A 72,089-nucleotide genomic window follows, 5' to 3' on the forward strand; every position below is an offset into this window, starting at 1 on the left:
GCAGCGAAAACTCAATGATTTAATCGAATGAAACCAAATCGCGGGACCGAGGATCCTGTAAATGGTCGTACAGAATAAAACAAGGCTCAAAAACATAAAATAAATGGCAGCGTCCTCTGTGCGGGAACATCGGGACCCACCACAAGCGCCGTCCCGCATAGAGGGCGCAAGAGGTTATTTTGCTTTAAGAGGTTTGTTTTAAGTTCCTATGACCACTTAGCGGCTGGGGTTGAGCCCCCCTGTCGGTATTATTCCATATCAATTACCGCGCTTTCGTTGCTGGTACTATTTTCGAATTTTGAGTGGTCCTCTCATTATACCTAATCTTACTATGTTCCTGCTATATCCCCTAGACAAGATCTGTTGCCAGGTCGGTTAGTCGAAAGAGTTGAACGACTCGCCTCGCCCACGAGGTCCTGTTTTGCGTAGCGTGCGAGCGCAAAGCCAACGAGTTGGACTCGTCCGACTCGGGTGGTTCGTTGGAACCCGGCGCCCGGGCCATTGTCCGGAGCCGGGTCCGCGCCTCTGCTCGCTCAAGAAACGGCCTGGGCCTCCACCTCCCTTCGTGGGGCGCGGGGGGGTTAGGGCGCGGGGGGTTAGGGCGCGGGGGGTTAGGGCGCGGGGGTTAGGGCGCGGGGGTTAGGGCGCGGGGGTTAGGGCGCGGGGGTTAGGGCGCGGGGGTTAGGGCGCGGGGGTTAGGGCGCGGGGGTTAGGGCGCGGGGGTTAGGGCGCGGGGGTTAGGACGCGGGGATTAGGGCGCGGGGGTTAGGGCGCGGGGGTTAGGGCGCGCGTTTTGAATTCTGGTTGTGGATCCTATGTGGGATAATATGGGGATTTTTGGTGGGGAATCCTGCAGGATCGTGGGTAATATTATGTGGTGAATCCAGGGGAATATCCTGGGAATCATGGGTTGCGATCGTGGGAAATTCTGTTGGAAATGTTTGGTGGCAGATACTGCTAGATCTAGGTAGGGAATCCTTTGTGGGGATCCTAGGAAATCTGTGGGGAATACTAGGATGGTCATGGGGAGTCCTGGTAAATACGAGGAATCCTGGAGGGGGTTATAGGGGATCCTAGAGGTGATTGTCTTCGGGGATCCTTCCGTAATCCTAGAGGGCAGTGTCCAGGGAATCCTGGGGTCCTAGGGGATCCTGTGGTTCCTGGGATATGGTGATGCTGCAGGGATCCTGAGGGGATGGTCCCGGGGGGGCGATCTTGTGTAGGGGTGATCATGAGGGTTGGCCCAAAGAAGGGGATAGCCCTGGGAAGGGGTGCGACTGGGGTAGTGGCCCTGGGGTAAAGGGTGTGGCCCTAGGGTGGCTGGCTAGCAGAAATATTGGTGAGAAGATATAACCTTGAGATTTTTTAAGACCAGTATCTACGAAACTATTGGGCCGAATTTGTCGTGGCTTCCTTGACCTATACGTGACCTCATTTTGACATGAGTATGGTCAATCAGGTATTTGCCGTTTGGCATAAATACGTATGACCTTGAGAATTTTAAAGACCTCTATCTGGCAAACTATTGGGGCGATCTTGTCTTGACTTTGTCATGACCTTGACCTAACAGTGACATCAATGTTACAAGAGAATAATCACTCTGATAACTGACGAAGATGTGAGGGCGAAATAATGTACAACAGTGGTCCCCAACGCGGTGCCCGCGTTGATACGGAAAGAGGTTATACTAAATAATAAAGGCCGTTCAACCATGAACATTATAAAATCAAAGCACAGTTCTCTACGTACTAATGCCCATCTTGACGATTGCGAGCAGCAACATCATCCTACTCTCCCAAATTTGAAAAACTGGCCGATAAAATGCAGCGCCAAACATCACACTAACTTCCCACTTGAGTAATAATAATTGTACTTATAAAGTTACGTATTTTTGATAGCGTGGTTTCTTGTATCAATAAACGTCGTGTTGTTTTGTGTATTATTTGGTGTCCGTATCTTATTTGTCCAGAGAAAGGAAAATTTGGCTTTGTTAATTGGTTGGTGCCCGCCACGATCTCATAAACTCTCAAATGTGCCCTTGGGCAAAAAAAAGGTTGGGGACCACTGACGTAAGGCAATACTTGCCAAACATTATCATCAGTGCGTTTGGTGTAATCACGCACGTCTGCTGATATCGAAGTTTCAAGGTTCCTACGTGCGGATATCCGTATATCCCATGTATACATAAGATCGAGATTAGATACATTTCTTTTGTACATTCATGTATGTCTGATGGTACTCATGTTGATATGGGTTGCCATTATCCACACATTGAAGGCAGATTCATATTTATTTATGACGGACTTTGCCACAGTACGTATGTGTTTGCCGTGTGGTATTCTACGTCCATACAGCATCCAGTTGATGTGATGTGTCCAGATGGGGGGGAGGGAGGAGGTCATAAATGCAGAGGGAGTTAAAGAGAGAAAAGTAATGCCGCACCAGCTTGGACCAAAAGTTATATTCTGAGCAAAAAATTTCGAAAAGGAATTCCCACAGTGGCAAAGCGTGACTTTTTCAAAAGTGTTGGCCAAATCCCACTCCGGGATGGGGGTCAGGGGAGTTGAAACTTTGGCAGTTGAGTTTTTGGATCGTAATTTATCTTCCATGATGAACAATTAAGTGTTAGCAGTCGAGGTTTGGCTAACATCTTAGCTTGGTAGGTCTACTTACCCCCTCAAACCAGAACTATATTGTAAGATTTGAGGTTTCCACAGCAGATATTGTTTCTGTCATAATTGCGTTTGCGCAAATAGACTGGGAGCTTACGCCTGAATGAGGTACCCATCAACGCTTGTAGGGGAAGGTATTCCCATATGTCATTTCAGATAGATCCATTCAAACAGCACATCCAAGTTACTGCTATTCTTATGGGCACACACTCCAGAAGCATCTATACGTTAATGTGATTAAGTCAAGGTTGTGTACAATGTCTTCCGTGGTTTAATGCGTCACTGGGACATACGATTGTGTGGGTCGTATTAACGCGGTCAGTATCGCACTCCATTGCAGCAAGCTGCCACTACAAACAGTCCTACATATCGGGTGGCCATTATGACCCATTCCACTTGCATGAATAAACGGAAAATCAGTTAACACTGACACGATATCTAGTTGCTACAGGTTGCAGCGTGAACTTGTAACTAAATCAGTACACGAACTGTAAAGAAGTTTTTGACATAATCTCGCACAGTGCTAGGACAATGGATGTAAAATAAAATGTCGTACCTTTAGTTGCAACGAAGGTAACTGTTGCGAGCAGCGCCAACTGGGACAATCATAATTAATAAGAAAGCTGGTCATGTCGTTGACCGATTAACTAACTAGATGGCTTACCGAACCAGAAGGTTCATCACCGAACTAACCAAAGCCCTCCACCGGACCCTGTCCTGGGCCAACAAAATCCAGTCTCCTTCAACTCCTATCTCCCATAGATCCCGCCTGAGATTATCCTCCCATCTACGTCTAGGTCTCCCCAGAGGTCTCTCCCCCTCAGGCTTCCCGGTGCAAACCTCTTGTCCCATCCATGCACGCTACATGCCCAGACCATCTCATTCTTCTCGACTTAATCACCCTGACAATATTGGGGGAGGAGTACATATTTTTAAGCTCGTCATTGTGCAGTTTTCTCCATGCCCCATCATCTTCTCTCCTAGGCCCAAATATCCTCCTAAACACCCGATTCTCAAACACCTGCAATCTGTGTTCCTCCCTCTGAGTGAGAGACCATGTTTCGCACCCATACCACACAACAGGCAAGATTATTGTTTTGTATATTTTAATCTTCAGGTTCTTAGAAATCAGACGGGAAGACAAAATATTTTGAACTGAGATGTAGCGAGCATTTCCGGAATTTAGTCTCCTCCTAACTTCGTCGTGAGCATCATTTTGAATCGTTTTTGTTGTTCCCAAGTATTTGAACTTTGTCACACTTTCAAAGGATTTATGAGCCACCTTAATGTCTGTCGGGTACATCATCGTGTTCACAAAAGCCCGCCACCGGGGTCTATCCTGAGTCAGTTGCATCCAGTTCACTCCATTGAGACCCATCTTCGTAAGATTCGTCTTAATGTTATCTTCCCACCTACGCCGAGGTGTTCCCTTCAGGCCTTGTAAACTTTCAACTCGCCCTCACAACATCGGGTGAGGAGTTCGTCAAGCATTTTTCTCTCTTATCTGTCCCACTCCCGTTTTGGGTCCAGACATCTTCCTCGACACTCTGTTCTCAGAGGCCCTCAGTCTATGTTCCTCCCTCAAAGAGAGAGACCACGTTTTGCACCCATAAATACTTTGCACTCAATAATAGCAAGCATTCCCCAGATTTAATCTGCTGATGTAGGGAGATTCTTCAATATTTATTCTTCTAAATCCGGAATACAATTTCTTTCAGTTCCCTAAAACGCTTTAATAATGTCGATGTATCAAGAGATGAAAAGCGTTAGAATTATTGTTCAGAATACAAACCCCACTTTTTAGCATCCACGTATTTTTATTAAGATTCTGGGCCACGAAACACGTTTAATTCATTTAAAATTGTAAAAAGTTAATTGCCTACTGGAATATTCTTTTATTATAAATGTTGCCGTTAACAAACAGAAGTCAATCTAATGTTACTTGAAATTGTGTTAAAAAAGTTTAATTCTCTTACACGAGTTCACAAATGCAGACGAAAACATTAAATGTGATGAACAACAATATTTATAATTAGGAATCCCTTACCTCAAACTTTGTTCAATTGTAGGAGACCACGACGTCCACGGGCAAAGATCAGTTTAATCAAAATTAAAATGGAGAGAGTGGAGGGCGGTTTCACAGATTTCTTAATAATTCTTATATAAGATAAGAACTTGTGATATTCTATATTAGTAAGAATTACCACAAACAACTTATTCCCTCCACCTAACATTTACCTGGGCAATACTCATTACAGCTGAATCTAAACGGTGACAAGCCGCTGCATCCAGTCTGTACAAAAAGTCATTATTTCACGGTCACCAACTCTGAAATGACAAATGTTCGTGTAAAAGACAGATCAATGAAAATGTCACCTTATATTTTAAACTGCGACAGTAGCTCAGTCTCTTGTGTGGAAGGAAACAATCTTGGATGAAGATAAGTGCAAAATTCCTCTGACAGCATAGCCGAGTTTCCAGGAAATTCCAAAGTGAAATGGCCGTGACATTCCACATGAAACCAGATTCATTCAGAATGGAGTTGCCTCTTTCCACATCCTACGTCATTAGGAACCCTGCATATTCCAAACTGCATCACAACACTGATATTTAAACACCGCAACCTATCTGCTGTCACACCACAGCGACCAGAATGGCATATCCAGATCACATCAGGCGTTATGAGTAAAGGTGACGATTCTGAAGAAAAAGTAACACACACATCGCGAAGACAAGTTTACTGCAATTACTGTCATCATCATTATTGCCATCTTCTTCCAAACATCTAATCTGCCATATGCAACTTCCATGCTCATTCTTTTCCTTTCTGACTGCCTCACTAGAATCGTAACAAACTGGTAATATTACCAACTACAAAACATCAGTGCCTTCCTGGACAAACACGTAGTAGCTAGTTTTAACACTTTTCTTAGTATTCAAATTGAGCCGAGTTGTTTTGTAACGATTACGAGGACGAACAAGACCTCAAAACAATGTAGAAATACACGAATTCTGTCGGCCAATGTACAAACGTTCTAGGCTACGCTTCAGGAAGTTGTCAAATGTCACTTTCATAAATTACAAAGGGACCCTTTTCCCCCGCCCAGTAATGTATCCAACGCAACGAATTATGGTCATATCACGTAGGAATATGGTGGGGACAAACGAAGTCAAATCAGACGACAAAACGATGAAGTAAAGCAAACGCGAAAAGCCGTTCAATATGACCTTCGTGACTGTGTGTTCGTAAATAATTTGTTTCGGCTACGGTAAACAAATGATCATTTCCTTGTTAACCAAAGCAACGCGCCATTCATTACGCTAAACTACGTTCAATTTTTCTGCTACCCTTTTTAAAACAATCCGCACACCTACGCCCACATCTTGGGGCAGATTTTTATTCAAAGTCTTGGTTACTCGTATGGTCACATTTCCAGCAATTACAGAAGCAGCAGTTTGCCAGAAGACAACTGCCTGCCTTCTCTCCCTCGCTCCACACCCAATTCACATAACATGATGGAAGGATGACTGTAAGTGCCAAAGAAACTGGCAGGGTGCTGGGGCCATCAACCCGGTCGCAAATACTTAGACATTCTGTACTGTGGACGTGGGGATTCCCCACTAAGTAAAGGAGAGCCACCAAAAATTTCTTACTTTGAGGAAACATCTCTCCATGACACCAGCAGCAGCACTCTCAATGTAATAACTTTAACAAGTAGAAACACAACAAAATAAAGAAAGCAATTCTACAAAACAATATTTTGTATCTGACATTACGTCAATAAACAGTTTTACGAGATGAGTTTTAGTGCACGCTGATTACTGAATTGACAGCATGTCTACACGAGAATTTCTGATTGTGGTCACAATGTTTATTAATATCCCGGGACCCCTTCAACATCGTGATCGTATGTTGATTGACTACCCAATAAAAAGATCAATAAAACGTGCAACAAACAAAGCTACGTTCTACCTCCAAGAATCATACGCAAAGGAATCTTCACTCACAGACAGCTCAAACACTCTAATATTTTAACAAAAATCCTGCAAAAGAGCTGTACCACTTAAAGTCCTCTCCCTTCCATTTCAGCGCGGATTCTTACAGTAGTAGTTCTAGAAATGAAAGGAGGGGAGACACGGGTTTCGTATTGTATGCATTTCCTTCCTGATTTCTGCCCTCTAAAAAAAATAACTGAGGGTTTTAGTGGGTGCGATATGGGAGCCCAAGATGAGAGGAAGGAGGGGTTATGTAAAAATATATTTATGAGGGAGCAGCCAAAGTGGTCAACGAACACCAAACAGACATCATATATCATTTCATTTCCAGGTCAACAATCTTTAACCAAACTAAGTGGTCAATAACTACGGCCTGTCTCTCTCTCACACACACAAAAACACAATCTCTACATTCTTCCTATAAACAATCTGACTGACAACACTAACAAATTAGTCTTTCGTAAGCCAAGAACTCTTCACAACCATTTTACAGACATAAAATAACAATCCTGACAACACCAGCACTGGTACATTGTGACCCACATAAGTGGCACTGCCTTTCTATACTTGGTTCCAACCAACCAAACCACTCCTCGATCCTAATGCAAATCCCCTTACCCCACCCGCAACCACGGAATATACCAGAAGTAATACTGAGCCTCATCACATGTCCATGAGACTGACACCTGACAACTCTCAACTTATGGTTAAGTCTCAAATAAATGGAACCTCTGACAGTCATCTCCATTTTTGCAAGCAAATCCAAATTCATAACGAACACCACACCACAAACTTACGACTTTTGTAACCGATCCCCTTGCTCAACACAGCAAACTCTCAAAATTAACCAAAAGCACAGAAAATATCCCGGCAGCTCCGCTCACTGTGCACAAAACTAAATTACTTACACTGGCAAATGCTCACTTATTAATTAGTAAACAGACCACATTAAAGGCTCCTCAGCACTGCACACATCTCACATGTAACAAAACCTTATCACAAATAGTCACCACCCTCGTCTAAAAAGGATAAATAAACCTCACATTCTGATATCCTATGAACAATATCATGAATGCCTCTAGCGTACCACAGATACTGCAATAATGCCAATCCCTCACCACATTTACGTCTTTCAACATATCAACTCTCACACTTACAGTCACAACATCTAAAGTACCTAATAAAATTGGACAGACTCATCTCTCTCACACAACAACCACATCAAATACATTCTAATGCTCATGTACTCACACAACGAATGCCTGGTTCAGACCGATATCAGTCTCTTGCGGATACGAGTTTCCTTCTTTGTCCCAGCAGGTTTAATCTTCTGACATCAAGTCGGTCTGCCAACTGTTGCCGCACGTACTTCAACGCTTCTCTGGCTGGCAGTACGCGGGTCACGTGGTGCTCAGTAGAATCTGAAGGATCATTCTGTTTCTCGTAATCTGCTACTCCTAGAAAGAGAAAATACATTCACATTCAAAAAATCAAGACATCACACTCTTCTAAGAACACACAGTTTTACTTCACCAAGCAGTTAACACTCCCACCTTAGCCAATGAACAAGCACCTTCCATTTTCAGAAGACAAATTCTGTCAAGTTCATTACAAACCCATTCACAAGTTAACTTTAAATACGGGTCACGACCAGCGACCTGACAAATTCTGAACTCCCTCGCTCACAGATTCATACTGGAGCCTTTCTTTCCTCCCCCCCAACAAATTTAAAACATTCGCCAAGTGGGCCATTATTCCACACGTCATAATACTGCAACTGCAAACTCTACAACTCACACACGTCACGTCAGACCCACGCAACTTCCGTTGCCACTGATTCAGTGGATATTTAACGAACAGTTCGCTTGCCGTCGGTTTGGAGCCGAGGATGTTGATCGCTGTCTCCCGGAAAAGAACAAGTGCCAGGTGTCCCGGCTTACAGGGCTCCCTCTCCTCGTGCCCCATTATGACAGCGAGGGAGTCTGTAAACACCAGTCGGTCCATGCCCTTCAGGTTCGCCTGTTTTGATGTCATGGAGAAAGGACGTAAATGAAAGATTAAGAAATGGCAAGCCACTACAACACAGCCAACATCTGTAGCACTTCTACTACTAAGGTGAATTCAACCGACAAGGGGCAAGAGGTAGCCGTATCAATTAGATTTATTTTCCATATCACCATCAGTAATGCCACTTTATAATGCCTTCTGGAAGCAAAGGTGGAAGCTTCACCATCAGTAATATAAATTGTTTCAATGTTGAACAATCTAAATTTATAAAACTGAACTCACCAGCTTCCTGTGATATCGCCACCATTGTGTAGTGACACACAAGGAACACCGTCGTAACTCTTTCATGGCTGCAGCAACAAACAATCCTACCAACATACACAACAGGCCTTACTGGCTGTTCCAGATATGAAGCAGACGCTTTCAACAAGTTCACGTACTAAATGTGGTTTTAAGAGAGATTTCAGGTTCTCACAGTGGTCTTTGGGTTCTAACACCACTTGGACTTACAGAAAACCAACACCGATTATGGTTTTCAAACATTTAATGGTTCGCTATATCAGCTGAAGTTATCCTTGTGACTAAGCGCAATGCCATGAGGCAGTGGGAGCATGGAGGTAAACTCCATGCATTCTCAATTATAGAACTATGTGGAGGTCAGCCTCAAAATGTGGTTCCTTAAACTGCAAAGAAAAATCACGTTCTTCATTGTTTCTTTGTAGTCTCAATAGAAGAAATAGACAAGTTCTTTATTTCATTAAAACCATTTGCTACTTTTCAGGACAAAAGGTCTTCAACACTTTCTTCTTCTTCTTTCAATAATGGCATTATAATTCAGAGAAGAAGTTTATTAAACAATTTACTCAAATGGATGAACTTGCCTGTGACTGCCATCTGGTGAGTGGCTCTGGCTTGCTTGTCCTGCAATCTGTACGGAATCCCATGGACTGCGGAGATCTCCACATGTGGATCATCAATCACAATGAGTACAGATAATTACACTCACATCCTAATGTTCAATGGTCACAGCAGTGGCCAATGCAGTAGCTGCTTCCTAAATCAGCAACTGATGTATGAGGGACAGAGCAAATGGGAAATCTGGGTTTATGATATGACAAAGAAATACATTACTTGTAGAAGCCTCCTGGTACTGGCAGGATACTAAACCCAAACTAATTGTGATACAGCCTCTAACAGGCTCACTGTACCAGTAAATAATGAGCTACTGAATTTCCACATGCAAGTCACAAAAACTGAGGCTGCCACTACGTGTCTGTGGGTCATCCCAACCGCATCGCCTGATGAATTGTGTCCATCATGCACAATGGTCATGCCAGCTACCGGAGCAAAGTCTTGCTACGTCCGTAGTAATGATGGACTCGAAACTGCATAACGGCTGAAGTATCCCATATGCTTGCATTCACGCCTACCTGAAACAAAACCATGTACAGAAATAAACATCCGCATTGAGAGACCAGTATTAATTCTTACTACGAAGGCACTCTACACCACATTAATAACCTACTGGCAACTAATCCGGCCTTTCGTGCAACCAAAATATTTCCCACTTTACGTACTTCACACAGGAGAAAGATGACAAACATCAGTTCAAATAAACTTGCAAGCATTGGAAATATAAGAGAGTAAAGCTGCACTCGACTGGGCATGCATCCTACCATCACGCCGTCCGAAGTAAACAATAACAGCAGAGGAGCAGCGCCATTTTCTCGCACGCAGGGACGGCAACGTCTGAAAAACAGCGAACACATCCCGCCACCGGCGGAGCATGAGGGATATTCAATGATCAATATATGCGCAACCCTGACGAACTGTCCTGTCATCTACCGACAATACACCTGAGGTACATGCCCCTCCGCGAACACTACACGGCACTGCCGAACCAAATGCTGCCTGAAATACCACTCCACAGTTTGTAAACTTATAAGCACCTGAAACGTAATTAAAGCCCTTCTGCCTTCTTGTCCACATGAAGTATTGTGGTTGTTATCAGGAATACAAAATATATTTGTGATTACATAAACTTTACATCAGGTACCCATCATATATGAGTTTGTTGTAAATGTAAACTGTGCTGTAGTTCACTGAAACATAATATAAAATATTCTCTTTAGCACCACTTTAAAGAAACAATATTATGCCTCCTTTTTTTGGGAACCAGGAATCTGACCATCTCCTCACTGCGGTAAATTTTGCCTGACTGTTCCTCCCTCCAAGCAGCTGAGTAACCACGATCCTAACTTTGCGGTCTTATCGCGTTCCCTCAGTACTAATCTACACTTACCCACATGCTCCTGCCATCCTAAAGTGAACTGCGTTAATTTGTATTTTGGCTGCAATGTACCAGAGTAATAAGCATTTGTATAATCCATTTTCATCAAAATATTCTTTGCATTACGGCAAACCTGACACTATTTTAAATGAAGTTATTATAGAATCCCTTGACATTTTAGATTTCTTTACAGACAGTTACAGTGGTTATATGTGATTCCTCACGTAGCAAACGGAAAACGATTCACCACTGGGGGAGCCATCACACTTCTTACTAATGTACTGGTGAAATTGTTAAATGCAACTAAGAATATAAGGACATTATGCAGAGAGCTTATAACATTTCAATCTCTATCCATCTCCTACCCTTATTCAAAAGACTGAAACCTCTATCATTTCACACACACGAAAGTTTAACGTTACGTTAGAACAGTCTGGGAACTGAAACCAATAAGTGAAGAGAACGCTGTGGCAACGCAAAGACAGTCACCATTTCAACATATTTCACTAGGAGACAGGAACAAAATTTGAATGTCTAAGATACCAAAGACCACGAACAAAAGTGCTTTCAAGTATTTAGGCTGGAAGAGGGTTAAGAATTTTGATTAAACTTTATTTATCAATTTGTGGTTTATATAAAGTCAGTGTCAGAAGCTCATACAATGTAGCATAGATGACAATATTTGCTTTTAGGTTCATGAACATGCTCTTTCTTGCATGGAAATTTTAGAATGCCGTCTTCTGACAAATTATCAACAAACTGTGAAAGTGTGGAAGAATGGAGTCATGTTTTCATATTTGTTATCTTTAATTTCTAATACATTAATCTTTTACCAGAATAATGGTTAATTGCAAATGTTGGTAAACAAACTGCTAAGGAAAATATTGTTGAATGAAGATTTCAGTCTACAATTATTACACGTATAGCACAAAATTTCTCAGGTTATGTGCATCTCATGTTACTTGTAGGATAATAAAAGGAAGGAAGGTGGCATTTCAATAATATTGATGCACAAGGCATGCATGTACTGTGTTTGAAAGAATATTTATTGTAACTGGCCACTTCATTGACGTGGGGGGGGGGTGTGGCATGGAAACATTACGATGGATTTTAGGGAAATATGTTTTGAACCTCTGAGATGATTGGAAATGGCTGACCACGGATTCCCATGTGCAGGTGTTGTTATTACTCTTGATTAATCTTCCAACTGTAGGCTGCTACTTATAGTGGCAACGATATCAAATATTTTCCAAGTGGGCACAATGTATATTTTGTACTCCTTGGCCTTTGATTTAAGAATGATCACAATTTCCTGCATTGGAGAACATGACCACATTATGCTACTGAAAATTTTATCAATGGATAGTACCACACCAATGACCATGAAGTTGTAAACCCAACATCCCCGAATTAGAAAATGAAGAAACACAGTAAATATTATTGAAGAGGCAGCACTACATACATAGGAAGATAATATTAAAATCGTCTTCTAACTAGTTCGAACTCAGCAAGTACATGAATTATTGCTCCTGTCAGTATGAGATCTGAGTTCTGAAAAATTACCTCACAATTACACTTCACATTCTGACAGGAGACTCTACACAAAGAGGCGAAATAACACGTGACGTTTACAGAAATTTGTTAAAAAGAGTTACAAAAGACAGGATACTACTCTACCTGTACAAAGGAAAGCACATCACAGAAAGGCGTGGGATACGAACCCACGGTCCCTGCGACCAAGAGGCTACAAGGACCGCGCGGCCACTTTGACGCAATGTACGATGTGACATTTCAGGTACTAAGGTTTTTTTCGTAATTTTGGTGGCATTTTTCCTCTGGACACGGCGATATTTTGCGAATGATTTATGTACTTTTCACAAAATACACACCGCAATGTAGAACTTACGTTGCCACTTATCAACTTCTCGTTACCTTGAACTTGAGGTCGCCGACAGGACGTTTGGCGTACGGAATTCCAAAGAAACGCCACTTAATATTTCTTGTTTCGGATAGATGCTAAAACATTTCCCTTCAGCAAACCTTGTTGCACTCTGACCATTTGTTTACTTGAGGTCTGCCATCTTCAGAGGCGAGGCTGCTAACGCGCATATCCGAGGGCCCACCATGTCTCCACGTCTGTGCGCTGGACTCCAGAGATCCATATCCATATTAAGTTACTGCATTATTTATTAGTAGCATAAATGGAAAGAAATCAATACTTTCGAATGGCATCGAGGACTAATCCAAAGTCATCCAGTACTGATTCTGTCTTGAACAGTCGGCTGGTCCCATTTGAATAGTCGCCATTAAACTACGGTTGGAATTATTTGATTTCAGTCGGTCAGTATCAACGTAACTTTGTGTTCTAGAAATAGAGTTCTATGGGACCATCAACAAGATTAATTACCACCGTTCAATCACGTATTAACGCGTGCTACCTATAATGAATCTCAATGTAAGGAAGTCTTCTCGGTGACGTGAGAGAATAGAAACAAGTGAAACAACAATCCAACATAACACGCAAGAATATGTGCGGTTCGCCACATTGAGACATACGACTTCAGTGAGAAGATATTTCCATGCCATGTGTGCTCAGTAAAGACGTTTGTACGAGTTAGTAACACGTAAATCATATACAGACATCGCGTATCTGCAGAAACTGGACCTATGTAATTTGAGAAAATTTATTCTATATAACGATGACTGAGGTCACTGTAGTAATTACATGTAGTGTAATATAAAATTAAATAAATATTTTAATAAATTATTCTTCGTGTGACAACATATATACTTCCACAATGAAATATTCAATAACATCATATTTAAGTGATAAGTGATTGGTGTACTTGCAATTACTGAAAGTATGTGTCCAATAAAATATCTTTGAAAAAAAATTAAATCAGGTATGAAAGTGAAGCCCAGAATATAATATACTTTTTAAAGTGACGGAATCGAATTTTTAAGTGTTTAATAATATACAATTAACCATAACGAGCTCAACGTGCCCTCACATGCGCAAGTCATACGACTGCACTGCGCAACAATGTCTGCGCAGGTGCCCCACTAACCTAATCTAACCTAACCTAACCTAACCCAAGCCAACCAAAACGGGGTAATCTGCATCAGTGTAAAATGGTTTCCTGCGCACGAATTTTGGAAAAAGCGAATGGATGCTCAGAAATTGTTGAAATTTTGTATGGACGTCATGCCACAGGTAAGTTAATGATATTCATACTCTATTATGTCTTATCGCTTTTTAGAAATTCGTACGAAGGCATCAAAGTCGTGAGGTGGAGGATGCGCAAAGTCGGCCACGACCACTTATCAATAACGATATTAAGCGCTCACAAAATCCCCATATAACACAATTAGTGCTTATATGCGTGTAATATGTCATAACGCGTCTAAAATTACATAATGTTTCCACAAGAAATATTTCTTCCAAAATTGATGCAGTGTAGATGTTGACGCAAATACATAGCAGATTCATGCGTAACGATGACCCAATCTAACTCACTATAAATAAGTATCATGTAACTAAAGAATCAAAATAAACATACGTGAATGATATTACGTCATTTATTAATATAAATCGCCTCACAAAAAAACTGAATATAAATTTCTGGTACATCAATTGCAATGTTTGGTGGGCGCGGAATTCGTGGCGCACGTCAAACTTGTGGTAACATATTGGTTTCCTATGTCAAACTTCTACAAAATATATCGAAAATATTGCCTCACATATACTCGAGGACACGACGTTCAAACACAAGGACGCAGTCTATCGGAAAAATACGGAACCAAAGATAAGACGTGCCATCTGTGACGAACTCAATGGAAAGAAATCAATACTTTCGAATTGCATCGAGGACCAATCAGAAGCCAGTCAGTACTGATTCTGTCTTGGAACAGTCGGCTGGTCCCATTGGAATAGTCGCCATTAAACTACGGTTGGGATTATTCGATTTCTGTCGGTCAGTATCAACGTAACTTTGTGTTCTAGGAATAGAGTTCTTCGGGACTATTAACAAGATTAATTACCACCGTTCAATCAAGTATTAACGGGTGCTACCTACACTGAATCTCAGTGTAAGGATGTCTTCTCGGTGACGTGTGAGAATAGAAACAATTGAAACAACAATCCAACATAACACGCAAGAATATGTGCGGTTCGCCACATTGAGACATACGACTTCAGTGAATGGACATTTCCATGCCATGTGTGCTCAGTAAAGACGTTTGTACGAGTTAGTAACACGGAAATCATATACAGACATCGCGTATCTGCAGAAGCTGGACCTATGTATTTTGAGAACATTTATTCTTTATAACGATGACTGGGGTCACTGTAGTAATTACATGTAGTGTAATATAAAATTAAAAAAATATTTTAATAAATTATTCTTCGTGTGACAACATGTATACTTCCACAATGAAATATTCAATAACATCATATTTAAGTGATAAGTGATTGGTGTACTTGCAAAAACTGAAATTATGTGTCCAATAAAATATCCTTTTAAAAAAATTAAATCAGCTATGAAAGTGAAGCCCAGAATATAATATACTTTTTAAAGTGACCGAATCGAATCTTTGAGTGTTTAATAATATACAATAAACCATAACGAGCTCAAGGTGCCCTCACCTGCGCAAGTCATACGACTGCACTGCGCAACGTCTGCGCAGGTGCCCAACTAAACTAACCTAACCTAACCTAACCTAACCTAACCCAAACCAACCAAAACGGTGTAATCTGCATCAGTGCAAAATGGTTTCCTGCGCACGAATTTTGGAAAAATCGAATGGATGCTCAGAAATTATTGAAATTTTGTACGGACGTCATGCCACAGGTAAGTTAATGATATTCATACTCTATTATGTCTTATAGCTTTTTAGTAATTCGCACGAAGGCATCAAAGTCGTGAAGTGGAGGATGAGCAAAGTCGGCCACGACCACTTATCAATAACGATATTATGCGCTCACACAATCCCCATATAACAAAATTAGTGCTTATATGCGTGTAATACATCTTAACACGTCTAAAATTACATAATGTTTCCACAAGAAATATTTCTTCCAAAATTGATGCAGTGTAGATGTTGACGCAAATACGTAGCAGATTCATGCTTAACGATGACCCAATCTAACTCACTATAAATAAGTATCATGTAACGAAAGAATCGGAATAAACATACGTGAATGATAGTACGTCATTTATTAATATAAATCGCCTCAAAAAGAAACAGAATATAAATTTCTGGTACATCAATTGCAATGTTAGATGGGCGCGGAATTCGTGGCGCACGTCAAACTTGTGGTAACATATTGGTTTCCTATGTCAAACTTCTACAAAATATATCGAAAATATTGCCTCACATATACTCGAGGACACGACGTTCAAACAAAAGGACGCAGTCTATCTGAAAAATACGGAACCAAAGATAAGACTTGCCATCTGTGACGAACTCAATGGAAAGAAATCAATACTTTCGAATTGCATCGAGGACCAATCAGAAGACAGTCAGTACTGATTCTGTCTTGGAACAGTCGGCTGGTCCCATTGGAATAGTCGCCATTAAACTACGGTTGGGATTATTTGATACCGGTCGGTCAGTATGAACGTAACTTTGTGTTCTAGGAATAGAGTTCTTCGGGACCATTAACAAGATTAATTACCACCGTTCATTCAAGTATTAACGGGTGCTGCCTACACTGAATCTCTGTGTAAGGATGTCTTCTCGGTGACGTGTGAGAACAGAAACAATTGAAACAACAATCCAACATAACACGCAATAATATGTGCGGTTCGCCACATTGAGACATACGACTTCAGTGAATGGACATTTCTATGCCATGTGTGCTCAGTAAAGACGTTTGAACGAGTTAGTAACACGTAAATCATATACAGACATCGCGTATCTTCTGAAGCTGGACCTATGTATTTTGAGAACATATATTCTTTTTAACGATGACTGGGGACACTGTAGTAATTACATGTAGTGTAATATAAAATTAAAAAATATTTTAATAAATCATTCTTCGTGTGACAACATATATACTTCCACAATGAAATTTTCAATAACATCATATTTAAGTGATAAGTGATTGGTGTACTTGCAATTACTGAAAGTATGTGTCTAATAAAATATCTTTGTAATAAAATTAAATCAGGTATGAAAATGAAGCCCAGAATATATTATAATTTTTAAAGTGACGGAATCGAATTTTTGAATGTGTTTAATAATATAAAATAAACCATAACGAGCTCAAGGTGCCCTCACATGCGCAAGTCATAAGACTGCACTGCGCAACAACGTCTGCGCAGGTGCCCCACTAACCTAACCTAACCTAAACCAACCAAAACGGGGTAATCTACATCAGTGCAAAATAGTTTCCTGCGCACGAATTTTGGAAAAAGCGAATGGATGCTCAAAAATTATTGAAATTTTGTATGGACGTCATGCCACAGGTAAGTTAATGATATTCATACTCTATTATGTCTTATCGCTTTTTAGAAATTCGCACGAAGGCATCAAATTCATGAGGTGGAGGATGCGCAGAGTCGGCCACGACCAATTATGAATAACGATATTAAGCGCTCACACAATCCCCATATAACACAATTAGTGCTTATATGCGTGTAATACATCATAACACGTCTGAAATTACATAATGTTTCCACAAGAAATATTTCTTCCAAAATTGATGCAGTGTAGATGTTGACGCAAATACGTAGCAGATTCATGCGTAACGATGACCCAATCTAACTCACTATAAATAAGTATCATGTAACAAAACAATCGGAATAAACATACGTGAATGATAGTACGTCATTTATTAATATAAATGGCCTCACAAAAAAACTGAATATAAATCTCTGGTGCATCAATTGCAATGTTTGGTGGGCGCGGAATTCGTGGCGCACGTCAAACTTGTGGTAATATATTGGTGTCCTATGTCAAACTTCTACAAAATATATCGAAAATATTGCCTCACATTTACTCGAGGACACGACGTACAAACACAAGGACGCACTCTATCGGAAAAATACGGAACCAAAGATAAGACGTGCCATCTGTGACGACCTAAATGGAAAGAAATCAATAATTTCGAATTCCATCGAGGACCAATCAGAAGACAGTGAGTACTGATTCTGTCTTGGAACAGTAAGCTGGTCCATTGGAATAGTCGCCATTAAACTACGGTTCGGATTATTTGATACCGGTCGGTCAGAATCAACGTAACTTTGTGTTCTAGGAATAGAGTTCTTCGGGACCATTAACAATATTAATTTCCATCTTTCAATCACGTATTAACGGGTGCTACCTACACTGAATCTCAGTGTAATGATCTCTTCTTGGTGACGTGTGAGATTAGAAACAATAGAAATAACAATCCAACATAACACGCAAGAATACGTGCGGTTCGCCACATTGAGACATACGACTTCAGTGAATGGACATTTCCATGCCATGTGTGCTCAGTAAAGACGTTTGTACGAGTTAGTAATACGTAAATCACATACAGACATCGCGTATCTGCAGAAGCTGCACCTATGTAATTTGAGAACATTTATTCTTTATAACGATGACTGGGGTCACTGTAGTAATTACATGTAGTGTAATATAAAATTAAAAACATATTTTAATAAATTATTCTTCGTGTGACAACATATATACTTCCACAATGAAATATTCAATAACATCATATTTAAGTGATAAGTGATTGGTGTACTTGCAATTATTGAAATTATTTGTCCAATAAAATATCTTTCTAAAAAAATTAAATTAGGTATGAAAGTGAAGCCCTGAATATAATATACTTTTTAAAGTGACGGAATCGAATTTTTGAGTGTTTAATAATATACAATAAACCATAACGAGCTCAAGGTGCTCTCACATGCGCAAGTCATACGACTGCACTGCGCAACAACATCTGCGCAGGTGCCCCACTAACCTAACCAAACCTAACCTAACCTAAACCAAACCAAAAAAAAGGGGTAATCTGCATCAGTGCAAAATGGTTTCCTGCGCACGAATTTTGGAAAAAGCGAATGGATGCTCAGACGTTATTGAAATTTTGTATGGACGTCATGCCACAGGTAAGTTAATGATATTCATACTCTATTATGTCTTATCGCTTTTTAGAAATTCGCACAAAGGCATCAAAGTCGTGAGGTAAAGGATGCGCAAAGTCGGCCACGACCACTTATCAATAACGATATTAAGCGCTCACACAATCCCCATATAACACAATTAGTGCTTATATGCGTGTAATACATCATAACACGTCCAAAATTACATAATGTTTCCACAAGAAATATTTCTTCCAAAATTGATGCAGTGTAGATGTTGACGCAAATAAGTAGCAGATTCATGCGTAACGATGACCCAATCTAACTCACTATAAATAAGTATCATGTAACGAAAGAATCGGAATAAACATACGTGAAAGATATTACGTCATTTATTAATATAAATCGCCTCACAAAGAAACAGAATATAAATTTCTGGTACATCAATTACAATGTTTGGTGGTCGCGTAATTCGTGGAGCACGTCAAACTTGTGGTAACATATTGGTGTCCTATGTCAAACTTCTACAAAATATATCGAAAATATTGCATCACATTTATTCCAGGACACGACGTACAAACACAAGGACGCAGTCTATCGGAAAAATACGGAACCAAAGATAAGACGTGTCATCTGTGACGACCTAAATGGAAAGAAATCAATACTTTCGAATTGCATCGAGGACCAATCAGAAGACAGTTAGTTCTGATTCTGTCTTCGAACAGTCGGCTGGTCCCATTCGAATAGTCGCCATTAAACTACGGTTGGGATTATTTGATACCGGTCGGTCAGTATCAACGTAAATATGTGTTCTAGGAATAGAGTTCTTCGGGACCATTAACAAGATTAATTACTATCGTTCAATCAAGTATTAACGGGTGCTACCTACACTGAATCTCAGTGTAAGAATGTCTTCTCGGTGACGTGTGAGATTAGAAAAAATTGAAACAACAATCCAACATAACACGCAAGAATATGTGCGGTTCGCCACATTGAGACATACGACTTCAGTGAATGGACATTTCCATGCCATGTGTGCTCAGTAAAGACGTTTGTACGAGTTAGTAACACGTAAATCATATACAGACATCGCGTATCTTCTGAAGCTGGACCTATGAATTTTGAGAACATATATTCTTTTTAACGATGACTGGGGACACTGTAGTAATTACATATAGTGTAATATAAAATTAAAAAATATTTTAATAAATCATTCTTCGTGTGACAACATATATACTTCCACAATGAAATTTTCAATAACATCATATTTAAGTGATAAGTGATTGGTGTACTTGCAATTACTGAAATTATGTGTCCAATAAAATATCTTTGTAAAAAAATTAAATCAGGTATGAAAGTGAAGCCCAGAATATATTATACTTTTTAAAGTGACGGAATCGAATTTTTGAATGTGTTTAATAATATACAATAAACCATAACGAGCTCAAGGTGCCCTCACATGCGCAAGTCATAAGACTGCACTGCGGAACAACGTCTGCGCAGGTGCCCCACTAACCTAACCTAACCTAAACCAACCAAAACGGGGTAATCTACATCAGTGCAAAATGGCTTCCTGCGCACGAATTTTGGAAAAAGCGAATGGATGCTCAAAAATTATTGAAATTTTGTATGGACGTCATGCCACAGGTAAGTTAATGATATTCATACTCTCTTATGTCTTATCGCTTTTTAGAAATTCGCACGAAGGCATCAAATTCGTGAGGTGGAGGATGCGCAATGTCGGCCACGTCCACTTATCAATAACGATATTAAGCGCTCAAAAAATAAATATATAACACAATTAGTGCTTATATGCGTGTAATACATCATAAATCGTCTAAAAATACATTGTTTCCACAAGAAATATTTCTTCCAAAATTGAAGCAGTGTAGATTTTGACGCAAATACGTAGCAGATTCATGCGTAATGATGACGCAATCCAACTCACTATAAATAAGTATCATGTAACGAAAGAATCGGAATAAACATAGTGAATGATAGTACGTCATTTATTAATATAAATTGCCTCACAAAGAAACTGAATATAAATCTGTGGTACATCAATTGCAATGTTTGGTGGGCGCGGAATTCGTGGCGCACGTCAAACTTGTGGTAACATATTGGTGTCCTATGTCAAACTTCTACAAAATATATCGAAAATATTGCCTCACATTTACTCGAGAACACGACGTACAAACACAAAGACGCAGTCTATCGCAGAAAATACGGAACCAAAGATAAGACGTGCCATCTGTGACGACCTAAATGGAAAGAAATAAATACTTTCGTATGGCATCGAGGACCAACCAGAAGCCAGTCAGTACTGGTTCTGTCTTGGAACAGTTGGCTGGTTCCATTTGGCTAGTCGCCATTAAACTACGGTTGGAATTATTCGATTTCCGTCGGTCAGTATTAACATAAATTTGTGTTCTAGAAATAGAGTTCTTCGGGACCATTAACAAGATTAATTACCACCGTTCAATCACGTATTAACGGGTGCTACCTATAATGAATCTCAATGTAAATATTTCTTATCGGTGACGTGTTAGAATAGAAACAAGTGAAACATCAATCCAACATAACATGCAAGAATATGTGCGGTTCGCCACATTGAGACATACGACTTCAGTGAAAAGAATTTCCATGCCATTTGTGCTCAGTAAAGACGTTTGTACGAGTTAGTAACACGTAAATCATATACAGACATCGCGTAACTGCAGAAGATGGACCTATGTAATTTGAAAATATTTATTCTTTATAACAATGACTGGGGTCTCTGTAGTAATTACATGTAGTGTAATATAAAATTAAATTAATATTTTAATAAATTATTCTTCGTGTGACAACATATATACTTCCACAATGAAATATTCAATAACATCATATTTAAGTGATAAGTGATTGGTGTACTTGCAATTAATGAAAGTATGTGTCCAATAAAATATCTTTGTATAAAAATTAAATCAGGTATCAAAGAGAAGCCCAGAATATAATACACTTTTTAAAGTGACGGAATCGAATTTTTGAGTGTTTAATAATATACAATAAACCATAACGATCTTAAGGTGCCCTCACATGCGCAAGTCATACGACTGCACTGCGCAACAACGTCTGCGCAGGTGCCCCACTAACCAAACCTAACCTAACCTAACCTAACCTAACCCAAACCAACCAAAACGGGGTAATCTGCATCAGTGCAAAATGGTTTCCTGCGCACGAATTTTGGAAAAAGCGAATGGTTGCTCAGAAATTATTGAAATTTTGTATGGACGTCATGCCACAGGTAAGTTAATGATATTCATACTCTCTTATGTTTTATCGCCTTTTAGAAATTTGCACGAAGGCATCAAAGTCGTGAGGTGGAGGATGCGCAAAGTCGGCCACGACCACTTATCAATAAAGATATTAAGCGCTCACACAATCCCCATATAACACAATTAGTGCTTATATGCGTGTAATACGTCATAACACGTCTAAAATTACATAATGTTTCCACAAGAAATATTTCTTCCAAATTGATGCAGTGTAGAAGTTGACGCAAATACGTAGCAGATTCATGCGTAACGATCACCCAATCTAACTCACTATAAATAATTATCATGTAACGAAAGAATCGGAATAAACATACGTGAATGATAGTACGTCATTTATTAATAGAAATGGCCTCACAAAGAAACTGAATATTAATCTCTGGTACATAAAATCTCTGGTACATAAATTGTAATGCTTAGTGGACGCGGAATTCATGACGCACGTCAAACTTGTGGTAACATATTGGTGTCCTAAGTCAAATGTCTACAAATTATATTGAAAATATTGCGTCACATTTACTCGAGGACACGACGTACAAACAAAATGACGCTGTATATCGGAAAAATACGGTACCAAAGATAAGACGAGCCATCTGTGACGAACTCAATGGAAAGAAATCAATAATTTCGAATGGCATCGAGGACCAATCAGAAGACAGTCAGTACTGATTCTGTCTTTGAACAGTCGGCTGGTCCCATTGGAATAGTCGCCATTAAACTACGGTTCGGATTATTTGATACCGGTCGGTCAGTATCAACGTAACTTTGTGTTTTAGGAATAGAGTTCTTCGGGATCATTAACAAGATTAATTACCACCGTTCAATCAAGTATTAACGAGTGCTACCTACACTGAATCTCAGTGTAAGGATGTCTTCTCGGTGACGTGTGAGAATAGAAACAATTGAAACAACAATCCAACATAACACGCAAGAATATATGCGGTTCGCCACATTGAGACATACGACTTAAGTGAAAGGACATTTCCATGCCATGTGTGCTCAGTAAAGACGTTTGTACGAGTTAGTAACACGTAAATTATATACTGACATCGCGTAACTGCAGAAGCTGGACCTATGTAATTTGAGAACATTTATTCTTTATAACGATGACTGGGGTCACTGTAGTAATTACATGTAGTGTAATATAAAATTAAATAAATATTTTAATAAATTATACTTCGTGTATCATCATATATACTTCCACAATGAAATATTCAATAACATCATATTTAAGTGATAAGTGATTGGTGTACTTGCAATTAATGAAAGTATGTGTCCAATAAAATAAACTTGTATAAAAATTAAATCAGGTATGAAAGTGAAGCCCAGGATATAATATACTTTTTAAAGTGACGGAATCGAATTTTTGAGTGTTTAATAATATACAATTAACCATAACGAGCTTAAGGTGCCCTCACATGCGCAAGTCATACGACTACACTGCGCAACAACGTCTGCGCAGGTGCCCCACTAACCTAACCTAACCTAACCCAAACCAACCAAAACGGGGTAATCTGCATCAGTGCAAAATGGTTTCCTGCGCACGAATTTTGGAAAAAGCGAATGGTTGCTCAGAAAATATTGAAATTTTGTATGGACTTCATGCCACAGGTAAGTTAATGATATTCATACTCTCTTATGTCTTATCGCCTTTTAGAAATTCGCACGAAGGCATCAAAGTCGTGAGGTGGAGGATGCGCAAAGTCGGACACGACCACTTACCAATAAAGATAATAAGCGCTCACACAATCCCCATATAACACAATTAGTGCTTATATGCGTGTAATACGTCATTACACGTCTAAAATTACATAATGTTTCCACAAGAAATATTTCTTCCAAAATTGATGCAGTGTAGATGTTGACGCAGATACGTAGCAAATTCATGCATAACGATGACCCAATCTAACTCACTATAACTAAGTATCATGTAACGAAAGAATCGGAATAAACATACGTGAATGATAGTACGTCATTTATTAATATAAATTGCCTCACAAAGAAACTGAATATAAATCTCTGGTACATCAATTGCAATGTTTGGTGGGCGCGGAACTCGTGGCGCACGTCAAACTTGTGGTAACATATTGGTGTCCTATGTCAAATTTCTACAAATTATATTGAAAATATTGCGTCACATTTACTCGAGGACACGACGTACAAACAAAATGACGCTGTATATCGGAAAAATACGGTACCAAAGATAAGACGAGCCATCTGTGACGAACTCAATGGAAAGAAATCAATAATTTCGAATGGCATCGAGGACCAATCAGAAGACAGTCAGTACTGATTCTGTCTTTGAACAGTCGGCTGGTCCCATTGGAATAGTCGCCATTAAACTACGGTTCGGATTATTTGATACCGGTCGGTCAGTATCAACGTAACTTTGTGTTTTAGGAATAGAGTTCTTCGGGATCATTAACAAGATTAATTACCACCGTTCAATGAAGTATTAACGAGTGCTACCTACACTGAATCTCAGTGTAAGGATGTCTTCTCGGTGACGTGTGAGAATAGAAACAATTGAAACAACAATCCAACATAACATGCAAGAATATGTGCGGTTCGCCACATTGAGAAATACGACTTCAGTGAATGGACATTTTCATTCCATGTGTGCTCAGTAAAGACGTTTGTACGAGTTAGTAACACGTAAATTATATACAGACATCAAATATCTGCAAAAGCTGGACCTATGTAATTTTAGAACATTTATTCTTTATAACGATGACTGGGGGCACTGTAGTAATTGCATGTAGTGTAATATAAAATTAAATAAATATTTTAATAAATTATTCTTCGTGTGACAACATATATACTTCCACAATGAAATATTCAATAACATCATATTTAAGTAATAAGTTATTGGTGTACTTGCAAATACTGAAAATATGTATCCAATAAAATATCCTTTTAAAAAAATTAAATCAGGTATGAAAGTGAAGCCCAGAATATAATATACTTCTTAAAGTGACGGAATCGAATTTTTGAGTGTTTAATAATATACAATTAACCATAACGAGCTCAAGGTGCCCTCACATGCGCAAGTCATACGACTGCACTGCGCAACAACGTCTGCGCAGGTGCCCCACTAACCTAACCTAACCTAACCTAACCTAACCTAACCCAAACCAACCAAAACGGCGTAATCTGCATCAGTGAAAAATGGTTTCCTGCTTACGAATTTTGGAAAAAGCGAATGGATGCTCAGAAATTATTGAAATTTTGTATGGACGTCATGCCACAGGTAAGTTAATGATATTCATACTCTATTATGTCTTATCGCTTTTTAGAAATTCGTACGAAGGCATCAAAGTCGTGAGGTGGAGGATGCGCAAAGTCGGCCACGACCACTTATCAATAACGATATTAAGCGCTCACAAAATCCCCATATAACACAATTAGTGCTTATATGCGTGTAATATGTCATAACACGTCTAAAATTACATAATGTTTCCACAAGAAATATTTCTTCCAAAATTGATGCAGTGTAGATGTTGACGCAAATACATAGCAGATTCATGCGTAACGATGACCCAATCTAACTCACTATAAATAAGTATCATGTAACTAAAGAATCGGAATAAACATACGTGAATGATAGTACGTCATTTATTAATATAAATTGCCTCACAAAGAAACTGAATATAAATCTCTGGTACATCAATTGCAATGTTTGGTGGGCGCGGAATTCGTGGCGCACGTCAAACTTGTGGTAACATATTGGTGTCCTATGTCAAATGTCTACAAAATATATCGAAAATATTGCCTCACATTTACTCGAAAACTCGACGTACAAACAAAAAGACGAATTCTCTCGGAAAAATACGGAACCAAAGCTAAGACGTTCCACCTGTGACGACCTAAATGGAAAGAAATCAATACTTTCGAATGGCATCGAGGACCAATCAAAAGGCAGACAGTACTGATTCTGTCTTGGAACAGTCGGCTGGTTCCATTTGACTAGTCGCCGTTAAACTGCGGTTGGAATTATTTGATACCGGTCGGTCAGTATCAACGTAACTTTGTGTTCTAGGAATAGAGTTCTTCGGGACCATTAACAAGATTAATTACCACCGTTCAATCAAGTATTAACGGGTGCTACCTACACTGAATCTCAGTGTAAGGATGTCTTCTCGGTGACGTGTGAGAATAGAAACAAGTGAAACAACAATCCAACATAACACGCAAGAATGCGTGCGGTTCGCCACATTGAGAAATACGACTTCAGTGAATGGACATTTTCATGCCATGTGTGCTCAGTAAAGACGTTTGTACGAGTTAGTAACACGTAAATCATATACAGACATCGCGTATCTGCAGAAGCTGGACCTATGTAATTTGAGAACATTTATTCTTTATAACGATGACTGGGGTCACTGTAGTAATTACATGTAGTGTAATATAAAATTAAAAACGTATTTTAATAAATTATTCTTCGTGTGACAACATATATACTTCTACAATGAAATATTCAATTACATCATATTTAAGTGATAAGTGATTGGTGTACTTGCAAATACTGAAAGTATGTGTCCAATAAAATATCTTTGTAAAACAATTAAATCAGGTATCAAAGAGAAGCCCAGAATATAATACAGTTTTTAAAGTGACGAAATCGAATTTTTGGGTGTTTAATAATATACAATAAACCATAACGATCTTAAGGTGCCCTCACATGCGCAAGTCATACGACTGCACTGCGCAACAACGTCTGCGCAGGTGCCCCACTAACCTAACCTAACCTAACCTAACCTAACCCAAACCAACCAAAACGGTGTAATCTGCATCAGTGCAAAATGGTTTCCTGCGCACGAATTTTGAAAAAGCGAATGGTTGCTCAGAAATTATTGAAATTTTGTATGGACGTCATGCCACAGGTAAGTTAATGATATTCATACTCTCTTATGTCTTATCGCCTTTTAGAAATTCGCACGAAGGCATCAAAGTCGTGAGGTGGAAGATGCGCAAAGTCGGCCACGACCACTTATCAATAAAGATAATAAGCGCTCACACAATCCCCATATAACACAATTAGTGCTTATATGCGTGTAATACATCATAACACGTCTAAAATTACATAATATTTCCACAAGAAATATTTCTTCCAAAATTGATGCAGTGTAGATTTTGACGCAAATACGTAGCAGATTCATACGTAACGATGACCCAATCTAACTCACTATAAGTAGTATCATGTAACGAAAGAATCGGAATAAACATACGTGAATGATATTACGTCATTTATTAGTATAAGTCGCCTCACAAAGAAACAGAATATAAATTTATGGTACATCAATTGCAATGTTTGGTGGGCGCGGAAATCGTGGCGCAAGTCAAACTTGTGGTAACATATTGGTGTCCTATGTCAAACTTCTACAAAATATATCGAATATATTGCATCACATTTACTCGAGGACACGACGTACAAACACAAGGACGCAGTCTATCGCAAAAATACAGAACCAAAGATTAGACGTGCCATCTGTGACGACCTAAATGGAAAGAAATCAATACTTTCGAATTGCATCGAGGACCAATCAGAAGACAGTCAGTACTGATTCTGTCTTGGAACAGTCGGCTGGTCCATTTTAATTGTTGCCATTAAACTACGGTTCGGATTATTTGATACCGGTCGGTCAGTATCAACGTAACTTTGTGTTCTAGGAATAGAGTTCTTCGGGACCATTAACAAGATTAATTACCATCGTTCAATCAACTATTAACGGGTGCTACCTACACTGAATCTCAGTGTAAGGATGTCTTCTCGGTGACGTGTGTGATTAGAAACAATTGAAACAACAATCCAACATAACAGGCAAGAATATGTGCGGTTTGCCACATTGAGACATAAGACTTCATTGAATGGACATTTCCATGCCATGTGTGCTCAGTAAAGACGTTTCTACGAGTTAGTAACACGTAAATCATATACAGACTATTCCAGTCCAGAACCCCTGTAACGTTTGACTTTAAGTTTCAACTGGCCGGAAGATCAGGGGTGAAGGCCCCCCCGCTAGCAAGCCATATGTGGAGGTTCCCTCGCCAGCAAGGGATCTGGTCTCCAGGTCAAAACACATGGCAGTACTCAAGTGGACAGAGTCGACAGCGGGCTTTCAGACAGTAACCCAAACTTTAGTACCAGTCAGGGAAACAGTGTACAAGATTTTCTGTAAATTAAAAAGTAAAATTATTCGGTTTCTTAAATTTGTTGTTCCTGTATTTATTGATATACATCAAAATTACCACGTCAACCCTGAGGTGATCCTTGTTCCCCACTGACTCTAGTTCGGGATATAACTTTCTCTTTCTGCAAGAACAAAGAAGATAAAAGTAGTGAGGAAGGATAGTTATAGAAAAGTGGCGCCCAACGTGGGGCTACGAGGATCGGCCACAACGCACTGTATCGGCGTCGAGATTGGACAGAAGAACACAGGCTCAACACTGCAAGTATCACGGGAGCATCAAACGAGCCCCCGCCTTTCCAGAAATCTGCCGACTTCGAAGTGAACAACGAGATTCAGGGATTCCAGCACCCGCGAGGAGACGTCGCCCGTGGAATCAGCCGCGGACCCTGGCAAGTCAATTTAAGGAGGTTTGGAGCGGGGAGGAAAGCCCACATATACGCTACGCGACAACCCTTCGGTCACTTCAAGCACAAACAAACCCTCTCCAGTGAGTGCTTAGTGAAGTCAACCCCAACAGCAGCAACATCATCTTCGGAACACCAGGTTGGCACAGAGTTTAGTTAATTAAAATGTACAACCAGAAGCAGCTGAGAAACCGCTCAGTGGATGTAGGTGGTGAACCAAGTATCTCCCTCAACACAGAGCTTGAGATTGATATAACATCACCTAGCATACATGGTCAACCATCTCCGGTTTATGACACCGAACCACAGACCGAAAAGGAAATCCTGGTAGGTGACAGACACGGGGAAGTTATCGCGATCAGACGGGGAGAGAGTACAGCAGATGAGGGACAAGCCATAAATGCAGGGGTAGCTTTACGGTCAGAAACCAACTTAATAACTAATGATTCCTTACAGATAATTATGGATTTAATATTAGAAAGCAACGAGTCACTGAAACAAAGCTTGAAAGATGAGAATACTAAACTATCGGAAAGACTAACGAATAAATTTGACGCAGAGAACAAAAAACTGGCTAAAACTATCGAGAAAGTTAGAGAGGAAACTGCTAAACAAGCCGAATATTTCGAGGCGTCCCTACGAGAACTGTCGACCAAGTTAGATAATAAGTTAGATGCGTCCATAACGGCTTTAAACAACAAGACAGAGGTGTTGGATATTAAGACCAGGGACCTATCAAATGAGGTATTAAACATAGATACGAAGGTAAACAAAGAAATTGAAGCGGTGAGAGAGGAAATCGCCCGTGTTAGGCAGGAAATGTCGAGCGAAATTGTAGAATTGAGAAGGGAAGCTACGAACTCCGCGTCACCAGGACAAATTGCGTGTCAGTCGCATTCCAACCATGAGCAGGCCCGTGGTGGCAGTCCCACCCCACATCTGCAACAGCCTGCCAGTGACCCGCTAGCTGTAAGGCATGCTTTGGTTGAAACTGAACATCTGTTGCATGCGAGTGCTGATGGGCGGTGCATGCAGAATGAAAGTATTCATGTAAGTGAGTCACCTAACTCAAACTTAAATTTCAGGGCAGATATCCAGAAATTAATCTCTGTAGAAATCCCGTTACCCACTTTTGTAGATGCTACGGCGCAAAATGCTTTGTTCCACGTGAAACAACTTGACGAATATTTCGAATTGAAAGCAATTCCTCCACAATTTCGTCTGACTATTGCTGTGAAGTCACTCACAAATGAATCAGCCAAGTCATGGATTCTCGCGACCGCGGGAACGTTCCAAAATTATGAGAAATTTAAGAGTTCATTCATCAGACAATTTTGGAGTAACGAAAGCCAGTCGGAAACTCGCTGCAGAATATACCAAGAGAAATTCAGTCGTCAGAGCGACAAGAGTATGTCCGATCATTTTCTAAAATATGCTGTCTTAGCCAGGCACCTACAACCCCCAATGGAAGACCAGGAGCTCATTTCTGCATTAAAAGCTCATTACCCAATATCCGTGCAGAGAATCTGGTTAGCTAAGCAGCCTAAGGATGTTGAAGAGGTCGTCAGCTTCCTGAGGCAAATGGACGAGATAGAAGCAAAAGAGCAGGGTTACAGGACTGAAAGAGAACCCCCTGGCAACTCGAACCCGCAGAATTATCGGAACAACAGGGCACAATATCGAGGCAATGACAGAAACCAGGAGAGGCAATATCAAGTCAGAGGAATGGAATTTGGTAGGGGAAACAACTATCAAAACCGCCCGACGCGTCGACAGCCGTATTTTGGAAATAGGCGAGACAACATTGCCACAGGTGGGCAGCACAGGGAGGAGGAGAGTCGGAATCACAGGCAGGGGAACCAGTTAAACCCTTACGCCCCCACTTTCAATCAGGAGAGGAAAGAGGAAGACAGCGATCTGCGGATTCCACGACCAAGCTCCAATCAGCATCAGGGGAATTAGATCAGGACGTGTCCGGAGGGCGTGGGTTCGTCCTAGATGAGTGCAATAGAGTAGAAAACGCCCCAAGGAATGAGTGAAAAGCCAAAAGGGTAGGAGTTTGCAATGACGAACTGGGTGTAGGAGACGAAGAAATTTTATTACAAGCGATAGATGGAGACAGATTAAACAATTGCCTCTACGTGAAAATTGTCACGGGAAGTGAAGAGGTGGACGCTTTATTAGATTCTGGATCGCAGATAAGTTTGGTCACTGAAGAAATCTACGAGAAATTAATATTGAAGCAACATCCAATTTTGACGCTGCCCGTCAAAGCCGCTATCCTGATTACAGCCCTCGGTAACAAATCTAAGAGATTGAAGAAACAGGCAATGGTGGAATTTGAAATTGAAGGCGACAAATTCAACCAGGTTTTCCTCGTTGCTCCGCAATTAATGGTTCCTATGATACTAGGTGCGGATTTCTTGAATGAAAACAAAGTGGTACTAAATTTTGCAGAGAGAAGCCTCCAGGCAGAGAGAGACGGAGTTGTTGTTAGGTACAAATCTAACAAGGGCGCAGGACAAGATATCGCGCAATGTAACGGACGGGACCCAAAGGACGATGGTCACTACAACGAAGCATACGTTAACCACACGCTGGTACTAGACTCTGGTAGCCAAAGCCAACTACAGGTGGATCAACCCGCAGCCATTCGTGATTGTAACCATTCGCAGAAAGGGACTGAGATTGGTGAAGAGATAGAAGGAGAACCCCCAGGTGTACATGTAATTTGTAGTTGTTGCAACAGGGATTGCAGTTATGATTGCTCCGAAAGGGAGATTGAGATTAATGAATGCGGGCAATTGGACCCAGCAAAGTTAGAATACGGGAGACGTATCGATATTGATAAGGGGGAGAGACAATGCAATACGAATAATTCAAACACAAGAGCTGCACCGGATGAACGTCGTAACATTTCCAGCGAGGACCTGTCCGGAATCATAGAGGCCCATACTTCATCTCAAAAGCACTATCGCCCGCCATGTTCGAGCTGGAAGATAAGCACGGGAAACCACGAGGCATGTTTAACAAGCGGGAGTTGAAGCCTTTTCGCATGGAAAACGATGTCTTGGCTGAACCCAAATGCAGGATTGACAAAACCGATGTCGTCACCGAATTGTACTAGGTATCCGCAAGGGAATTAGCCGCGATAAAGTAATGAAGATAATCTAAATTTAAACCATTCACGAAAATGTTGTTATCCACAAACTGCCCTGAGGTTTAGAAAAAAAGAAAAAAAGAAAAAAAAGGTTACATAACCCAAAATATGAGGGTTTGAGCTAAATAATAGTACATGCATTTCTTTAAAAATCTCTATAATGGAAAGCTATGATAAGAACGCAAGGAATGTTTGAAACAGAATGCAGATTAGAGAAAGCAATTAGGGGTATATAAAGCAGTCAGACTATAAAAAGTTTATCCAGTTGGCATATGTTTGCCTTGTATTTGATTTGTATTTAATATGTTACTATGTTATAAGATGTCACATTTGAGTATACGTACCAATTGTTCTAGGGAATAATTATCACTACATATAATCTTGAGCGGGATAGAGGTACTTGGTTTATAGTGTAAGTTTAGTCAGATATATATAAAAGTAGTGAGGTAGGAGACAAATTGAGATGATCTGTGAGTTATAATCTTTTAGAAATACAAGAACAACGCATGTGGAGATAGGGACTCACATAGGTGTGGAGTAAATTGCATGCGAATGATAAACGTAGTATTTACTTATAAAGTAACATAATGACCTTGCTTCACGTTGGGATGTTTAGAGCTTAGATAAGAAGTTCAGACGAATTTGAAATCAAAATTGTCCTCACTTCATTATCGGGGAGTTTATACCAGTCCAGAACCCCTGTAACTTTTGCCTTTAAGTTTCAACTGGCCGGAAGATCAGGGGTGAAGGCCCCCCCGCTAGCAAGCCATATGTGGAGGTTCCCTCGCCAGCAAGGGATCTGGTCTCCAGGTCAAAACACATGGCAGTACTCAAGTGGACAGAGTCGACAGCGGGCTTTCAGACAGTAACCCAAACTTTAGTACCAGTCAGGGAAACAGTGTACAAGATTTTCTGTAAATTAAAAAGTAAAATTATTCGGTTTCTTAAATTTGTTGTTCCTGTATTTATTGATATACATCAAAATTACCACGTCAACCCTGAGGTGATCCTTGTTCCCCACTGACTCTAGTTCGGGATATAACTATCTCTTTCTGCAAGAACAAAGAAGATAAAAGTAGTGAGGAAGGATAGTTATAAGACATCATGTATCTTCTGAAGCTGGACCTATGTATTTTGAGAACATTTATTCTTTATAACAATGACTAGGGTCACTGTAGTAATTACATGTAGTGTAATATAAAATTAAATAAATAATTTAATAAATTATTCTTCGTGTAACAACATATATACTTCCACAATGAAATATTCAATAGCATCATATTTAAGTGATAAGTGATTGGTGTATTTGCAAATACTGAAAGTATGTGTCCAATAAAATATCCTTGTAAAAAAATTAAATCAGGTATGAAAGTAAAGCCCAGAATATAATATACTTCTTAAAGTGACGGAATCGAATTTTTGAGTGTTTAATAATATACAATTAACCATAACGAGCTCAAGGTGCCCTCACATGCGCAAGTCATACGACTGCACTGCGCAACAACGTCTGCGCAGGTGCCCCACTAACCTAACCTAACCTAACCCAACCCAAACCAACCAAAACGGGGTAATCTGCATCAGTGCAAAATGGTTTCCTGCGCACGAATTTTGGAAAAACCGAATGGATGCTCAGAAATTATTGAAATTTTGTATGGACGTCATGCCACAGGTAAGTTAATGATATTCATACTCTATTATGTCTTATAGCTTTTTAGAAATTCGCACGAAGGCATCAAATTCGTGAGGTGGAGGATGAGCAAAGTCGGCCACGACCACTTATCAAAAAGGATATTAAGCGCTCACACAATCCCCATATAACACATTTAGTGCTTATATGCGTGTAAGACGTCATAACACGTCTAAAATTACATAATGTTTCCACAAGAAATATTTCTTCCAAAATTGATGCAGTGTAGATGTTGACGCAGATACGTAGCAAATTCATGCTTAACGATGACCCAATCTAACACACTATAACTAAGTATCATGTAACGAAAGAATCGGAATAAACATACGTGAATGATAGTACGTCATTTATTAATATAAATTGCCTCACAAAGAAACTGAATATAAATCTCTGGTACATCAATTGCAATGTTTGGTGGGCGCGGAACTCGTGGCGCACGTCAAACTTGTGGTAACATATTGGTGTCCTATGTCAAATTTCTACAAAATATATCGAAAATATTGCCTCACATTAACTCGAGGACACGACGTACAAACACAATGACGAAGTCTATCGGAAAAATACGGAACCAAAGATAAGACGAGACATCTGTGATGACCTCAATGGAAAGAAATCAATATTTTCGAATGGCATCGAGGACCAATCAGAAGACAGTCAGTACTGATTCTGTCTTGGAACAGTCGGCTGGTCCCATTGGAATAGTCGCCATTAATCTACGGTTGGGATTATTCGATTTCTGTCGGTCAGTATCAACCTAACTTTGTGTTCTAGGAATAGAGTTCTTCGGGACCATTAACAAGATTAATTACCACCGTTCAATCAAGTATTAACGGGTGCTACCTACACTGAATCTCAGTGTAAGGATGTGCTGCAAACAGACCTTCTTCAAGTTTTGCTATTATTCTCGAGACATTGTTCAATGGCGCAACAAATATTCGAGCTGAGGAACGACTGGATTTTAGAGGAACACACACCTGAACGCGGTCCTAAATTCGTCAGAATCTGTCGAGAATCGATGAACCAATTTACTGTAACCTGAGTGTCAACCTATCCTAATCTTCGGAACTTATTAAAAACACAGACAGACAGACAGAGAGAGAGATGCTTCAACTGAGTTAACAGTCCTATAATATTTCTTGATGATTTAGACAGGCGTAATACTTCGTTTCTCACTCTGTAAGACAATCCGAACTTGAAAACACTTAGGGAAAGAGATTCAAGAAGATTATTTACAAGCGAGTGGGGGGAAGTAATACTGATAAAGAAAAAGTTATGTAACCGGTACATTAAGCCTTCAACAGAAAATGCTAAATACCAATTAGTTCAATTCTGAAAGTTTACTTCAACGTACGTACCAAGTGCTTTAATTATGATGCCTTTTATATTTATGGATTTTCTATGATTCTCACTATAAACAGCGATCATTTCCTTAAACAGCGTTAACCAGTTGATCTTCGTAATGGTGAAGAGTTGTGTTTTCTTCGCGGTACGGACTGAATTCTTAAATATAATTCAGACGAACTATGATTCTCGGAATAAACAGCGATCATTTCCTTAAACAGCGTTAACCAGTTGTTCTTCGTAATGGTGAAGAGTTGTGTTTTCTTCGCGGTACGGACTGAATTCTTAAATATAATTCAGACGAACTATGATTCTCGGAATAAACAGCGATCATTTCCTTAAACAGCGTTAACCAGTTGATCTTCGTAATGGTGAAGAGTTGTGTTTTCTTCGCGGTACGGACTGAATTCTTAAATATAATTCAGACGAACTATGATTCTCGGAATAAACAGCGATCATTTCCTTAAACAGCGTTAATCAGTTGATCTTCGTAATGGTGAAGAGTTGTGTTTTCTTCGCGGTACGGACTGAATTCTTAAATATAATTCAGACGAACTATGATTCTCGGAATATACAGCGATCATTTCCTTAAACAGCGTTAATCAGTTGATCTTCGTAATGGTGAAGAGTTGTGTTTTCTTCGCGGTACGGACTGAATTCTTAAATATAATTCAGACGAACTATGATTCTCGGAATAAACAGCGATCATTTCCTTAAACAGCGTTAACCAGTTGATCTTCGTAATGGTGAAGAGTTGTGTTTTCTTCGCGGTACGGACTGAATTCTTAAATATAATTCAGACGAACTATGATTCTCGGAATAAACAGCGATAATTTCCTTAAACAGCGTTAATCAGTTGATCTTCGTAATGGTGAAGAGTTGTGTTTTCTTCGCGGTACGGACTGAATTCTTAAATATAATTCAGACGAACTATGATTCTCGGAATAAACAGCGATCATTTCCTTAAACAGCGTTAATCAGTTGATCTTCGTAATGGTGAAGAGTTGTGTTTTCTTCGCGGTACGGACTGAATTCTTAAATATAATTCAGACGAACTACGATTCTCGGAATAAACAGCTCACAAAACTAGTCGCGTCCCTGGCAGACGGCTAATCCAAATCAATACAGACTCCGTACGCAATACTCGGTCCACCTAACACCAACAGCATTTCCTTACGAAATTTATCCAACAGAAATGAAGTAAGGACGACCAGTCAGTTTTTAAAATTTCTGTGTCTGTACACGAAGAGAAAGGCTTTGACCAGTTAAACGACTGTCAGCTACACGATGACTGCCGTACATGTTTACAACAAGACAGACGCAAGAAACTGGTCTCATACCGCAAGTGTGCGTGTCCATTTGTCTGCATTTTCTCCTTTTCCAATTCTCAAATGATCTGTAACTTTTCCTTTCTGTTTCCAACTCATAAAAGAACTCGATTCCTTACCGTACGTAGGGGGTTTCAAACATTCTTTGATTTTGGCGATATCGGTACCTTCGCGAAACCCCATCCACGTAGACCAGGCTTTACTCAGACACTACATTACCGTCGAGACATACTAATTTTTAATTTCCCACAGAACACTATCTACGAAAGTCATTATAATTTTTAATCAACCTCGAAATAATACATCACCGTACTCACCCGAGTCCATCGCTCACTGGTGCCTCATCGTTTCAGACGTCTCGAGCCAGACGACGTCACAGAGCAGCGTCCAGGAGCGAGACGTGGAAAAATCTTCAGAGGGTTCACGACGGCGATGAAGAATGATGATATCATAATCACCGTGAATGTGAAGAGGGCTCCGCCAATCACCTCAAAGCAGACATAATGACAAGAATTTATAATTACGTCGCTTCTGTACGTACGCTCTGAAACTCGATCAGTGGGCATTATCTGACAATTTCTCATTGTACTCACCGGAGTCCTTAGTTCGCTGCTGCTGTAATATAATTTTCGGGTTGTCGTGTTAGCGACCTCACGATGTAAGCGGCCGTCATCCTCACCGCTCCGTAAACCTCAAGTCTTGAACGAGTGTCACGTGGTTGTTACCACTGACCTAGAAGGAGACGGAATGCGTGGGCAGAATCACAGAACAATCAAAACGTAAAATAAAATAATATCTCAGGATACTTAGTTCAGTGTTGCAACGTCATTTCAGCCATCTTGTCTTGTGCGACCTAGGCCAAGTCACGTTTTATCCTCAACGTACTTTAAGAACTCTCTACTTCAGAGGACGGAATATTTCATGCAACTCACCTTGAATGACTTAAGTAGGCTCTCGTTGTACAGGACGTAGCACCCGAGGACACACAACAGGACACATGTACTCTCGCATGTGCGTTGTCACAGTCCTAGAGAAAAATATATAGACGATCTTATATCACGCCAGACACAAATGCCTATAAGTCAGGGTCGTTATCTAGAGCCTCGTACTACCACCACGAAAGCTTCAACAACTCTTTGGCTGTCGAATAAATCGAGAATTAAACCAAACACAAGCTGAGACGTAATATCAAAATGGCCGACTGAAGCCCCAACTTACGTAAAGACTGCGTACATCCGCGCTGTACCGAAGCAGGAGACAGACAACCGGGAAAAACTCAACTTGTTCGGAGAAAACAAGTTTCGCGGAGCATGCTGGGAAAGGCAAAGATGAAAAACTCATCCACCGCGTGTCGGCAGAGATGAATAAGGGGCAGATAAAATTATACGTCCAGTAATAAAACACTCGAAGCGAAAATACTACGAGCAGCGAAAACTCAATGATTTAATCGAATGAAACCAAATCGCGGGACGGAGGGTGAGCCTCAGCCCCTAGACAAGATCTGTTGCCAGGTCGGTTAGTCGAAAGAGTTGGACGACTTGCCTCGCCCACGAGGTCCTGTTTCCTGTAGCGTGCGAGCGCAAAGCCAACGAGTTGGACTCGTCCGACTCGGGCGGTTCGTTGGAACCCGGCGCCCGGGCCATTGTCCGGAGCCGGGTCCGCGCCTCTGCTCGCTCAAGAAACGGCCTGGGCCTCCACCTCCCTTCGTGGGGCGCGGGGTGGTTAGGGCGCGGGGTGGTTAGGGCGCGTTTTGAATTCTGGTTGTGGATCCTATGTGGGATAATATGGGGATTTTTGGTGGGGAATCCTGCAGGATCGTGGTTATATTATGTGGTGAATCCAGGGGAATATCCTGGGAATCATGGGTTGCGATCGTGAGAAATTCTGTTGGAAATGTTTGGTGGCAGATTCTGCTAGATCTGGGTAGGGAATCCTTTTTTGGGGATCCTAGGAAATCTGTGGGGAATACTAGGATGGTCATGGGGAGTCCTGGTAAATCCGAGCAATCCTGGAGGGGGTTATAGGGGATCCTAGAGGTGATTGTCTTCGGGGATCCTGCCGTGATCCTAGAGGGCAGTGTCCAGGGAATCCTGGGGTCCTAGGGGATCCTGTGGTTCCTGGGATATGGTGATGTTGCAGGGATCCTGAGGGGATGGTCCCGGGGGGGCGATCTTGGGTAGGGGTGATCATGAGGGTTGGCCCAAAGAAGGGAATAGCCCTGGGAAGGGGTGCGACTGGGGTAGTGGCCCTGGGGTAAAGGGTGTGGCCCTAGGGTGGCTGGCTAGCAGAAATATTGGTGAGAAGATATAACCTTGAGATTTTTTAAGACCAGTATCTACGAAACTATTGGGCCGAATTTGTCGTGGCTTCCTTGACCTATACGTGACCTCATTTTGACATGAGTATGGTCAATCAGGTATTTGCCGTTTGGCATAAATACGTATGACCTTGAGAATTTTAAAGACCTCTATCTGGCAAACTATTGGGGCGATCTTGTCTTGACTTTGTCATGACCTTGACCTAACAGTGACATCAATGTTACAAGAGAATAATCACTCTGATAACTGATGAAGATGTGAGGGCGAAATAATGTACAACAGTGGTCCCCAACGCGGTGCCCGCGTTGATAAGGAAAGAGGTTATACTGAATAATAAATGCCGTTCAACCATGAACATTATAAAATCAAAGCACAGTTCTCTACGTACTAATGCCCATCTTGACGATTGCGAGCAGCAACATCATCCTACTCTCCCAAATTTGTAAAACTGGCCGCTGAAATGCAGTGCCAAACATCACACTAACTTCCCACTTGAGTAATAATAATTGTACTTATAAAATTACGTATTTTTGATTGCGTGGTTTCTTGTATCAATAAACGTCGTGTTGTTTTGTGTATTATTTGGTGTCCGTATCTTATTTGTCCAGAGAAAGGAAAAAAAAGGTTGGGGACCACTAACGTAAGGCAATACATGCCAAACATTATCATCAGTGCGTTTGGTGTAATCACGCACGTCTGCTGATATCGAAGTTTTAACGTTCCTACGTGCGGATATCCGTATATCCCATGTATACATAAGATCGAGATTAAATACATTTCTTTTGTACATTCATGTATGTCTGATGGTACTCATGTTGATATGGGTTGCCATTATCCACACATTGAAGGCAGATTCATATTTATTTATGACGGACTTTGCCACAGTACGTATGTGTTTGCCGTGTGGTATTCTACGTCCATACAGCATCCAGTTGATGTGATGTGTCCAGATGGGGGGGGGAGGAGGTCATAAATGCAGAGGGAGTTAAAGAGAGAAAAGTAATGCCGCACCAGCTTGGCCCAAAAGTTATATTCTGAGCAAAAAATTTCGAAAAGGAATTCCCACATCTAGCATCTTAGGTTGGTAGTTCATGTAATCCTCTACTTACCCCCTCAAACCAGAACTATATTGTAAGATTTGAGGTTTCCACAGCAGATATTGTTTCTGTCATAATTACGTTTGCGCAAATAGACTGGGAGCTTACGCCTGAATGAGGTACCCATCAACGCTTGTAGGGGGAGGTATTCCCATATGTCATTTCAGATAAATCCATTCAAACAGCACACCCAAGTTACTGCTATTCTTATGGGCACACACTCCAGAAGCATCTATACGTTAATGTGATTAAGTCAAGGTTGTGTACAATGTCTTCCGTGGTTTAATGCGTCACTGGGACATACGATTGTGTGGGTCGTATTAACCCGGTCAGTATCACACTCCATTGCAGCAAGCTGCCACTACAAACAGTCCTACATATCGGGTGGCCATTATGTCCCATTCCACTTGCATGAATAAACGGAAAATCAGTTAACACTGACACGATATCTAGTTGCTACAGGTTGCAGCGTGAACTTGTAACTTAATCAGTACACGAACTGTAAAGAAGTTCTTGACATAATCTCGCACAGTGCTAGGACAATGGATGTAAAATAAAATGTCGTACCTTTAGTTGCAACGAAGGTAACTGTTGCGAGCAGCGCCAACTGGGACAATCATAATTAATAAGAAAGCTGGTCATGTCGTTGACCGATTAACTAACTAGATGGCTTACCGAACCAGAAGGTTCATCACCGAACTAACCAAAGCCCTCCACCGGACCCTGTCCTGGGCCAACAAAATCCAGTCTCCTTCACCTCCTATCTCCCATAGATCCCGCCTGAGATTATCCTCCCATCTACGTCTAGGTCTCCCCAGAGGTCTCTCCCCCTCAGGCTTCCCGGTGCAAACCTCTTGTCCCATCCATGCACGCTACATGCCCAGACCATCTCATTCTTCTCGACTTAATCACCCTGACAATATTGGGGGAGCAGTACATATTTTTAAGCTCGTCATTGTGCAGTTTTCTCCATGCCCCATCATCTTCTCTCCTAGGCCCAAATATCCTCCTAAACACCCGATTCTCAAACACCTGCAATCTGTGTTCCTCCCTCTGAGTGAGAGACCATGTTTCGCACCCATACCACACAACAGGCAAGATTATTGTTTTGCATATTTTGATCTTCAGGTTCTTAGAAATCAGACGGGAAGACAAAATATTTTGAACTGAGATGTAGCGAGCATTTCCGGAATTTAGTCTCCTCCTAACTTCGTCGTGAGCATCATTTTGAATCGTTTTTGTTGTTCCCAAGTATTTGAACTTTGTCACACTTTCAAAGGATTTATGAGCCACCTTAATGTCTGTCGGGTACATCATCGTGTTCACAAAAGCCCACCACCGGGGTCTATCCTGAGTCAGTTGCATCCAGTTCACTCCATTGAGACCCATCTTCGTAAGATTCGTCTTAATGTTATCTTCCCACCTACGCCGAGGTGTTCCCTTCAGGCCTTGTAAACTTTCAACTCTCCCTAAAAACATCGGCTGAGGAGCTCGTCATGCATTTTTCTCTGTTATCCGTCCCACTCCCGTTTTGGGTCCAGACATCTTCCTCGACACTCTGTTCTCAGAGCCCCTCAGTCTATGTTCCTCCCTGAAAGAGAGAGACCACGTTTTGCACCCATAAATTCTTTGCACTCAATAATAGCAAACATTCCCCGGATTTAATCTGCTGATGTAGGGAGATAATGAGAGGGAGATTTGTCGATAATTAGGCTTGTGAAACCGGAATAAAATTTCTTCTCAGTTCCCTAAAACGCTTTAATAATGTCGATGTATCAAGAGATGAAAAGCGTTAGAATTATTGTTCAGAATATAAACCCCACTTCTTAGCATCGACATATTTTTATTTAGATTCTGGGATACGAAACACGTTTAATTCCTTTAAAATTGTAAAAAGTTAATTGCCTACTGGAATATTCTTTTATTATCAATGTTGCCGTGAACACACACAAGTCAATCTAATGTTAATTGAAATTGTGTTAAAAAGAAGACAAGTCTAATTCTCGTACACGAGTTCAAAAATGCAGATGAAAACAATAAATGTGATGAACAATAATAATAAATAGGAATCCCTTACCTCAAACTTTGTTCAATTGTATGATACCACGACGTCCACCAGCAATGATCGATCTAATCAAAACTAAAATGGAAAGAGTGGAGGGCAGTTTGACAGATTTCTTAATAATTCTTATATAAGATAAGAAATTGTGATATTCTATATTAGTAAGAATTGCCACAAACAACATATTCCTTCCACCTAACATTTACCTTGTTACAGCTGAACCTAAACGATAACAAGCCGCTGCATCCAGTCTGTACAGAAAGTCATTATTTCACGGTCACCAACTCTGAAATGACAAATGTTCGTGTAAAGGACAGATCAATGGAAATGTCACCTTATATTTTAAACTGCGGCGTAGCTCAGACTTTTGTGTGGAAGGAAACAATCTTGGATGAAGATAAGTGCAAAATTCCTCTGACAGCACAGCCGAGTTTCCAGGAAATTCCAAAGTGCAATGGCCGTGACATTCCACATGAAACCAGATTCATTCAGAATGGAGTTGCCTCTTTCCACATCCTACGTCATTAGGAACCCTGCTTATTCCAAACTGCATTACAACACTGATATTTAAACACCGCAACCTATCTGCTGTCATACCACAGCGACCAGAATGGCATATCCAGATCACATCAGGCGTTCCGAGTAAAGGTGACGATTCTGAAAAAAAAAGTAAGACAAGTTTACTGCAATTACTGTCATCATCATTATTGCCATCTTCTTCCAAACATCTAATCTGCCATATGCAACTTCCGTGCTCATTCTTTTCCTTTCTGACTGCCTCACTAGAATCGTAACAAACTGGTAATATTACCAACTACAAAACATCAGTGCCTTCCTGGACAAACACGTAGTAGCTAGTTTTAACACTTTTCTTAGTATTCAAATTGAGCCGAGTTGTTTTCTAACGATTACGAGGACGAACAAGACCTCAAAACAATGTAGAAATACACGAATTCTGTCGGCCAATGTACAAACGTTCTAGGCTACGCTTCAGGAAGTTGTCAAATGTCACTTTCATAAATTACAAAGGGACCCTTTTCCCCCGCCCAGTAATGTATCCAACGCAACGAATTATGGTCGTATCACGTAGGAAGATGGTGGGGACAAACGAAGTCAAATCAGACGACAAAACGATGAAGTAAAGCAAACGCGAAAAGCCGTTCAATATGACCTTCATGACTGTGTGTTCGTAAATAATTTGTTTCGGCTACGGTAAAAAAATGATCATTTCCTTGTTAACCAAAGCAACGCGCCATTCATTATGCTAAACTACGTTCAATATTTCTGCTACCCTTTTTAAAACAATCCGCAAACCTACGCCCACATCTTGGGGCAGATTTTTATTCAAAGTCTTGGTTACTCGTATGGTCACATTTCCAGCAATTACAGAAGCAGCAGTTTGCCAGAAGACAACTGCCTGCCTTCTCTCTGTCGCTCCACACCCAATTCACATAACATGATGGAAGGATGACTGTAAGTGCTAAAGAAACTGGCAGGGTGCTGGGGCCACCAACCCGGTCGCAAATACTTAGACATTCTGTAATGTGGACGTGGGGATTCCCCACTAAGTAAAGGAGAGCCACCAAAAATTTCTTACTTTGAGGAAACATCTCTCCATGACACACCAGCAGCAGCAATCTCAATGTAACAAGTAGAAACACAACAAAATAAAGAAAGCAATTCTACAAAACAATATTTTGTATCTGACATTACGTCAATAAACAGTTTTACGAGATGAGTTTTAGTGCACGCTGATTACTGAATTGACAGCATGTCTACACGAGAATTTCTGATTGTGGTCACAATGTTTATTAATATCCCGGGACCCCTTCAACATCGTGATCGTATGTTGATTGACTACCCAATAACAAGATCAATAAAACGTGCAACAAACAAAGCTACGTTCTGCCTCCAAGAATCATACGCAAAGGAATCTTCACTCACAGACAGCTCAAACACTCTAATATTTTAACAAAAATCCTGCAAAAGAGCTATACCACTTAAAGTCCTCTCCCTTCCATTTCAGCGCGGATTCTTACAGTAGTAGTTCTAGAAATGAAAGGAGGGGAGACACGGGTTTCGTATTGTATGCATTTCCTTCCTGATTTCTGCCCTCTAAAAAAATAACTGAGGGTTTTAGTGGGTGCGATATGGGAGCCCAAGATGAGAGGAAGGAGGGGTTATGTAAAAATATATTTATGAGGGAGCAGCTAAGGTGGTCAACGAACACCAAACAGACATCATATATCATTTCATTTCCAGGTCAACAATCTTTAACCAAGCTAAATGGTCAATAACTTCGGCCTGTCTCTCTCTCACACACACAAAAACACAATCTCTACATTCTTCCTATAAACATTCTGACTGACAACACTAACAAATTAGTCTTTCGTAAGCCAAGAACTCTTCACAACCATTTTACAGACATAAAATAACAATCCTGACAACACCAGCACTGGTACATTGTGACCCACATAAGTGGCACTGCCTTTCTATACTTGGTTCCAACCAACCAAACCACTCCTCAATCCTAATGCAAATCCCCTTACCCCACCCGCAACCACGGAATATACCAGAAGTAATACTGAGCCTCATCACATGTCCATGAGACTGACACCTGACAACTCTCAACTTATGGTTAAGTCTCAAATAAATGGAACCTCTGACAGTCATCTCCATTTTTGCAAGCAAATCCAAATTCATAACGAACACCACACCACAAACTTACAAGTTTTGTAACCGAACCCCTTGCTCAACACAGCAAACTCTCAAAATTAACCAAAAGCACAGAAAATATCCCGGCAGCTCCGCTCACTGTGCACAAAACTAAATTACTTACACTGGCAAATGCTCACTTATTAATTAGTAAACAGACCACATTAAAGGCTCCTCAGCACTGCACACATCTCACATGTAACAAAACCTTATCAAAATAGTCACCACCCTCGTCTAAAAAGGATAAATAAACCTCACATTCTGATATCCTATGAACAATATCATGAATGCCTCTAGCGTACCACAGATACTGCAATAATGCCAATCCCTCACCACATTTACGTCTTTCAACATATCAACTCTCACACTTACAGTCACAACATCTAAAGTACCTAATAAAATTGGACAGACTCATCTCTCTCACACAACAACCACATCAAATACATTCTAATGCTCATGTACTCACACAACGAATGCCTGGTTCAGACCGATATCAGTCTCTTGCGGATACGAGGTTCCTTCTTTGTCCCAGCAGGTTTAATCTTCTGACATCAAGTCGGTCTGCCAACTGTTGCCGCACGTACTTCAACGCTTCTCTGTCTGGCAGTACGCGGATCACGTGGTGCTCAGTAGAATCTGAAGGATCATTCTGTTTCTCGTAATCTGCTACTCCCAGAAAGAGAAAATACATTCACATTCAAGAAATCAAGACATCACACTCTTCTAAGAACACACAGTTTTACTTCACCAAGCAGTTAACACTCCCACCTTAGCCAATGAACAAGGACCTTCCATTTTCAGAAGACAAATTCTGTCAAGTTCATTACAAACCCATTCACAAGTTAACTTTAAATACGGGTCACAACCAGCGACCTGACAAATTCTTAACTCCCTCGCTCACAGATTCATACTGGAGCCTTTCTTTCCTCCTCCCCAGCAAATTTAAAACATTCGCCAAGTGGGCCATTATTCCACACGTCATAATACTGCAACTACAAACTCTACAACTCACACACGTCACGTCAGACCCACGCAACTTCCCTTGCCACTGATTCAGTGGATATTTAACGAACAGTTCGCTTGCCGTCTGTTTGGAGCCGAGGTGTCCCGGCTTACACGGCTCCCTCTCCTCGTGCCCCATTATGACAGCAAGGGAGTCTATAAACACCAGTCGGTCCATGCCCTTCAGGTTCGCCTGTTTTGATGTCATAAAGAAAGGACGTAAATGAAAGATTAAGAAATGGCAAGCCACTACAACACAGCCAACATCTGTAGCACTTCTACTACTAAGGTGAATTCAACCGACAAGGGGCAAGAGGTAGCCGTATCAATTAGATTTATTTTCCATATCACCATCAGTAATGCCACTTTATAATGCCTTCTGGAAGCAAAGGTGGAAACTTCACCAACAGTAATATAAATTGTTTCAATGTTGAACAATCTAAATTTATAAAACTGAACTCACCAGCTTCCTGTGATATCGCCACCATTGTGCAGTGACACACAAGGAACACCGTCGTAACTCTTTCATGGCTGCAGCAACAAACACTCCTACCAACTTACACAACAGGCCTTACTGGCTGTTCCAGATATGAAGCAGACGCTTTCAACAAGTTCACGTATTAAATGTGGTTTTAAGAGAGATTTCAGTTTCTCACAGTGGTCTTTGGGTTCTAACACCACTTGGACTTACAGAAAACCAACACCGATTATGGTTTTTAAACATTTAATGGTTCGCTATATCAGCTGAAGTTATCCTTGTGACTAAGCGCAATGACATGAGGCAGTGGGAGCATGGAGGTAAACTCCATGCATTCTCAATTATAGAACTATGTGGAGGTCAGCCTCAAAATGTGGTTCCTTAAACTGGCAAAGAAAAATCACGTTCTTCATTGTTTCTTTGTAGTCTCAATAGAAGAAATAGACAAGTTCTTTATTTCATTAAAACCATTTACTACTTTTCAGGACAAAAGGTCTTCTTCCTTCAATAATGGCATTGTAATTCAGAAAAGAAGTTTATTAAACAATTTACTCAAATGGATGAACTTACCTGTGACTGCCATCTGGTGAGTGGCTCTGGCTTGCTTGTACTGCAATCTGAACGGAATCCCATGGACTGCGGAGATCTCCACATGTGGATCATCAAAACTGCAACAGCGAATCACAATGAGTACAGATAATTACACTCACATCCTAATGTTCAATGGTCACAGCAGTGGCCAATGCAGTAGCTGCTTCCTAAATCAGCAACTGATGTAAGAGGCACAGAGCAAATGGGAAATCTGGGTTTATGATATGACAAAGAAATACATTACTTGTAGAAGCCTCCTGGTACTGGCATGATACTAAACACAAACTAATTGTGATACAGCCTCTAACGGGCTCACTGTACCAGTAAATAATGAGTTCTGGGTGCTCAGAGAAAAATCTATATCAGTGCCTCATAGACTGCCTTAGGACTCGCTTACAATTTTGCGAAGAAAAGCCAGTGATTAACAATCTGTTATGTCATGTTAGTACCATCAGGCTGGAAAAACATCTTTTATTTTGTACACTATTTTAATATCAAGAATGAGGTTAGTTTGACAATATTCTTCTGCCTCCAACTGCTCTTATATACCTTGGACAGGAGAAAAGCTGCTGCACTCTATTCTGATCATCATTAAAATTCAGGGATGCCACCAAGAAACAGCAAATTATTTCCCAGCACTGACGACGGTAGAACGGATCCGTCGTGCTTGACTTCTGAGCACTAGATGCTGTCTCCACGAACTGGAAAACACAACCAACAGTTTCAAGTTATAACGAGTAAGGAAAGTCAAATGTTTTAGTTACAGTAACTTCCATGCGGCATTGTTATAATACTTTCACGTACTGCACTTACTGTAATACTCTAAACACCTTTTCTCCACATCAGGGCGCATGTCATATTTATTTCCAGAAACTTTGGGTTTCATGGACACCTAGACTTTTATTTTGCAAGTGGAAACAAGTTTGACAAATCTCAACAACACTAAAATAAAAATTAACTACAAGCATATAATTTTTGTATAGTCTATGCTAACCCTAATAAACGTCAAAAAGGAACGTACTATACGCGTACCAAGTTATTTAATAATCTTCCACCAACAATTTAAACTCTAAATGATTTAAAGGTGTTCAAGCGTGCATTGAGAGGTCACCTCATCACTCACACTTTCCATTCTGCAGTTTATTTCACCTCTGCTGAAATTTCTTCAGTTTTATGTATATCTATAATCTATATTTAAAGTGGTTTTGCATTTCTATTTAAAATTCTGAGGTTTATGTATATTAATTTGTAATTTTTTTTAATACCTGTATTGCAGAATCTGAAGGTTATGTACATTCACATATGAAACACGTCCTTGCATTGTGTCAAAAGTACTGAGGTTTACATATATTGAATGAAGTCCTGAAGTTTATGTTTATTGTATGAAATGACTTGTACTGCATCCTTTGGATTACTCCTAAGAAGGATCTATGGAATGCAAAGAAACTCTACTCTCTAACATACCTGAATAATGCAATTCCTTATCACACACACTAATAAGGCTTTTTACATGCAAAAGAAAATAATCACAACAATGGCAGGTGTCAAAAGCTGCTTACCTTATAGAGAATAATTTCGTAAATTTAATATACTTCCACTTGCAAGTGAATTTATATTCTGCTTGCTATCATTTGTGGTGGAAAAGTTGGATAATTTTAAAAGAAATACAGATGTACATAATTGAATTACAAGATGTAAACCCTGCTAAATGTCAAAGAGGAGTGTACTTTACACGTGTCAAGTTATTTAATAATTAAAACTCTAAATTGTGATATAAATGTATTCAAGCCTGCACTGAAATTAGCTTTCATACTTGAATTGCAAAATCTGAAGGTTATGTACATTCATATGTGAAACACGTTCTTGTAATTGTGTCAAAAGTACCGAGGTTTACGTATATTGAATGAAGTCCTGAAGTTTATGTTTATTGTATGAAATGACTTGTACTGCATCCTTTGGATTACTCCTAAGAAGGATCTATGGAATGCAAACAAACTCTACTCTCTAACATACCTGAATAATGCAATTCCTTATCCAAGTAACAAACACTCCAGGTGCTTCGTTCTGTCTCGTTCTTCACATCTCCAACTCCAAATAAGCTGCTTCCCCATCACGCACACAACTGATCTTCTGAAACACTGATATTCAGACAAATTGGTCCTCCATGTCTTCGTTGATGCCAGTAAACACACACTACAGCTACAGTTCACATGAAAGTTGCTACTCAGCACATCCCCTGATCTCAAACTCCTCTTTGAGACAGACTAGGCACTCCCACTAAATCTATAACAGTACACCTCCTCGGAAAGCAAGGTATATAATCGCACGAGGGCCTGAGGTCTTCCTTGTGGCATTGTGAGGCATGCTACGAACACCCCATACTTGGTCACTAGGAATCAAAAGTGGGCAACTGTGGTGTGGTGTGGTGTGGTGGCCACATAACCAACATTACAACCTGTAACCCTAGCTGCTTACTTCTAGCTTCTTCACTGCGATAAGCTCTTGCACAAAGTTAAATCAACAGCTACTGAATTTCCACATGCAAGTCACAAAAACAGAGGCTGCCACCACGAGTCTGTGGGTCATCCCAACCGCATCGACTGATGAATTGTGTCCATCATGCACAGTGGTCATGTCAGCTACCGGAGCAAAGTCTTGCTACCTCCGTAGTAATGATGGACTCGAAACTGCATAACGGCTGAAGTATCCCATATGCTTGCATTCACGCCTACCTGAAACAAAACCATGTACAGAAATAAACATCCGCATTGAGAGACCAGTATTAATTCTTACTACGAAGGCACTCTACACCACATTAATAACCTACTGGCAACTAATCCGGCCTTTCGTGCAACCAAAATATTTCCCACTTTACGTACTTCACACAGGAGAAAGATGACAAACATCAGTTCAAATAAACTTGCAAGCATTGGAAATATAAGAGAGTAAAGCTGCACTCGACTGGGCATGCATCCTACCATCACGCCGTCCGAAGTAAACAATAACAGCAGAGGAGCTGCGCCATTTTCTCGCACGCAGGGACGGCAACGTCTGAAAAACAGCGAACACATCCCGCCACCGGCGGAGCATGAGGGATATTCAATTATCAATATGTGCGCACCCTGACGAACTGTCCTGTCATCTACCGACAATACACCTGAGGTACATGCCCGTCCGCGAACACTACACGGCACTGCCGAACCAAATGCTGACGGAAATACCACTCCAAAGACTGTAAAATTATGAAGACCTCAAACTTTATTCCGTGAATACCATTAGTGACACATCTTCTCCTTTAAAAACGACAGGAAGTAAAGAAAAAAATTAAGGCGAAACGAGCTAGCAACTTCGCCTATAAGAAACCAACTACCAATCACTTCCATAACCTCAAAAATCATAAAATAATTTATGAATCCAACCACACCCAATAAACTACAGCTCAATCAACTTAGCACGAAGCACTATGAAACAAGTAGCCCACAATTTGCATCTACATCGCCTACATCCTAGGACACATTTGTCACATAACCTGTCGGTCGCCGTTATGATACTGCTCAGATTGATACCAGACACAACTCTTGAATACCTGCACGTCTACCTATAAATCACCCAGTGAAATCGTCCACGTCCTTTCCAACACGAAATTATCCTCGTCACATTTCATGTTGGCACTCAAGACATCACGGAAATTCAGCACCGACATTCTCCCTACGCGATAATTTCTCACAAGTAATTTTGCAGAAGGGCGAAAACGTCTCGCGAGCTGAGTCATTTGAAAAGTACGACCAACATCACCTATAAGACACCAACTAATAAACATTTCCATAACCTAAATATCTTCCATCATTTATGAAAACAGGTGGGATTTCGTAAACTACAGCTCAATGAACGAAGCACTATAAACGATTATTGCATATGTCGCCACTACACAGCCCCTCTGCCACCAGGTTGTACTTCACGAGCATCTATAACACACCCAACGACCCAGCCCACTGGTGACCGTACTTCAACAACACCAACTTCACTTCGTCAGACTCCATTTTGGCACATGCAGCAATCAACACTTAATACACTACCAACAAAATTAATGCCGGCAATATTCGCTGAAAACCACTTGCAGAAAAACACACACAATCCAGAAAACTCATTGCACTTACCTGACTTACAAAAAGCAATCTCATCACTGGCAAGTCACACTTTTCGATCATAGGACAACTGCTATTGCGCATCTCCCGTTAACGACTGTTTGGAAACTCCCTCTCGGTGATGATCACCAAGTATTCCCGTTACCTCCCGCTTTGACATCTCTTTACAGATTTACATAGAGAAAATACAAACTAAGTAATGCGTGGTCAGCACACTTTTAAAGCCCTCCTGGGTCAGAGAACGGACACCCACTATTATCAAGACTGTCCGGTATAGCTATGCCAGAGATCTTCATCACCGCACTTCCTAAACGAGTGAAACTGCAGAGCTCCCCCCCCCATCTGCTTCCGAACAGATTCACAATGACTGACGTTTTGAAGATCTTTCTGTGGCATTAGCTTGAACTGAGAATGTGAAATGGGATGAAGCAGATAAAAGGAAATAACATATTCTTTCCTGGAAGCAGACTCTTATCAACGCAATGTGATTGCGGCCGACATTTCTACTATTTTACTACACTCCGTAGAACACCCCACACACATAACTAGACATCCACACCTTACACGTTCACATAATTCATATCTAAGTTGCTATCACACTTGCAACACAATTACCACAACAGAGCAAGCCCCTGTCAATGGGTTAAATTTTTAGAAATTATTCGAAAGTCAATTTTCAAAAGGCAAATATCTCCCGATCTGTAGGAATCTGAGAGACAAACCTTATGTCACTTTGAGGGAAACTATATGTCAACTTCCTGTCAGAGTCACGTCAATGTATGTTCAAGGGTTTGGAGGAGAGAGACATTTTAATTTTTCGAGATAATTCGAAAGTCAATTTGTGAAAGTCAAATATCTCCCGATCTGTAGGAATCTGAGAGACAAACCTTATGTCACTTTGAGGAAACGCATATGTCAACTACATGTCAGAGTCACGTTAATGTATGTCCAAGGGTTTGGAGGATAGAGACATTTAAATTTTTCGAGATTATTCGAAAGTCAATTTTTAAAAGGCAAATATCTCCCGATCTGTAGGAATCTGATACACAAAACTTATGTCACTTTGAGGGAACGTATATGTCAACTTCATGTCATAGTCACGTCAATGTATGTCCAAGGGTTTGGAGGATAGAGACATTTAAATTTTTAGAGATTATTCGAAAGTCAATTTTTAAAAGGCAAATATTTCCCGATCTGTAGGAATCTGAGAGACAAAACTTATGCCACTTTGAGGGAACATATATGTCAACTTCATGTCATAGACACGTCAATGTATGTCCAAGGGTTTGGAGGATAGAGACATTTAAAATTTTCGAGATTATTCGAAAGTCAATTATTAAAAAACAAATATCTAACGATCTGTAATCATCTGAGAGACAAACCTTATGTCACTTTGAGGGAACGCATATGTCAAATTTTTGTCAAAGTCACGTAAAAGTATGTCCAAGGGTTTGGAGGATAGAGACATTTTAATTTTTCGAGATTATTCGAAAGTCAATGTTTAAAAGGCAAATATCTCCCGATCTGAAGGAATCTGAGAGACAAAACTTATGTTTTTTGAGGAAACGTATATGTCAACTTCCTGTCATAGTCACGTCAATGTATGTCCAAGGGTTTGGAGGATAGAGACATTTAAATTTTTAGAGATTATTCGAAAGTCAATAATTAAAAGGAAAATATCTCCCGATCTGTAGGCATCTGAGAGACAAACATGATATCACTTTGAGGGAACGTTAATGTCAACTTCATGTCAGAGTCTCGTCAATGTATGTCCAAGGTTTTGGACGATAGAGACATTTAATTTTTTCGAGATTATTCGAAAGTCAATTTTTAAAAGGCAAATATCTCCCGATCTGTAGGCATCTGAGAGACAAACCTTATGTCACTTTGAGGGAACGCATATGTCAACTTCATGTCAGAGTCTCGTCAATGTATGTCCAAGGGTTTGCAGGTTAGAGACATTTAAATTTTTCGAGATTATTCGAAAGTCAATTTTTGAATAGGCAAATATCTCCCGATCTGTATTAATCTGAGAGACAAAACTTATGTCACTTTGAGGGAACGTATATGTGAACTTCATGTCATAGTCACGTCAATGTATGTCGAAGGGTTTGGAGGATAGAGACATATAAATTTTTAGAGATTATTCGAAAGTCAATTATTAAAACGCAAATATCTCCCGATCTGTAGGCATCTGAGAGACAAAACTTATGTCACTTTGAGGGAACGTATATGTCAACTTCATGTCAGAATCTCGTCAATGTATGTCCAAGGGGTTGGACGATAGAGACATTTAAATTTTTAGATTTTATTCGAAAGTCAATATTTAAAAGGCAAGTATCTCCCGATCTGTAGGCATCTGAGAGACAAAACTTATGTCACTTTGAGGGAACGCATATGTCAACTTCATGTCAGAGTCTAGTCAATGTATGTCCAAGGGTTTGGAGGATAGAGACATTTTAATTTTACAAGATTATTCGAAATTCAATTTTTAAAAGCCAAATATCTCCCGATCTGTATTAATCTGAGAGACAAACCTTATGTCACTTTGAGGGAACGTATATGTCAACTTCATGTCAGATTCTCGTCAATGTATGTCCAAGGGTTTGGACGATAGACACATTTAAATTCTTCGAGATTATTTGAAAGTCAATATGTAAAAGGCAAATATCTCCCGATCTGTAGGCATCTGAGAGACAAACCTTATGTCATTTTGAGGGAACGCATATATCAACTTCATGTCAGAGTCTCGTCAATGTATGTACAAGGGTTTGGAGGATAGAGACATTTGAATTTTTCGAGATTATTCGAAAGTCAATTTTTAAAAGGCAAATATCTCCCGATCTGTAGGAATCTGAGAGACAAACCTAATGTCACTTTGAGGGAACATATATGTCAACTTCCTGTCAGAGTCACGTCAATGTATGTCCAAGGGTTTGGAGGATAGAGACATTTAAATTTTTAGAGATTATTCGAAAGTCAATTTTTAAAAGGCAAATATCTCCCGATCTGTAGGAATCTGAGAGACAGAACTTATGTCACTTTGAGGGAACGTATATGTAAACGTCCTGTCAGAGTCACGTCAATGTATGTCCAAGGGTTTGGAGGATAGAGATACTTTAATTTTACGAGATTATTCGAAAGTCAATTTTTAAAAGGCAAATATCTCCCGATCTGTAGGAATCTGAGAGACAAAACTTATATCACTTTGAGGGAACGTATATGCCAACTACATGTCAGAATCTCGTCTATGTATGTCCAAGGGTTTGGACGATAGAGAAATTTAAATTTTTCGAGATTATTCGAAAGTCAATTTTTAAAAGGCAAATATCTCCCGATCTGTGGGCATCTGAGAGACAAACCTTTTGTCACTTTGAGGGAAAGCATATGTCAACTTCATGTCAGAGTCTCGTCAATGTATGTTCAAGGGTTTGGAGGATAGAGACATTTTAATTTTTCGAGATTATTCGAAAGTCAATTTTTGAAAAGGCAAATATCTCCCGATCTGTATTAATCTGAGTGACAAAACTTATGTCACTTTGAGGGAACGTATATGTCAACTTCATGTCATAATCACGTCAAGGTATGTCGAAGGGTTTGGAGGATAGAGACATTTAAATGTTTACAGATTATTCGAAAGTAAATTTTTAAAAGGCAAATATCTCCCGATCTGTAGGAATCTGAGAGACAGAACTTATGTCACCTTGAGGGAACGTATATGTCAACTTCCTGTCTGAGTCACGTCAATGTATGTCCAAGGGTTTGGAGGATAGAGACATTTAAATTTTTAGAGATTATTCGAAAGTCAATTTTTAAAAGGCAAATATCCCCCGATCTGTAGGAATCTGAGAGACGAAACATATGTTACTTAGAGGGAACGTATATGTCAACTTCATGTCAGAATCTCGTCAATGTATGTCCAAGGGTTTGGACGATAGAGACATTTTAATTTTTAGAGATTATTCGAAAGTCAATTTTTAAAAGGCAAATATCTCCCGATCTGTAGGCATCTGAGAGACAAACCTTATGTCACTTTGAGGGAACGTATATGTCAACTACATGTCAGAATCTCGTCAATGTATGTCCAAGGGTTTGGACGACAGAGATATTTAAATTCTTCGAGATTTTTCGTAAGTCAATTATTAAAAGGAAAATATCTCCCGATCTGTAGGCATCTGAGAGACAAGCCTTATGTCACTTTGAGGGAACGCATATGTCAACTTCATGTCAGAGTCTCGTCAATGTATGTCCAAGGGTTTGCAGGTTAGAGACATTTAAATTTTTCGAGATCATTCGAAAGTCAATTTTTGAATATGCAAATATCTCCCGATCTGTATTAATCTGAGAGACAAAACTTATGTCACTTTGAGGGAACGTATATGTGAACTTCATGTCATAGTCACGTCAATGTATGTCCAAGGGTTTGGAGGATAGAGACATATAAATTTTTAGAGATTATTCGAAAGTCAATTATTAAAACGCAAATATCTCCCGATCTGTAGGCATCTGAGAGACAAAACTTATGTCACTTTGAGGGAACGTATATGTCAACTTCATGTCAGAATCTAGTCAATGTATGTCCAAGGGGTTGGACGATAGAGACATTTAAATTTTTAGATTTTATTCGAAAGTCAATATTTAAAAGGCAAGTATCTCCCGATCTGTAGGCATCTGAGAGACAAAACTTATGTCACTTTGAGGGAACGCATATGTCAACTTCATGTCAGAGTCTCTTCAATGTATGTCCAAGGGTTTGGAGGATAGAGACATTTTAATTTTACAAGATTATTCGAAATTCAATTTTTAAAAGCCAAATATCTCCCGATCTGTATTAATCTGAGAGACAAACCTTATGTCACTTTGAGGGAACGTATATGTCAACTTCATGTCAGATTCTCGTCAATGTATGTCCAAGGGTTTGGACGATAGACACATTTAAATTCTTCGAGATTATTTGAAAGTCAATATGTAAAAGGCAAATATCTCCCGATCTGTAGGCATCTGAGAGACAAACCTTATGTCATTTTGAGGGAACGCATATGTCAACTTCATGTCAGAGTCTCGTCAATGTATGTACAAGGGTTTGGAGGATAGAGACATTTGAATTTTTCGAGATTATTCGAAAGTCAATTTTTAAAAGGCAAATATCTCCCGATCTGTAGGAATCTGAGAGACAAACCTAATGTCACTTTGAGGGAACATATATGTCAACTTCCTGTCAGAGTCACGTCAATGTATGTCCAAGGGTTTGGAGGATAGAGACATTTAAATTTTTAGAGATTATTCGAAAGTCAATTTTTAAAAGGCAAATATCTCCCGATCTGTAGGAATCTGAGAGACAGAACTTATGTCACTTTGAGGGAACGTATATGTAAACGTCCTGTCAGAGTCACGTCAATGTATGTCCAAGGGTTTGGAGGATAGAGATATTTTAATTTTACGAGATTATTCGAAAGTCAATTTTTAAAAGGCAAATATCTCCCGATCTGTAGGAATCTGAGAGACAAAACTTATATCACTTTGAGGGAACGTATATGCCAACTCCATGTCAGATTCTCGTCAATGTATGTCCAAGGGTTTGGACGATAGAGAAATTTAAATTTTTTGAGATTATTCGAAAGTCAATTTTTAAAAGGCAAATATCTCCCGATCTGTGGGCATCTGAGAGACAAACCTTTTGTCACTTTGAGGGAAAGCATATGTCAACTTCATGTCAGAGTCTCGTCAATGTATGTTCAAGGGTTTGGAGGATAGAGACATTTTAATTTTTCGAGATTATTCGAAAGTCAATTTTTGAAAAGGCAAATATCTCCCGATCTGTATTAATCTGAGTGACAAAACTTATGTCACTTTGAGGGAACGTATATGTCAACTTCATGTCATAATCACGTCAAGGTATGTCGAAGGGTTTGGAGGATAGAGACATTTAAATGTTTAGAGATTATTCGAAAGTAAATTTTTAAAAGGCAAATATCTCCCGATCTGTAGGAATCTGAGAGACAGAACTTATGTCACCTTGAGGGAACGTATATGTCAACTTCCTGTCTGAGTCACGTCAATGTATGTCCAAGGGTTTGGAGGATAGAGACATTTAAATTTTTAGAGATTATTCGAAAGTCAATTTTTAAAAGGCAAATATCCCCCGATCTGTAGGAATCTGAGAGACGAAACATATGTTACTTAGAGGGAACGTATATGTCAACTTCATGTCAGAATCTCGTCAATGTATGTCCAAGGGTTTGGACGATAGAGACATTTTAATTTTTAGAGATTATTCGAAAGTCAATTTTTAAAAGGCAAATATCTCCCGATCTGTAGGCATCTGAGAGACAAACCTTATGTCACTTTGAGGGAACGTATATGTCAACTACATGTCAGAATCTCGTCAATGTATGTCCAAGGGTTTGGACGACAGAGATATTTAAATTTTTCGAGATTTTTCGTAAGTCAATTATTAAAAGGAAAATATCTCCCGATCTGTAGGCATCTGAGAAACAAGCCTTATGTCACTTTGAGGGAACGCATATGTCAACTTCATGTCAGAGTCTCGTCAATGTATGTTCAAGGTTTTGGAGGATAGAGACATTTTAATTTTTCGAGATTATTCGTAAGTCAATTCTTAAAAGGCAAATATCTCCCGATCTGTAGGCATCTGAGAGACAAACCTTATGTAACTTTGAGGGAACGCACATGTAAACTACATGTCAGAATCTCGTCAATGTATGTCCAAGGGTTTGGAGGATAGAGACATTTAAATTTTTAGACATTATTTGAAAGTCAATTTTTAAAAGGCAAATATCTCCCGATCTGTAGGCATCTGAGAGACAAACCTTATGTCACTTTGAGGGAACGCATATGTCAACTTCATGTCAGAATGTCGTCAATGTATGTCCAAGGGTTTGGACGATAGACACATTTAAATTTTTCGAGATTATTTGAAAGTCAATTTTTAAAATGCAAATATCTCCCGATCTGTAGGCATCTGAGAGACAAACCTTATGTCACTTTGAGGGAACGCATATGTCAACTTCGTGTCAGAGTCTCGTCAATGTATGTCCAAGGGTTTGGAGGATAGAGACATTTAAATTTTTAGAGATTATTTGAAAGTCAATTATTAAAAGGCAAATATCTCCCGATCTATAGGCATCTGAGAGACAAACCTTATGTCACATTGAGGGAACGTATATGTCAACTTCCTGTCAGAGTCACGTCAATGCATGTCCAAGGGTTTGGAGGATAGAGATATTTAAATTTTTAGAGATTATTCGAAAGTCAATTTTTAAAAGGCAAATATCTCCCGATCTGTAGGAATCTGAGAGAAAAAACTTATGTCACTTTGAGGGAACGTATATGTCAACTACATGTCAGAATCTCGTCAATGTATGTCGAAGGGTTTGGACGATAGAGATATTTAAATTTTTCGAGATTATTCGAAAGTCAATTTTTAAAAGGCAAATATCTCCCGATCTGTAGGCATCTGAGAGACAAACCTTATGTCACTTTGAGGGAACGCATATGTCAACTTCATGTCAGAGTCTCGTCAATGTATGTTCAAGGGTTTGGAGGATAGAGACATTTTAATTTTTCGAGATTATTTGAAAGTCAATTTTTAAAAGGCAAATATCTCCCGATCTATAGGCATCTGAGAGACAAACCTTATGTCACATTGAGGGAACGTATATGTCAACTTCCTGTCAGAGTCACGTCAATGCATGTCCAAGGGTTTGGAGGATAGAGATATTTAAATTTTTAGAGATTATTCGAAAGTCAATTTTTAAAAGGCAAATATCTCCCGATCTGTAGGAATCTGAGAGACAAATCTTATGTCACTTTGATGGAACGTATATGTCAACTTGCTGTCAGAGGCACGTCAATGTATGTACAAAGTTTTTGACGATAGAGACATTTTAATTTTTCGAGATTATTCGAAAGTCAATTTTTAAAAGGCAAATATCTCCCGATCTATAGGCATCTGAGAGACAAACCTTATGTCACTTTGAGGGAACGCATATGTCAACTTCATGTCAGAGCCTCATCAATGCATGTCCAAGGGTTTGGAGGATAGAGACGTTTTAATTTTTCGAGATTATTCGAAAGTCAATTTTTGAAAAGGCAAATATCTCCCGATCTGTATTAATCTGAGAGACAAAAATAATGTCACTTTGAGAGAAAGTATATGTCAACTTCTTGTCATAGTCACGTCAATGTATGTCGAAGGGTTTGGAGGAAAGAGACATTTAAATTTTTCGAGATTATTCGAAAGTCAATTTTTAAAAGGCAAATATCTCCCGATCTGTAGGAATCTGAGAGCTAAAAATTATGTCACTTTGAGGGAACGCATATGTCAACTTCATGTCAGAGTCTCGTCAATGCATGTCCAAGGTTTTGGACGATAGAGACATTTAAATTTTTCGAGATTATTCGAAAGTCAATTTTTAAAAGGCAAATATCTCCCGATCTGTAGGAATCTGAGAGACAAACCTTATGCAACTTTGAGGGAACGTATATGTAAATGTCCTGTCAGAGTCACGTCAAAGTATGTCCAAGGGTTTGGAGGATAGAAACATTTAAATTTTTAGAGATTATTCGAAAGTCAATTTTTAAAAGGCAAATATTTCCCGATCTGTAGGAATCTGAGATACGAAACTTATGTCAATTTGAGGGAACGTATATGTAAATGTCCTGTCAGAGTCACGTCAATGTATGTCCAAGGGTTTGGAGGATAGAGACATTTTCATTTTTCGAGATTTTTCGAAAGTCAATTTTTAAAAGACAAATATCTCCCGATCTGTATTAATCTGAGAGACAAAACATATGTCACTTTGAGGGAACGTATATGTCAACTTCATGTCATAGTCACGTCAATGTATGTTCAAGGGTTTGGAGGATAGAGACATTTAAATTTTTAGGGATTATTTGAAAGTCAATTTTTAAAAGGCAAATATCTCCCGATCTGTAGGCATCTGAGAGACAAACCTTATGCCACTTTGAGGGAACGCGTATGTCAACTTCATGTCAGAGTCTCGTCAATGTATGTCCAAGGTTTTGGACGATAGAGACATTTTAATTTTTCGAGATTATTCAAAAGTCAATTTTTTTAAAGGCAAATATTTCCCGATCTATAGGCATCTGAGAGACAAACCTTATGTCACCTTGAGGGAACGCATATGTCAACTTCATGTCAGAGTCTCGTCAATGCATGTCCAAGGGTTTGGAGGATAGAGACATTTTAATTTTTCGAGATTATTCGAAAGTCAAATTTTTGAAAAGGCAAATATCTCCCGATCTGTATTAATCTGAGAGACAAAACTAATGTCACTTTGAGGGAACGTATATGTCAACTTCTTGTCATAGTCACGTCAATGTATGTCGAAGGGTTTGGAGGAAAGAGACATTTTAATTTTTCGAGATTATTTGAAAGTCAATTTTTAAAAGGCAAATATCTCCCGATCTGTAGGAATCTGAGAGACAAAACTTATGTCACTTTGAGGGAACGCATATGTCAACTTCATGTCAGAGTCTCGTCAATGTATGTCCAAGGTTTTGGACGATAGAGACATTTAAATTTTTCGAGATTATTCGAAAGTCAATTTTTAAAAGGCAAATACCTCCCGATCTATAGGTATCTGAGAGACAAACCTTATGTCACTTTGAGGGAACGCATATGTCAACTTCATGTCAGAGTCTCGTCAATGCATGTCCAAGGGTTTGGAGGATAGAGACATTTTAATTTTTCGAGATTATTCGAAAGTCAATTTTTGAAAAGGCAAATATCTCCCGATCTGTATTAATCTGAGAGACAAAACTTATGTCACTTTGAGGAAACGTATAAGTCAACATCAGTCACGTCAATGTATGTCGAAGAATTTGGAGGAAAGAGACATTTTAATTTTTCGAGATTATTCGAAAGTCAATTTTTAAAAGGCAAATATCTCCCGATCTGTAGGAATCTGAGAGACAAACCTTATGTCACTTTGAGGGAACGTATATGTCAACTTCCTGTCAGAGTCACGTCAATGTATGTCCAAGGGTTTGGAGGATACAGACATTTAAATTTTTAAAGATTATTCTAAAGTCAATTTTTAAAAGGCAAATATCTCCCGATCTGCAATAATCTGAGAGACAAAACTTATGTCACTTTGAGGGAACGTATATGTAAATGACCTGTCAGAGTCACGTCAATGTATGTCCAAGGGTTTGGAGGATAGAGACATTTAAATTTTCAGAGATTATTCGAAAGTCAATTTTTTAAAGGCAAATATCTCCCGATCTGTAGGAATCTGAGAGACAAAACTTATGTCACTTAGAGGGAACGTATATGTCAACTTCATGTCAGAATCTCGTCAATGTATGTTCAAGGGTTTGGACGATAGAGACATTTGAATTTTTAGAGATTATTCGAAAGTCAATTTTTAAAAGGCAAATATCTCCCGATCTGTAGGCATCTGAGAGAAACCTTATGTCACTTTGAGGGAACGCATATGTCAACTTCATGTCAGAGTCTCGTCAATGTATGTCCAAGGGTTTGGACGATAGAGACATTTTAATTTTTCGAGATTATTTGAAAGTCAATTTTTAAAAGGCAAATAACTCCCGATCTGTAGGCATCTGAGAGACAAACCTTATGCCACTTTGTGGGAACGCATATGTCAACTTCATGTCAGAGTCTCGTCAATGTATGTCCAAGGGTTTGGAGGATAGAGACATTTAAATTTTTAGAGATTATTTGAAAGTCAATTTTTAAAAGGCAAATATCTCCCGATCTGTAGGCATCTGAGAGACAAACCTTATGTCACTTTGAGGGAACGTATATGTCAACTACATGTCAGAATCTCGTCAATGTATGTCCAAGGGTTTGGACGATAGAGATATTTTAATTTTTCGAAATTATTCGAAAGTCAATTTTTAAAAGGAAAATATCTCCCGATCTGTAGGCATCTGAGAGACAAACCTTATGTCACTTTGAGGGAACGCATATGTCAACTTCTTGTAAGAGTCTTGTCAATGTATGTTCAAGGGTTTGGAGGATAGAGACTTTTTAATTTTTGGAGATTATTCGAAAATCAATTTTTAAAAAGCAAATATCTCCCGATCTGTATTAATCTGAGAGAAAACTAATGTCACTTTGAGGGAACGTATATGTCAATTTCTTGTCATAGTCACGTCAATGTATGTCGAAGGGTTTGGAGGAAAGAGACATTTTAATTTTTCGAGATTATTCGAAAGTCAATTATTGAAAAGGCAAATATCTCCCGATCTGTATTAATCTGAGAGACAAAACTAATGTCACTTTGAGGGAACATATATGTCAACTTCTTGTCATAGTCACGTCAATGAATGTCGAAGGGTTTGGAGGAAAGAGACATTTTAATTTTTCGAGATTATTCGAAAGTCTATTTTTAAAAGGAAAATATCTCCCGATCTGTAGGAATCTGAGAGACAAAACTTATGTCACTTTGAGGGAACGTATATGTCAACTTCATGTCAGAGTCTCGTCAATGTATGTCCAAGGTTTTGGACGATAGAGACATTTAAATTTTTCGAGATTATTCGAAAGTCAATTTTTAAAAGGCAAATATCTCCCGATCTATAGGTATCTGAGAGACAAAACTTATGTGACTTTGAGGGAACGCATATGTCAACTTCATGTCAGAGTCTCGTCAATGCATGTCCAAGGGTTTGGAGGATAGAGACATTTTAATTTTTCGAGATTATTCGAAAGTCAATTTTTGAAAAGGCAAATATCTCCCGATCAGTATTAATCTGAGAGACAAAACTTATGTCACTTTGAGGGAACGTATATGTCAACTTCATGTCATAGTCACGTCAATGTATGTCGAAGGGTTTGGAGGAAAGAGACATTTTAATTTTTCGAGATTATTCGAAAGTCAATTTTTAAAAGGCAAATATCTCCCGATCTGTAGGAATCTGAGAGACAAACCTTATGTCACTTTGAGGGAACGTATATGTCAACTTCCTGTCAGAGTCACGTCAATGTATGTCCAAGGGTTTGGAGGATACAGACATTTAAATTTTTAGAGATTATTCTAAAGTCAATTTTTAAAAGGCAAATATCTTCCGATCTGTAGGAATCTGAGAGACAAAACTTATGTTACTTTGAGGGAACGTATATGTAAATGTTCTGTCAGAGTCACGTCAATGTATGTCCAAGGGTTTGGAGGATAGAGACATTTTAATTTTTAGAGATTATTCGAAAGTCAATTTTTAAAAGGCAAATATCTCCCGATCTGTAGGCATCTGAGAGAAACCTTATGTCACTTTGAGGGAACGCATATGTCAACTTCATGTCAGAGTCTCGTCAATGTATGTCCAGGGTTTTGGACGATAGAGACATTTAAATTTTTCGAGATTATTCGAAAGTCAATTTTTAAAAGGCAAATATCTCCCGATCTGTAGGCATCTGAGAGACAAACCTTATGTCACATTGAGGGAACGCATATGTGAACTTGATGTCAGAGTCACGTCAATGTATGTCCAAGGGTTTGCAGGATAGAGATATTTTAATTTTTAGATATTATTCGAAAGTCAATTTTTAAAAGGCAAATATCTCCCGATCTGTAGGGATCTAAGAGACAAACCTTATGTCACTTTGAGGGAACGCATATGTCAACTTCATGTCAGAGTCTCGCCAATGTATGTCCAAGGGTTTGGAGGATAGGGACATTGAAATTTTTAGAGATTATTCGAAAGTCAATTTTTAAAAGGCAAATATCTCCCGATCTGTAGGAATCTGAGAGACAAACCTTATGTAACTTTGAGGGAACGTATATGTCAACTTCCTGTCAGCGTCACGTCAATGTATGTCCAAGGGTTTGGAGGATACAGACATTTAAATTTTTAGAGATTATTCTAAAGTCAATTTTTAAAAGGCAAATATCTTCCGATCTGTAGGAATCTGAGAGACAAAACTTATGTTACTTTTAGGGAACGTATATGTAAATGTTCTGTCAGAGTCACGTCAATGTATGTCCAAGGGTTTGGAGGATAGAGACATTTTAATTTTTAGAGATTATTCGAAAGTCAATTTTTAAAAGGCAAATATCTCCCGATCTGTAGGCATCTGAGAGAAACCTTATGTCACTTTGAGGGAACGCATATGTCAACTTCATGTCAGAGTCTCGTCAATGTATGTCCAAGGGTTTGGACGATAGAGACATTTAAATTTTCGAGATTATTTGAAAGTCAATTTTAAAAGGCAAATATCTCCCGATCTGTAGGCATCTGAGAGACAAACCTTATGCCGCTTTGTGGGAATGCATATGTCAACTTCATGTCAGAGTCTCGTCAATGTATGTCCAAGGGTTTGGAGGATAGAGACATTTTAATTTTTCGAGATTATTCGAAAGTGAATTATTAAAAGGCAAATATCTCCCGATCTGTAGGAATCTGAGAGACAAAACTAATGTCACTTTAATGGAACATATATGTCAACTTCCTGTCAGAGTCACGTCAATGTATGTCCAAGGGTTTGGAGGATAGAGACATTTAAATTTTTAGAGATTATTCGAAAGTCAATTCTTAAAAGGCAAATATCTCCCGATCTGTAAGAATCTGAGAGACAAAACTTATGTCACTTTGAGGGAACGTATATGTAAATGTCCTGTCAGAGTCACGTCAATGTATGTCCAAGGGTTTGGAGGATAGAGACATTTTCATTTTTCGAGATTTTTCGAAAGTCAATTTTTAAAAGACAAATATCTCCCGATCTGTATTAATCTGAGAAACAAAACTTATGTCACTTTGAGGGAACGTATATGTCAACTTCATGTCATAGTCACGTCAATGCATGTCCAAGGTTTTGGACGATAGAGACATTTTAATTTTTCGAGATTATTCGAAAGTCAATTTTTAAAAGGCAAATATCTCCCGATCTATAGGCATCTGAGACACAAACCTTATGTCACCTTGAGGGAACGCATATGTCAACTTCATGTCAGAGTCTCGTAAATGCATGTCAAAGGGTTTGGAGGATAGAGACATTTTAATTTTTCGAGATTATTCGAAAGTCAATTTTTGAAAAGGCAAATATCTGCCGATCTGTATTAATCTGAGAGACAAAACTTATGTCCCTTTGAGGGAACGTATATGTCAACTTCTTGTCATAGTCACGTCAATGTATGTCGAAGGGTTTGGAGGATAAAGACATTTAAATTTTTAGAGATTATTCGAAAGTCAATTTTTAAAAGGCAAATATCTTCCGATCTGTAGGGATCTGAGAGACAGAACTTATGTCACTTTGAGGGAAAGTATATGTCAACTACATGTCAGAATCTCGTCAATGTATGTCCAAGGGTTTGGACGATAGAGATATTTTAATTTTTCGAGATTATTCGAAAGTCAATTTTTAAAAGGCAAATATCTCTCGATCTGTAGGCATCTGAGAGACAAACCTTATGTCACTTTGAGGGAATGCATATGTCAACTTCATGTCAGAGTCTCGTCAATGTATGTTCAAAGGTTTGGAGGATAGAGACATTTTAATTTTTCGAGATTATTCGAAAGTCAATTTTTAAAAGGCAAATATCTCCCGATCTGTAGGTATCTGAGAGACAAAACTTATGTCACTGTGAGGAAACGTATATGTCAACTTGCTATCAAAGGCACGTGAATGTATGTCCAAGGGTTTGGAGGATAGAGACATAAATTTTTAGAGTCTATTTGAAAGTCAATTATTAAAAGGCAAATATCTCCCGATCTGTAGGCATCTGAGAGACAAACCTTATGTCACCTTGAGGGAAGGCTTATGTCAACTTCATGTCAGAGTCTCGTCAATGTATGTTCAAGGGTTTGGAGGATAGAGACATTTTAATATTTCGAGATTATTCGAAAGTTAATTTTTAAAAGGCAAATATCTCCCGATCTGTAGGAATCTGAGAGACAAAACTTATGTCACTTTGAGGGAACGTATATGTCAACTTCTTGTCATAGTCACGTCAATGTATGTCGAAGGGTTTGGAGGAAAGAGACATTTTAATTTTTCGAGATTATTCGATAGTCAATTTTTAAAAGGCAAATTTCTCCCGATCTGTAGGAATCTGAGAGACAAAACTTATGTCACATTGAGGGAACGTATATGTCAACTTCCTGTCAGAGTCACGTCAATGTATGTCCATGTTTTTGGAGGATAGAGATATTTAAATTTTTAGAGATTATTCGAAAGTCAATTTTTAAAAGGCAAATATCTCCCGATCTGTGGGAATCTGAGAGACAAAACGTATGTCACTTTGAGGGAACGTATATATCAACTACATGTCAGAATCTCGTCAATGTATGTCCAAGGGTTTGAACGATAGAGATATGTTAATTTTTCGAGATTATTCGAAAGTCAATTTTTAAAAGGCAAATATCTCCCGATCGGTAGGCATCTGAGAGACAAACCTTATGTCACTTTGAGGGAACGCATATGTCAACTTCATGTCAGAGTCTTGTCAATGTATGTCCAAGGTTTTGGACGATAGAGACATTTTAATTATTCGAGATTATTCGAAAGTCAATTTTTAAAAGGCAAATATCTCCCGATCTATAGGCATCTGAGAGACAAACCTTATGTCACTTTGAGGGAACGCATATGTCAACTTCATGTCAGAGTCTCGTCAATGCATGTCCAAGGGTTTGGAGGATAGAGACATTTTAATTTTTCGAGATTATTCGAAAGTCAATTTTTGAAAAGGCAAATATCTGCCGATCTGTTTTAATCTGAGAGACAAAACTTATGTCCCTTTGAGGGAACGTATATGTCAACTTCTTGTCATAGTCACGTCAATGTATGTCGAAGGGTTTGGAGGATAGAGACATTTAAATTTTTAGAGATTATTCGAAAGTCAATTTTTAAAAGGCAAATATCTCCCGATCTGTAGGAATCTGAGAGACAAAACTTATGTCACATTGAGGGAACGTATATGTCAACATCCTGTCAGAGTCACGTCAATGTATGTCAAAGGGTTTGGAGGATAGAGACATTTAAATTTTTAGAGATTATTCGAAAGTCAATTTTTAAAAGGCAAATATCTTCCGATCTGTAGGGATCTGAGAGACAGAACTTATGTCACTTTGAGGGAACGTATATGTCAACTACATGTCAGAATCTCGTCAATGTATGTCCAAGGGTTTGGACGATAGAGATATTTTAATTTTTCGAGATTATTCGAAAGTCAATTTTTAAAAGGCAAATATCTCTCGATCTGTAGGCATCTGAGAGACAAACCTTATGTCACTTTGAGGGAATGCATATGTCAACTTCATGTCAGAGTCTCGTCAATGTATGTTCAAGGGTTTGGAGGATAGAGACATTTTAATTTTTCGAGATTATTGGAAAGTCAATTTTTAAAAGGCAAATATCTCCCGATCTGTAGGTATCTGAGAGACAAAACTTATGTCACTGTGAGGAAACGTATATGTCAACTTGCTATCAAAGGCACGTGAATGTATGTCCAAGGGTTTGGAGGATAGAGACATAAATTTTTAGAGTCTATTTGAAAGTCAATTATTAAAAGGCAAATATCTCCCGATCTGTAGGCATCTGAGAGACAAAACTTATGTCACCTTGAGGGAAGGCTTATGTCAACTTCATGTCAGAGTCTCGTCAATGTATGTTCAAGGGTTTGGATGATAGAGACATTTTAATATTTCGAGATTATTCGAAAGTCAATTTTTAAAAGGCAAATATCTCCCGATCTGTAGGAATCTGAGAGACAAAACTTATGTCACTTTGAGGGAACGTATATGTCAACTTCTTGTCATAGTCACGTCAATGTATGTCGAAGGGTTTGGAGGAAAGAGACATTTTAATTTTTCGAGATTATTCGATAGTCAATTTTTAAAAGGCAAATTTCTCCCGATCTGTAGGAATCTGAGAGACAAAACTTATGTCACATTGAGGGAACGTATATGTCAACTTCCTGTCAGAGTCACGTCAATGTATGTCCATGTTTTTGGAGGATAGAGATATTTAAATTTTTAGAGATTATTCGAAAGTCAATTTTTAAAAGGCAAATATCTCCCGATCTGTGGGAATCTGAGAGACAAAACGTATGTCACTTTGAGGGAACGTATATATCAACTACATGTCAGAATCTCGTCAATGTATGTCCAAGGGTTTGAACGATAGAGATATGTTAATTTTTCGAGATTATTCGAAAGTCAATTTTTAAAAGGCAAATATCTCCCGATCGGTAGGCATCTGAGGGACAAACCTTATGTCACTTTGAGGGAACGCATATGTCAACTTCATGTCAGAGTCTTGTCAATGTATGTCCAAGGTTTTGGACGATAGAGACATTTTAATTATTCGAGATTATTCGAAAGTCAATTTTTAAAAGGCAAATATCTCCCGATCTATAGGCATCTGAGAGACAAACCTTATGTCACTTTGAGGGAACGCATATGTCAACTTCATGTCAGAGTCTCGTCAATGCATGTCCAAGGGTTTGGAGGATAGAGACATTTAAATTTTTCAACATTATTCGAAAGTCAATTTTTGAAAAGGCAAATATCTCCCGATCTGTATTAATCTGAGAGACAAAACTTATGTCACTTTGAGGGAACGTATATGTCAACTTCATGTCATAGTCACGTCAATGTATGTCGAAGGGTTTGGAGGAAAGAGACATTTTAATTTTTCGATATTATTCGAAAGTCAATTTTTAAAAGGCAAATATCTCCCGATCTGTAGGAATCTGAGAGACAAAACTTATGTCACTTTGAGGGAACTTATATGTCAACTTCCTGTCACAGTCACGTCAATGTATGTCCAAGGGTTTGGAGGATAGAGACATTTAATTTTTTAGATATTATTCGAAAGTCAATTTTTAAAAGGCAAATATCTCCCGATTTGTAGGAATCTGAGAGACAAAACTTATGTCACTTAGAGAGAACGTATAGGTCAACTTCATGTCAGAATCTTGTCAATGTATGTCCAAGGGTTTGGACGATAGAGACATTTTAATTTTTAGAGATTATTCGAAAGTCAATTTTTAAAAGGCAAATATCTCCCGATCTTTAGGCATCTGAGAGACAAACCTTATGTCACTTTGAGGGAACGCGTATGTCAACTTCATGTCAGAGTCTCGTGAATGTATGTCCAAGGGTTTGGACGATAGAGACATTTTAATTTTTCGAGATTATTTGAAAGTCAATTTTTAAAAGACAAATATCTCCCGATCTGTAGGCATCTGAGAGACAAACCTTATGCCACTTTGTGGAAACGCATATGTCAACTTCATGTCAGAGTCTCGTCAATGTATGTCCAAGGGTTTGGAGGATAGAGACATTTTAATTTTTCGAGATTATTCGAAAGTGAATTATTAAAAGGCAAATATCTCCCGATCTGTAGGAATCTGAGAGACAAAACTAATGTCACTTTGAGGGAACATATATGTCAACTTCCTGTCAGAGTCACATCAATGTATGTCCAAGGGTTTGGAGGATAGAGACATTTAAATTTTTAGAGATTATTCGAAAGTCAATTTTTGAAAGGCAAATATCTCCCGATTTGTAGGAATCTTAGAGACAAAACTTATGTCACTTTGAGGGAATGTATATGTAAATGTCCTGTCTGAGACACGTCAATGTATGTCCAAGGGTTTGGAGGATAGAGACATTTTCATTTTTCGAGATTTTTCGAAAGTCAATTTTTTAAAGACAAATATCTCCCGATCTGTATTAATCTGAGAGACAAAACTTATGTCACTTTGAGGGAACGTATATGTCAACTTCATGTCATAGTCACGTCAATGTATGTCCAAGGGTTTGGAGGATAGAGACATTTAAATTTTTAGAGATTATTTGAAAGTCAATTTTTAAAAGGCAAATATCTCCCGATCTGTATTCATCTGAGAGACAAACCTTATGTCACTTTGAGGGAACGCATATGTCAACTTCATGTCAGAATGTCGTCAATGTATGTCCAAGGGTTTGGACGATAGACACATTTAAATTTTTCGAGATTATTTGAAAGTCAATTTTTAAAATGCAAATATCTCCCGATCTGTAGGCATCTGAGAGACAAACCTTATGTCACTTTGAGGGAACGCATATGTCAACTTCATGTCATAGTCACGTCAATGTATGTCTAAGGGTTTGATGGATAGAGACATTTAAAATTTTTAGAGATTATTTGAAAGTCAATTTTTAGAAGGCAAATATCTCCCGATCTGTAGGAATCTGAGAGACAAAACTTAAGTCACCTTGAAGGACCGTATATGTCAACTTCATGTCAGAATCTCGTCAATGTATGTCAAAAGGTTTGGAGGATAGAGACATTTTAATTTTTCGAGATTATTTGAAAGTCAATTTTTGAAAAGGCAAATATCTCCCGATCTGAATTAATCTGAGAGACAAAACTTATGTCACTTTGAGGGAACGTATATGTCAACTTCATGTCATAGTCACGTCAATGTATGTCCAAGGGTTTGGAGGATAGGGACATTGAAATTTTTAGAGATTATTCGAAAGTCAATTATTAAAAGGCAAATATATCCCGATCTGTAGGAATCTGAGAGACAAAACTTATTTCACTTTGAGGGAACGTATATGTCAATTTGCTGTCAGAGTCACGTCAATGTATGTCCAAGGGTTTGGAGGATAGAGACATTTAATTTTTTAGATATTATTCGAAAGTCAATTTTTAAAAGGCAAATATCTCCCGATTTGTAGGAATCTGAGAGACGAAACTTATGTCACTTAGAGAGAACGTATAGGTCAACTTCATGTCAGAATCTTGTCAATGTATGTCCAAGGGTTTGGACGATAGAGACATTTTAATTTTTAGAGATTATTCGAAAGTCAATTTTTAAAAGGCAAATATCTCCCGATCTTTAGGCATCTGAGAGACAAACCTTATGTCACTTTGAGGGAACGCGTATGTCAACTTCATGTCAGAGTCTCGTGAATGTATGTCCAAGGGTTTGGACGATAGAGACATTTTAATTTTTTGAGATTATTTGAAAGTCAATTTTTAAAAGACAAATATCTCCCGATCTGTAGGCATCTGAGAGACAAACCTTATGCCACTTTGTGGAAACGCATATGTCAACTTCATGTCAGAGTCTCGTCAATGTATGTCCAAGGGTTTGGAGGATAGAGACATTTTAATTTTTCGAGATTATTCGAAAGTGAATTATTAAAAGGCAAATATCTCCCGATCTGTAGGAATCTGAGAGACAAAACTAATGTCACTTTGAGGGAACATATATGTCAACTTCCTGTCAGAGTCACATCAATGTATGTCCAAGGGTTTGGAGGATAGAGACATTTAAATTTTTAGAGATTATTCGAAAGTCAATTTTTGAAAGGCAAATATCTCCCGATTTGTAGGAATCTTAGAGACAAAACTTATGTCACTTTGAGGGAATGTATATGTAAGTGTCCTGTCTGAGACACGTCAATGTATGTCCAAGGGTTTGGAGGATAGAGACATTTTCATTTTTCGAGATTTTTCGAAAGTCAATTCTTAAAAGACAAATATCTCCCGATCTGTATTAATCTGAGAGACAAATTTATGTCACTTTGAGGGAACGTATATGTCAACTTCATGTCATAGTCACGTCAATGTATGTCCAAGGGTTTGGAGGATAGAGACATTTAAATTTTTAGAGATTATTTGAAAGTCAATTTTTAAAAGGCAAATATCTCCCGATCTGTAGGCATCTGAGAGACAAACCTTATGTCACTTTGAGGGAACGCATATGTCAACTTCTTGTCAGAGTCTCGTCAATGTATTTCCAAGGTTTTGGACGATGGAGACAGTTTAATTTTTCGATATTATTCGAAAGTCAATTTTTAAAGGCAAATATCTCCCGATCTGTAGGAATCTGAGAGATAAAACTTATGTCACTTTGAGGGAACGTATATGTCAACTTCATGTCATAGTCACGTCAATGTATGTCCAAGGGTTTGGTGGATAGAGACATTTTAATTTTTCGAGATTATTCGAAAGTCAATTTTTAAAAGGCAAATATCTCCCGATCTATAGGCATCTGAGAGACAAACCTTATGTCGCCTTGAGGGAACGCATATGTCAACTTCATGTCAGAGTCTCGTCAATGTATGTTCAAAGGTTTGGAGGATAGAGACATTTTAATTTTTCGAGATTATTCGAAAGTCAATTTTTAAAAGGCAAATATCTCCCGATCTGTAGGTATCTGAGAGACAAAACTTATGTCACTGTGAGGAAACGTATATGTCAACTTGCTATCAAAG

At 39.2% G+C, this 72,089-nt stretch overlaps 1 protein-coding gene and 1 long non-coding RNA gene across 9 annotated transcripts; both read right to left on the bottom strand.

The window, feature by feature from the left end:
* Nucleotides 1-5,178: 5,178 nt before the first annotated feature.
* On the bottom strand, nucleotides 5,179-47,477 carry LOC147871860 (uncharacterized). 6 transcript variants are annotated; one of them, XM_087360085.1, is made up of 8 exons: nucleotides 47,275-47,477; nucleotides 46,705-46,802; nucleotides 45,667-45,849; nucleotides 45,121-45,320; nucleotides 42,146-42,225; nucleotides 37,395-37,489; nucleotides 36,780-37,194; nucleotides 9,671-10,105 (listed from the first exon to the last, which is right to left on the bottom strand). In XM_087360085.1, exons 1-4 carry the CDS (start codon nucleotides 47,315-47,317, stop codon nucleotides 45,270-45,272), a joined length of 375 nt encoding a protein of 124 aa, XP_087216211.1. In that variant the 5' UTR covers nucleotides 47,318-47,477; the 3' UTR covers nucleotides 9,671-10,105; nucleotides 36,780-37,194; nucleotides 37,395-37,489; nucleotides 42,146-42,225; nucleotides 45,121-45,269. The 6 variants fall into 6 exon arrangements, 4 of the variants coding, with proteins under 4 accessions (XP_087216211.1, XP_087216208.1, XP_087216210.1 ...); XM_087360082.1 differs by lacking the exons at nucleotides 9,671-10,105; nucleotides 36,780-37,194; nucleotides 37,395-37,489 and having other exon boundaries at nucleotides 41,779-42,225; nucleotides 45,121-45,849; XM_087360084.1 differs by lacking the exons at nucleotides 9,671-10,105; nucleotides 36,780-37,194; nucleotides 37,395-37,489; nucleotides 42,146-42,225 and adding an exon at nucleotides 42,246-42,596 and having other exon boundaries at nucleotides 45,121-45,849.
* Nucleotides 47,478-48,736: 1,259 nt separating this feature from the next.
* LOC147871861 (uncharacterized) lies at nucleotides 48,737-51,283 on the bottom strand. Of its 3 annotated transcripts, XR_015538239.1 has the most exons (4): nucleotides 50,883-51,283; nucleotides 49,704-49,776; nucleotides 49,201-49,457; nucleotides 48,737-48,863 (listed from the first exon to the last, which is right to left on the bottom strand). It is a non-coding gene; the product is annotated as an uncharacterized LOC147871861 (long non-coding RNA). The 3 variants fall into 3 exon arrangements; XR_015538238.1 differs by having other exon boundaries at nucleotides 48,846-49,457; XR_015538240.1 differs by lacking the exon at nucleotides 49,704-49,776 and having other exon boundaries at nucleotides 48,846-49,457; nucleotides 50,883-51,273.
* Nucleotides 51,284-72,089: the final 20,806 nt, after the last annotated feature.

The sequence above is a fragment of the Zootermopsis nevadensis genome, unplaced genomic scaffold (assembly GCF_977971745.1).
Source record: "Zootermopsis nevadensis isolate Lab colony 2312 unplaced genomic scaffold, Znev_1.0 Znev_ptg000037l, whole genome shotgun sequence".
Taxonomy (NCBI): Eukaryota; Metazoa; Arthropoda; class Insecta; order Blattodea; family Termopsidae; genus Zootermopsis; species Zootermopsis nevadensis.

Coding starts and splice junctions, on each gene's coding strand:
- LOC147871860 (XM_087360082.1), bottom strand. CDS start 47,317: ATGATGATCAGAATAGAGTGCAGCAGCTTTTCTCCTGTCCAAG. Junction 46,803..47,274: donor CAGCTTTTCTCCTGTCCAAG/GTATATAAGAGC, acceptor TCGCTGTTGCAG/TTTTGATGATCCACATGTGG. Junction 45,850..46,704: donor TCACCAGATGGCAGTCACAG/GTAAGTTCATCC, acceptor ACATCAAAACAG/GCGAACCTGAAGGGCATGGA.